The following is a 56,311-nucleotide window of genomic DNA, read 5'->3' on the forward strand; positions in this document are numbered from 1 at the left end:
ATGCAATTGACACCAAACTTAAAATGAGACACTAGACTCAACAAGAAACATAAAATATTTTTTTATTTTTATGATTTTGTATTTTTTTTTTGGATTTTTCGAAAATTAAGTGGAAAAGTATAATTTTTTTTGGATTTTTCGAAAATTGAGTGGAAAAGAAAATAAGGATATTAAAATTCGTAATAAGAATTTCCAGGAATCATGCAATGTTAGTTTAAAGCTTTAGTCTAAAAAGATTAGACATGGCTAGCCAAGCTTCAACAGGACATTACATTCAAGAGCTAAATTGATGAGAATCAATCAGCTTTGGTGATGATAAGAACATCACCTTGAAACACTAGAATTCATTCTTAAGAACTCTGAAGAGAAATACCTAATCTAAGCAACAAGATGAACCGTCAGTTGTCCAAACTCAACAATCCTCGGCAACGGCGCCAAAAACATGGTGCACGAAATTGTGATCATCAATAGCGCCATCAACATGGTACGCTCAATTGCAATCTCAACTCTTTATCACAACTTTGCACAACTAACTAGCAAGTGCACTGGGTCGTCCAAGTAATAAACCTTACGTGAGTAAGGGTCGGTCCCACGGAGATTGTTGGTATGAAGCAAGCTATGGTCACCTTGTAAATCTTAGTCAGGCAGATTCAAATGGTTATAGATGATATATGAATAAAGCATAAAATAAAGATAGAGATACTTATGTAATTTATTGGTGAGAACTTCAGATAAGCGAATGGAGATGCTTTGTCCCTTCCGTCTCTCTGCTTTCCTACTGTCTTCATCCAATCCTTCTTACTCCTTTCCATGGCAAGCTGTATGTAGGGTTTCACTGTTGTCAATGGCTACCTCCCATCCTCTTAGTGAAAATGTTCAACGCACCCTGTCACGGCACGGCTATTCATCTGTCGGTTCTCAATCAGGTTGGAATAGAATCCATTGATTCTTTTGCGTCTGTCACTAACGCCCAGCCTTCAGGAGTTTGAAGTTTGTCACAGTCATTCAATCATTGAATCCTACTCAGAATACCACAGACAAGGTTTAGACCTTCCGGATTCTCTTGAATGCCGCCATCAATTCTAGCTTATACCACGAAGATTCCGATTAAGGGATCCAAGAGATAAACATTCAGGCCTTGTTTGCTTGTAGAACAGAAGTGGTTATCAGGCACTCGTTCATAAGTGAGAATGATGATGAGTGTCACATAATCATCACATTCATCATGTTCTTGGGTGCAAATAAATATCTTAGAACAAGAATAAGTTGAATTGAATAGAAGAACAATAGTAATTGCATTAATACTCGAGGTACACATACAATACCAAAAGGTCCTATTTGTAGAGAACTAGTAGCCTAGGGTTTACAAAGATGAGTAAATGACATAAAAATCCACTTTCGGGTCCACTTGGTGTGTGCTTGGGCTGAACATTGAAGCTTTCATGTGTAGAGACTTTTCTTGGAGTTAAACGCCAGCTTTTGTGCCAGTTTGGGCGTTTAACTCCCATTCTTGTGCCAGTTCCGGCGTTTAACGCCGGACAGTTTTGAGCTGATTTGGAACGCCAGTTTGGACCATCAAATCTTGGGCAAAGTATGGACTATTATACATTGCTGGAAAGCCCAGGATGTCTACTTTCCAACGCCGTTGAGAGCGCACCAATTGGGCTTCTGTAGATCAGAAAATCCACTTCGAGTGCAGGGAGGTCAGAATCCAACAGCATCTACAGTCCTTTTCAGCCTCTGAATCAGATTTTTGCTCAGGTCCCTCAATTTCAGCCAGAAAATACCTAAAATCACAGAAAAACACACAAACTCATAGTAAAGTCCTGAAATGTGAATTTTAACTAAAAACTAATAAAAATATAATAAAAACTAACTAAAACAAACTAAAAACAATGCCAAAAAGCGTATAAATTATCCGCTCATCAGGAGGCAACCCAGCCATAGGTAGAAATCAGATGTTTTGAGTTTATTTAATTTTGTTATTCATGTTTGATAATACATTTCAGTAAATAATTCAGAAAATGAAGGTATAAAACATAAAGCAGAGGAATCACAGAGAAAAAGAGCTCACTGGCGTTAAAACACCAGTAAAGAGGTATTTTGGGCGTTAAACGCCAGAATGGCTATCATTCTGGGCGTTTAACGCTAGTAAAGGTACCATTCTGGACGTTTAACGCCAGAAACAGCAGCATCCTGGGCGTTCAGAAAAATGCCCAGTTACAAAATATTTCTAGCGTTTAACGCCAGCCAGGGTACCTGGCTGGGCGTTAAATGCCCAAATAGGCCACCAGATGGGTGTTAAACGCCAGAATGGCTATCATTCTGGCCGTTTAACGCCATAATAGCAAGGGGGAGGAAATTTTATTTCCAATTCAGTTTTTTTTCAAATTTTCATGTTTTAATTCATAATTTTCTTCATAAACATGTTTCAAATAGTCATCTTCCAATTTTCATTTTCAAAAAAAATTACGATCTTATAAATTCCTCTTAATTCTTTTTCAAAACATTTTTAAAACTCATTTATCTTTCTAATTTCTTTCCAAATCTTTTTAATTCATCCATATCATCTTTTATTTTTAATTGTATCAACAAAAATTCAGATTTCACCTCCTCATATCTTTTTCAAATCTTTTAAATTTTAAAATCTTATCTTTTTCACATCATGTTTATCTCTTTTTTAATCATATATATCTATCTTTTCTTCTCTAAAAATTCGAACCCACCCCCCTCCCTTTTAAATACACATTCGGCCAACCCCCTTAACCTATTATTCGAATCTTGCTCTCCTTCTATTCATCTTCTTTCTTTTCTTTTGCTTGAGGACAAGCAAACCTCTAAGTTTGGTATGATTTTCCATGATCCCTGAGCTAACACAGATCAAGATCATGGCCCCTAAAGGAAAACAAACTAGTAACCGCTCTGAAGTCACTGTCAAAAGGGCAGTGATGATTCACTGTATTATGCTGGGAAAGGAAGTGAAGGTTCATCAGCTGATTCCTTGTGAGATTTACATGTTTGCAAACAAAGAATCCACTGAGGCCAAATTGGCTAACCCAAGCTTAATCAATTTGTTATGTAAAGATGCGGGGGTGAAGATAGGAGTGGATAAGTATGTCACAGTTGAACACCCAATCACCAAAAAGGTAATGGATGGACCTCAAGTTCAAGACAACCTCATCAAGAGGAGGGCGCATGAGCTCCTCCCAGAAATCCCTCAATTTGACTATTGGGCCTGCTTAGAAGCATCTGTCACCAAGCTGCAAGAAGCTATAGATCAACTCAAAGAAGAGCAGCATAATCAAAACAGCATGCTTTGCAAACTACTCAAGGAACAAGAAAAGCAAGGGCATGAGCTACATGAGCTAAAGCGCCAAAAGCTATCCCTTGAAGAGCTAGCCGTCCCACAGATTGAGGGAGCACCTCCCTCTCAAAATAAAGGTTGTTGAGTTCTAACTCTGTGATAACTTCTGTTATTAGAGACCTATTTTAAGAGTTGCATGAGCATTAGTATTATTTTTATCAATTCGGGTATAATTTACTCTTCTTATCATCATCAAACATGAATAAAATAGTAGATTTCTTTTAAAAGAGCAAGGGTGCAAATATTTCGAGTACAAAATAAGAAAAATCAAATTATTTATATGTGGTGGCATTACTTTAGCTCTCTGAATGAATGTATAAACAGTGTATATTTTTTTACATTGAAATTTGAGTAATGTTTGGTTCTTGAAAGAATGAGGTGAACAGAAAAATGTTATTGATAATCTGAAATATCATAAAATTGATTCTTGAAGCAAGAAAAAGCAGTCAAAAACACAAAGTTTGTCAAAAAAAATGGCGAAAAAAATTAAAGAAAAAGAAAAAAAAGAAAAAGCAAGCAGAAAAAGCCAATAGCCCTTTAAACCAAAAGGCAAGGATAAAAAGGATCCAAGGCTTTGAGCATTAATGGATAGGAGGGCCCGAGGGAATAAAATTCTGGCCTAAGCGGCTAAATCAAGTTGTCCCTAACCATGTGCTTCTGTCATGAAGGTCCAGGTGAAAAGCTTGAGATTGAGTGGTTAAAGTCATGATCCAAAGCAAAAAGAGTGTGCTTAAGAACCCTAGGCACCTCTAACTGGGGACTCTAACAAAGCTGAGTCACAATCTGAAAAGGTTCACCCAGTTACGTGTCTGTGGCATTTATGTATCCGGTGGTAATACTGGAAAACAAGATGCTTAGGGTCACGGCCAAGACTCATAAAGTAGCTGTGTTCAAGAATCAACATACTAAACTAGGAGAATCAATAACACTATCTGCATGCTGAGTTCTGAAAGAAGCCAATCATTCTGAATTTCATGGGATAAAATGAGATGCCAAAACTATTCAGAAGCAAAGAGCCCTAAGCCCCACTCATCTAATTTGAATTTAGGCTTTATTTGTCTTCTTTTTATCCTATTTTATTTGTCTAGTTGCTTAGGGACAAGCAACAATTTAAGTTTGGTGCTGTGATGAGTGGATATTTTATACGCTTTTCATTCACTTTTTGTTATGTTTTTATTAAGTTTTATTCAAAAATAACATTTATGGACTTCACTATGAGTTTGTGTGTTTTTATGTGATTTCAAATATTTTCTGACTGAAATTGCGGGACCTGAGCAAAAATCTGATTCAGAGGCTGAGAAAGGACTGCAGATGCTGTTGGATTCTGACCCTCCTGCACTCAAAGTGAAATTTATGGAGCTACAGAAGCCCAATTGGCGCAGTCTTAATTGCGTTGGAAAGTAGACATCTTGGGCTTTCCAAAAATGTATAATAGTTCATACTTTGCTCGAGATTTTTTTGCCCATACTAGCGTTAAACACCAGCCAGAAATCCTTTTCTGGCATAAAACGCCAGAACTGGCACCAAAACTGGAATTAAACGCCCAAACTGGCACCTAAACTGGCGTTTAACTCCAAGGATGTCCTATGCACGTGAAAGCTTCAAAGCTCAGCCCAAACACTCACCAAGTGGACCCCAGAAGTGGATTTCTACACTATCTGCACTTAGTTACTCATTTTCTGTAAACCTAGGTTACTAGTTTAGTATAAAAACTACTTTTAGAGATTCATTTAGAACTTATGACATTTTTTAAATTTCATATTGTATCTTCTATGGCATGAGTCTCTAAACCCCATAGGTGGGGATGAGGATCTCTGCTGTGTTTCAATGGATTAATGCAATTACTATTATTTTCTATTCAATCACGCTTGATTCTATTATAAGATACTCACTCGTACTTCAAAATAGAGAATATGATGATCCGTGACACTCATCATTATCCTCAACCTTATGAATGCATACCTGATAACCACTCCCGTTCTATCTGAGCTCAACGTAGTCATTGGGTGACAGCTTGAGTGCGTATCTCTTGGGTCTCTGATCCACAGACCGAGTCTGTGAAATTAGAACTGTCGTGGTAGCTAGAACCAATTGGCAGCATTCCTGAGATCTGAAAAGTCTAAACCTTGTCTATGGTATTCTGAGTAGGATCTGAAAGGGGATGATTGTGACGAGTTTCAAACTCACGAATGTTGGGCGCAGTGACAGTGTGCAAAAGCATAGAGAGATCCTATTCTGACACAAGTGAGAACTGATAGATGATTAGCCGTGCGGTAGCTGTGCTTGGTATTTTTCATCCGAGACGAGAAATCCGACAGTTGATTAGCCGTGTAGAAACCGTACTTGGACCATTTTCATTGAGAGGATCATACAGCCTGCCATGGAAGGAAGCCATGCGTGTTTGGAGAAGAAGACATTAGGAAAGTAGAGATTCAGACGACAGAGCATCTCCAAAACCTCAATCTGTTCCTCATTACTGAATCACAAGTATCATTTATTTCATGTTATTTACAGAAAATGAGTAAACTAAGATAGATAGTGTAGAAATCTACTTCCGAGGCCCACTTGGTGTGTGTTGGGGCTGAGCAATGAAGCTTTCATGTGTAGAGGCCTTCTTTGGAGTTGAACGCCAGTTTGTAACTTGTTTCTAGCGTTTGACTCTAGCTTGCAACTTGTTTATGGCGTTTAACGCCAGAATAGGGCAGAAAGCTGGCGTTGAACACCAGTTTGCGTTGTCTAAACTCGGGCAAAGTGTGGACTATTATATATTGCTGGAAAGCCCTGGATGTCTACTTTCCAACACAATTGAGAGCACGCCATTGGGTTTCTTTAGCTCCAAAAGTTCCATTTCGAGTACAAAGATGTCAGAATCCAACAGCATTAGCAATCCTTTACCAGCCTCTGAATCATATTTTTGCTCAGGTCCCTCAATTTCAGCCAGAAAATACCTGAAATCACAGAAAAACACACAAACTCATAGTAAAGTCCAGAAATATGATTTTTGCATAAAACTAATAAAAATATACTAAAAAGTAGCTAGATCCTACTAAAAACTGTATGAAAATACTCCCAAAAAGTGTATAAAATATCCGCTCATAAACTATCCTCATCTGTTTACAGGTAAAGAAAATTTTGTTAAGTAGGGTAGAATGTAACATCCTATTTTTTTCGTTCGAGTCACGTATGCGACTTTTACGTTTTGTTTGTGTAATATCTATGATAAATTTTTCTACAATCCTTAAATAAAATGAATAATAATGTAATATTAAAAATTATGCTATTATTTAATTTCGTTTGATGAAGGTAATTAAAATCGTGACACGCAACACTTAATGCGCCACGTGTCGTGATGCAGGCCTTGTCTCCTTTGATTAAGTGACACTTAGTGACTAATCACATGATATAAAAAGCACAAATCTTCTCTCTCTCTTTGTTCACAAAATAGTCGAAGCCATGCATGGGAGGAACGGGAGATTTTGTTAATTTTCAGACTTTTCGAGCTTGATTTCTTAAGATCCGTGACCCCCACAAAAAATTTGAACAGATAGAAATGATCGTATCTTCATCCTCTATGCGGTGACGTGTGTTTTGTTTGGTGGAATCGTGAAGTGGAGCTACCCCAACTAGAAACTAGTTCGACCGAACCAAGGGAGGGAAGAACCACCGAGTTTTTGATGTTTTTGTTTCGTTTGACTGATCAGAAACTTTCTTCGATATCTTATGTGTATTCTGTACTTCACAGAGGTATGGTTTGACTCTTTAATCGGTTAAAATTATGAATTAATTGATATATGTGATTAGATTGTTATCTATTAATGTCTGTTGCTCAAATATGTGATTGTTGGTTATTGAAATTTTAGCTGAATTATTGCTGGATTTGTTGTTGTGTTTTGGCCATATTGAGGAATAAAGTACTGAGATGTTGTTGTTGAATAAATGGCTGAAATTTGAGTTATATAATAGTATGTAACTGAGTTCTGACGGTCAGATTTTGATTTGAAATTAATTATAACTAAAAGAGTATTTTGAATGAAGGTTTCGAGTAAAAAAGATTTGAGGCTTGCTTTTAAGAAAGATTTAATGAATAAAATTATTTACTTATGAAAATATGAATTTTATTAAAATTAATTGAGTTTGGTTTTTGTAAAAAACTAATGGGTTTGCAATAAAAGGTTTAAAGCGGAAGACGATTTTGGGAGAAATATGATTCTAATTGAACGAAAAAGGTTTTATTTTGAAAACAGAAAAATCGTGCCCAATTTACTTATTTTAATGAAGTTTTAAGTGTTTGAAACTTTATAAAATATTTTGAATAATTTATAAAGTAACCAGTGAAGACTGGGTCTCTTTTATAGAAGTTCAGAGTTATTTAGAGTAATTTTAAAGTACGTCAATTTAATTAAAATAACTTGCAGAACATGACATTTTTCAAAGTTTAAGCATATTTATGTATTTTATTCTCGTTGGCATATTTATGCATATTTTTAAAAGTACTTATAGAATTTAAGCCTAACTTTGAGATATTTGAAAAAGTTATTCTAAAGTTAAATCTCATGACCCGCTCAAGTTTATTATTTTAGAGAAATTGTGGTATTTTGGATAAAGAATTATTATATTTTGAAAGATATTTGATTATATGATAAGATTATTGAGGTTTGAAGTGCTACACCAATGACTCTTCTTGTCTTCGATTTATCTGGCAGATTGCCGAAGAGTGGTACGGGCGCTATATCCCAAGAGTGTGTAGGTGCTATAACCCAAGAGTGTACCGGACACTATACTCCGAAGTGATGGCAGCAAGAGACAATGTTCGTAAGGATGTAATGTCGGGCGCGGGTTAAAAACCGATAGATGAGCTCATTACCTACACTAAAGATAGACATATATCATACTTGTTTGCGCATATTTCTTGTGTGCTTTGAATTCGTTCTTGTGGTTGTATGTTATATGTTGTTTGCCCTATGTTCCTTTGTTGTGGTCTGATTGATTTGAACACGTAGCCGATATATATAAAAACAACTTAACTTATTTCACCCCGACCCTACTAAGAACTCTCCAATTCTTACCCCATATCTTTCTACCCCTTCAGATGGAGCGGGCGTCATTCTCTATGAGTTCGAGCAGCCTTATCGGTACGAGAATTTTGTCTTTTACAGCTTATATGTGTTGGCCATGGAGCCTCGAGTCCGTAAGTACGTAGTTAGAGATCATCCATTTCAGCACTCGCCAGCTTCAACCCTCTTTGATCTTGATGCACCTTATGCTTTTCCACTATCTTGGTTACATCTCGATTCTGTTCATCATCCTTTTGATCATGTGCATGGAGGTTCTGTTCCATCACATTAGGATTGTCAGGCAGTGCCTGAGCCTGACTCTGTCATCAATGACTACATCTCTGAGTCTTCTCCAATAAATTTGGATATGTCGATAGAGTCTCTTTCTACTCAATCCTCTGACCCTTTCACCATAGAACCTATCAGGACTTCTGCCGCAGCTTCTGGTTAGCCGTTAGCAGTTGATCAGATTTCTCCTAGTAGTATAGCTTCTGCAAGCAACAGCAGTGATGGTGGTTCCCTAAGTACATCAGAGGTCATCTTATTTTTGATAATGATGACATCGACGAGATAGAGATTGTGGATCTGACTTCTGAGGACAATGAGTGTAACACCCTAACTTTTAGCACCTCATGATCGTACTAAAAGCTCAGGCGTTACTTACCTCTAAACCTTTTTATTTTATACTATATTTGTCTAATATTGAGCCTTCTCGAATACGAACTGACACTTTAATTTAGAAAATAAAGATTCTTTATTTTAAACCACTTAACCACAAAGGTATATATATTCACATAACATTAAATACATAGGCTTATTCCAAGATTCTCAAAAACAAATCCTACCCTGCTAAAAACTAAAAACATTAACCGACGAGGGAAAAATAAATTTTAATAACTCAACTCGTGAACATAATCTTCTATGCTCCTGTAGTTCCGCACTAAACCTTCGCACCTGTAGCTGAAAGGGGTGAAAATAAGGGGTAAGAACTGGGGAGTTCTTAAAAAGATCTGGGTTAGAAGTTAAGTTCATTTTATATATATAATGGTCAGCAATAACAGTCAACAAAGTACCATCTAATTCAACAATTAAAAAAAACAGAATTCAAACAGTCATTTAGCACAACCACAATCATAGAAAACACATTCACAAACAAATATGCGCAAAAAAGTATGATGTATGTCTATCCCTAGTGCAGGTAATGAGCTCATTTGTCGGTTTCGACCTGCACCTAATGCAATCCAACTCGCAAGTCGGATAAGGCATTCCAGCGACATAACCTCTGCAAGTTTCTACTTCTTGCAGGCGCTGATTCTCCAACTGAAGTATGTCAAACATGACTTCTGCAAGTACTTTCAGGCGCTGATTCTCTAGCTAAAGCATGTGACCCCTTCTCCTGGAAGTCATTCCATACTTACGGGTGTCCTCGCCCAATCATTCATATAGAAAGCCCCACGGCTTATGAACATTTATCCTTCGACTCCAAAACCATACCATCGTCACCCTCTCGTGACCTTCCCATAATCACATGTGCCGATTTATGTTTTCTTCAGCCTTTTGATTATCAACATAAATAAATCAAATTATCTTCGCACTATTCTCTCATCCTTCACTAAATATATTATGGAAAATAATCATAAGGTTCTTTAATTAAGTCGGTGTTCTCTAAAGCTTTTAAGATTACTCTGTTATTTATTGAATTATATTCCGACTTAACTCATCAACCTTTGTCTGAGTTTGACTTCCAGTGTCTTAAGATGTAAGCAACCTTTGTCTTACAGGTGCGACTCTGTTGAGCCGATATATGCAAACATAATCTCTGTAAGCAACCTTGGTCTTACAGGTGAGGCCCTCTCTAGCCAATGTGAGTATTGATAACCTCTGTAAGCAACCTCTGTCTTACAGGTACGACCATCCCTAGATTGGCCGATGTATCTTTGGAAAGCAAATCTCGGTAGACTCACCACCATATCTCTGCTTATCTCATTTTCTTTTCGTTCTTTATTTCTTCACTTTCTTATCATTCCACAATATAAATTATCTTTGCATTATTCCCTCGCCTTTCCCTAAGTGTCTTATGGAAAGAGAATCAAAGATCCTTAATTTAGATTAGTATTTCTAAAGTTTTTATGATAGTTTTCTACTTACCCTTTTAGTATATCATAAATAAAATAATATCTTTGAAATAAAACACTACATTGATAATAATCTTAATAAATCAATAACGATAATAATGATTTTCTTGATTACCCAAAACTTATTAACTTGAACTTTATTATTAATCTTTTATAAATTATTCTGTATCTTTGAACTTTCTAAAATATTTATATTTTATCTCAACATATTTTATAATTTATTAAAATATTCTTACATATAATATAATTACCAAAATAATCTTGCATCTTTTATAAAATACCCATTTCTAAAATTTCTTCAAGTTTTCAGCTTGAGTTTTAAGTTCGTTTTTAAGCTTTACTACTACCGATTTCTCACAGCTTTTCATTTAATCTCTCGGCCATCAGACCTCATAAATATTTTTCAGTATTTCTATTTTCACATAAACTTGCCGCAAAATTCACTCAAAATAGTTTGGTTCTGGGCTGAATCAACCAAGGCCAAACTATAATCTAAAAAATAATAATAATTCAACCAAATTCAATATAAAGCTCAATCAAACTCAATGATAATCAATCAAACCAACATTCACTTGTCAAATTCATATTTAATTATTATAAAATTACCAAATCATAGATCCCTACGAAATCAAAATACTCAAAGCTCCGGAGAAACTTTTCTAACTGAGTTGCTGAAGAGGAAAACATCAGAAATCTTTTATGCCCCCTAGAACTTCAATTGGCCAAACTCAAGGAAAAGGGGAACTACGTCACTGATGAGAGGATATTTTATACGCTTTTTGGGGGTAATTTCATATAGATTTTAGTATGTTTTAGTTAGTTTTTAGTATATTTTTATTAGTTTTTAGGCAGAATTCATATTTCTGGACTTTACTATGAGTTTGTGTGTTTTTCTGTAGTTTCAGGTATTTTCTGGCTGAAATTGAGGGAGCTCAGCAAAAATCTAATTTAGGCTGAAAAAGGACTGCTGATGCTGTTGGATTCTGACCTCCCTGCACTCGGAATGGACTTTTTGGAGCTACAGGAGTCCAATTGGCAGGCTCTCAATTGGGTTAGAAAGTCGACATCCAGGGCTTTCCAGTAATATATAATAGTCCATACTTTGCACGAAGATAGACGATGTAAACTGGTGTTTAACGCCAGTTCCATGTTGTAGTCTGGCGTTCAGCGCCAGAAACAGGTTGCAAGTTGGAGTTCAATGCCAGAAACAGGTTACAACCTGGCGTTCAACTCCGGAAATAGCCCAGGCACGTGAGAAGCTTAAGTCTCAGCCCCAGCACACACCAAGTGGGCCCCAGAAGTGGATTTCTGCACTGTCCATCTTAGCTTACTCATTTTCTGTAAACCTAGGTTAGTAGTTTAGTATTTAAACAATTTTTAGAGATTTATTTTGTATCTCATGACATTTTTAGATCTGAATTTTGTACCTTTTGGCGGCATGAGTCTCTAAACTCCATTGTTGGGGGTGAGGATCTCTGCAGCGTCTCGATGACTTAATGCAATTATTTTTGTTTTCCATTCAAACACGCTTGTTCCTATCTAAGATGTTCATTCGCGCTTCACTATGAAGAAGGTGATGATCCGTAACACTCATCACCTTCCTCAATCCATGAACGTGTGCCTGACAACCACCTCCGTTCTACATTAGATTGAATGAGTATCTCTTATATTCCTTAATCAGAATCTTCGTGGTATAAGCTAGAATCCATTGACAGCATCCTTGAGAATCCGGAAAGTCTAAACCTTGTCTGTGGTATTCCAAGTAGGATTCTGGGATTGGATGATTGTGACGAGCTTCAAACTCGCGAGTGTTGGGCGTAGTGACAGACGCGAAAGGATCAAGGGATCTTATTCTGACATGATCGAGAACCGACAGATGATTAGCCGTGGTGTGACAGAGCATTTGGACTATTTTCACTGAGAGGATGGGAAGTAGCCATTGACAACAGTGATGCCCTACATACAGCTTGCCATGGAAGGAGCCTTGTATTTATGAAAGTGAGAAAGCATTATGTTGCAGGAATTCAGAGGTCAAAGCATCTCCAAAACTCCAACATATTCTCCATTACTGCATAATAAGTATTTATTTCATGCTCTTTTACTTTTTACAATTAAAACTAAAAATTATTATTGATATTATATCCTGACTAAGAATAATAAGATAACCATAGCTTGCTTCAGCCAACAATCTCCGTGGGATTCGATCCTTACTCACGTAAAGTATTACTTGGACGACCCAGTACACTTGTTGGTTAGTTGTGCGAAGCTGTGAGAAATAGTCCATTAATATTGGCATACACAATTTCGTGCACCAGTCACTATCAACTTCCATCGAACAAAAGTGACACCAACACGTAGAGGAGAAAGATACGAACATTGTTATCAGATTAAATTTTTTATTGGAGTTACGGATCTCAAGAAATCAAACGCCAAAGATTGGAGGCTCATGGGGTTACGGTCTTTCTCTCTCTCAGCTTCCATTCTTTTCTTTTTCTCAAAGGTTCGGTTGCATGAGAATAAAGAAGATTAGATGGTGATGATTAATTAAAAAGGCGGGTTATGTGTCATAATATTTATCAAGGAAATGGATATATATACATGTGTCTAGTGGTGGAGCTTAGTTTAGACAAGAGGGGACATGGCCCCAAACTTTTTATAAAAAAATTAGTAATATTTTTTCAAAAGATAAAAAATAGTTAAATTGGCTTACATACTTTACTATGACTTAAAGTACCCAATAAGTTCAATAAGCAACACTCTCTCTACCTTTAAGTTCAAATATAAAAAATTAGATATTTTTTATTTATTTAATTTAATATTATTTTATATTTTATTATTTATTTAATTTAATTTTTTATATGATAAAAAATAATAGAATATTCAATAAGTATTAATATTATTGTATTTGTATAAATTGATAAAAAAATCAATAAATATTATAAATTTTAATATTTGTCCTTTTAACTTCTTCTTTACATATTCTATAGGATATATATTCCAATTTTTATATAAAATAATATTGAAAAATCAAAGAATTGATGCATTTTTTAAGAGGAAAGCTAATATTTAATAAGGAGAACATATAACTTTTACAATATCAACACCTGTAGATAGTTCTTCTACTTTAATGAATCACGAAGAAAGTGAGATACAACTTTCAAAAATTCTAAAAGTTACATCTGATGAGTTTGACCTTAATTTTTTGAAACGAGACCCTGAAAAACAGCTTTAAATTTGGCAATATCATCCAAATCAGAGAGATGAGATTAGATGAGCTTATCTTAAATGGGGTCCATATCAAAAGCTTTTTAAGTATTTTCTATCAGCCCCCTCCCCCAAAATTTTGTTTCAAGTTCTGCCACTGCATGTGTCATTGTTATGTTAATGCATGGGTATATAGTTACATTACCAATTTTTCTTTTTCTTCGACTATGGTTCGGTCATGCAAGTAGTGATCCTAACTAAAGTATGATGATTAGGTATCAAAAGGTTATATATAGGTAATGCCCAAAATGGTCCCTAAAATTTCCAACTCACTTTAGATTAGTCCCCCACTTTTTAAAATGACTAAATAAGTCCTTCATTCTCATAATCGTGAATCTCCGTTAATCCAAAAGTTACCAGACGTTTTAACGGCTAAGGTGTATAAAATTCTAACTCCCAAATGTTTATCTTTATTATTTGTCTCCACTCCTCTCCTCCTCATTGATGTTGTTCATCTTGACACTAATCTCAAGGATATTCTAATCTCCGGTAATCCTTCATTTTTTATTGTTGTTACTTTCTGATCCAACCAAATAACACATTTAGTTTCTTTTGGTCTCCACCATACCTTGATTTATTCTTTTCTTTGTTCCCAAAAGTTCGATGATGCGTCAATTCCGAAAATAATGTGCTTCAATTCTATTTCGGTTGTTTGTGTCGTTTGTTTCGGGGTTAACCGAACCACCACGGGGTAGTTATTTTCCACTTCTTCTTCTAACAATGTAATCGCTTCTTCTTCGTCTTCATTTTTTTTTGTCATTGGAAGCTTTTTTTTGTTGTTTCTTTTTATTCTCATTGGAAGCTTCTTCTTCTTCGGTTGATGTGGTTATGGATGTGTTGTTGTCAGTACTAATTTAGAGATTTTGTTATGTTGCGATACCGTCGAGTCTGGTAGTGGTGGTGGTGGTAATATGGGACAATCTTGTTGGTCATTGTTGTTGAAGAGGAGAAGGTTGGAAGAATATGGAATGTAGAGTAAGATAGTGGTTAGGATCAACCAAGGGGTGATGCTGCTTTTGGATCCAATATTACATTGATTGGAATAAGGGTGCATTTGATTTTCTTTTATTAATTATTAGTTTATTTTCAAGGTTCGATTTTCCTTTCTTTGAGGTTGTTTCTTACTTACAAAGGTAGTATATGTGTGAGGAATAGTTTGAATCACACAAAATAGAAATTAAGAAATTATTTTAATATTTTTATTTTTGTTTAATTTGCTTTCTTGTTTCTTTTTGTGTTTTATTGTTTATGATTTTGATGTGTAAAGTTTGTTATGACTAGAACAACAACAACAACGAGGAGAGGAGTCGAGACGAAGAACAAAGATGAATACAAAGAACAAAGATGAATATTTAGGGGTTAGGATTTTATAAGTGAGAATTAGATCAATTTGGATGTTTTAATCAAATTTAGGATACCAATTTGAGTTGAATTCATTATGTGTCCACATCAGCATGCAGTTAAGTGCTTAACACTTAATTATACACCTCAACGTCGTTAAAATGTTTGGTAATTTTTGGACTAACGAAGATTTACGATTCTCAGAGTGAAAAATTTATTTGGTCATTTTAAAAAGTGGAAAACTAATCTAAAACGAGTTAAAAATTTTATAAACCATTTTAGGTATTACCTATATATATATGTGTGTGTAAAGCCACATTTTTTTTACATCTTTCTTTTTCTTTCCTAATGATTCATATATGTAATTATGAATAATTATGAATAATGTGATAGAAAATGGAATCCACATTCATATATATTAGTAAAAAATATTAGTAAAAAATATCCGACGAAACATTTGCAAAGTTAAGTTTATTAAAGAATATCAATATTTAATTATATTGGCAGATATCGCGCTCAATAGTAATAATTTTAACCAAACTTTAATGTTAAATTAAAAATGTCCATTATTCAAATTAAAAAATATATGTATAATTTTCATTACTTATAAATTACTAAAATTATAATTTTAATTACATAAAATATTTCATCATAACAAAAATATATACAAAAATCTAAATTTAATTGAACTCAAATAGTTATAAAATTAATTTAATTACTTTTAATAAAATAATTTCTAAAAATAAAAAAATCTAATTAATAAAATAAATTATAATTCATTTATATTTACATTTTTCAAAAAATACAGGTCGTTACAATGAGGATTTGTGATGGATATAAAAATCATGGACTTGACTTCTGATAGCGATTAGGTAGCGACATCAACATCTTTTGACAACTCTTTGGTTTAGTATTTCTTTTGTCTTAAACTCTTATTTTTGTTTATTGAGAGACAAGGTTAAAAGACTAGACTAGTTTGTGCATCAAATTAGGAACTTCTTATATGGGGCAAACCTTGGAGATATTTTGAGTTATATTTATGCACATAACTGTGAGGGAATAACTAACTTTTCATCTTTTGGATTTTATAGTTTTATAGTTTATTATCCTGTTTGTGTATGTATCTATTTATCGTTTTGGTTGCGATTTTATTTTCTTTAAAAAAGGTTTTTCATAAAAATTGAGTTCGTTAACTTAGTTATAAATTTGATATTATTAATAAAAGAATCGGTATAGTTTCAAGTTGATAACACTTGATCTTTTGGTATGTGTGTGTCATATTAAAAATTAGATTGTTACACATCATAAAAAAAATTTGTAAAAAAAAGAGAAAAAATCCAAAAAAATACACAAAAATAAAAAATGAAATCTGCACATAAACATAGAAAAATAAGCCATTTACATAAAAAGACAGTTACATATAAATAGTGCATAAATATAAAAAAAAGTTATACTAATTTGTTTAGACTTAATTAGATAATTCATTTGATTACAAAATATTATTGATATTTTAATTCACATATACATATCAAAGAAAATATTAAACTATTGTCAAAGATAAATTTGTTAAACGTCTCTTCCATTTATGGTCCACGTGATTCTTGATTATACATAATTATCATTATAAATTTTAAATTTTATTGAATATTTATAAATTAAAGATGTAGGTAAAAATACTATTTATTATTCAAAATATTTTTTTATGATTATATAATTTCTATAAATATTATTCTTTAATAAATATTTACTATATATAATAAGTATAAACTAGTTAATGAATTATCAAATAATTTTTTTTAATTTTTTAATTATTTAATAAAATATAATATTTAATTATTTAATATTTTTTGTTATATAGTTTTTCAGTCTTATTTAAAGAATATAAAATAATAAATTATATTTTATTAAATAATTGAAAAACAAATTGAGAGTATTTTTGCTTGTGATTACTGGTTGCGTTATGAGAATTATCTCTCCATTTCATTTCCTTTCTTAATAATGTCTTTTATTTTCTTTTTAATTTTTTCTAGCACCGTCTTGTTCCATTTGAGTTCATTGCTGTAAAGCAAGTAAACCGAGAACGACACCACCTCCATCTCTCTATCTCTCGCGCTCCCCTCTTGTTCCTCCTCGCAGATCCCAACCTCATTTCCGCCATCTCCCCCAACACACATTACCCAAATTCCAAACTGAAAAGAATTCGCGAACCTTCCACCGCACTCAACATTCAACAACTTCAACCAAAAGAAAAAAGAAGTGATGCCCCTCCTCACTCCCTGAATTAGAAAAAGAGGAGAGAATAAGCCATGGACTCCCCACCTTCCCAACATCACCAGTGGGGAAGGTCACCAACGGAATCTCCAAGCCATTCCCGGCACAACAGCCACGGCCACGGCCACAACAACCTTATTAGAACCTCTTCGTCTTCTTCACCCCTCACCAAATCAAACTCCGGCAACATAAATTCTCTCTCCTCAATCCTCAACAACCCTCATGCGTCCGAAGCCAACGCCTCCTGGGTCGCCTGGTGGTCCTCCTCCACGGTCCTCGCCCCTCCCGACTTCGCCCCCATCGCCGCCACCAAAGCCGCCTCCGACATCACCCGATCCGACTTCAACACCTACCTTACCCCTATCTCCGAACCCTACCACCGCTTCGAGGACATCCGCAACCACGCTTCCAAGGAGATCGGGGATTTGTCGTCGTTGCCATCGTCGTCCTCGTTAGATGGTGGTGGCGGCGGTGGTGCTGGGGAGGCGCTCGTTGCGTGCCTGCGGGAGGTGCCGGCGCTTTACTTCAAGGAGGACTTCAGGCTGGAGGACGGGGCGACGTTCAAGGCCGCTTGCCCGTTCTCCGGCATGGCGGAGAATCTGGCGCTGCAGGAGAAGCTCTCGCACTATTTGGATGTGGTGGAGCTGCACCTGGTGAGGGAGATCTCGCTCCGGTCGAGCTCGTTCTTCGAGGCCCAGGGGCAGCTGCAGGACCTCAACGCAAAGATCGTTGAAGGATGCGCTCGGATTCGACAGCTTAAGGAAACGATTAGGCTCATCGATTCGGATCTGGTCGAGTCTGCTAGGCAGATTCAGGAGCTTAATGGCACCAGGACCAATCTCCTCGCCCTTCAACAGAAATTGAGGCTTATATTTTACGTCAACCAAGCTGTTTCTGCTCTTAAATTGGTACCATTTTGTTTGATTTTCGCTTTTTGAGTCCGATTTTTGGTTTTTAAGTAGTTTAGTTTTGGATGTGATCCGTTATTAGTTAGCCTGAATGGGAAAGACTGAAGATGAGGTTGGTGTTGTGCATGTAAGAACTTTACGAAACAAGATATTAAATGGATCTTAGTTATAACGGTAGTTGTCAAATGGGTTCTCTTAATTTCTCGCTGTTGTTTGGCTTTCATGTTTCCATCTTTCTTTACATGTCTGATATTGTTCAAGGCCGGAGATCACGTTTAAGTTAATATATTTTGCTGTGATGCAGCTTGTTGCATCTGCAGATTGTGCCGGGGCGCTAGATGTAACAGATGATTTGCAGCATTTGCTGGTATTCTTTAATCTATGAAATCTTGCTAATATTACTATTATTTCCTGCTTCATGACCTTGACTTTGGATTCATTCTTTTGTTTTCCCTTTTAAGAGCATTTCTGTTTGATCTGTCATGAGTTCAAGACTAAGGTCCTTAATCCTAGCTCATTATTTCGATTTTATTTTGAGCTTCACAGTAATCAATGCCTGAAACAGGTGTTCATTGCTTACTATAGGCAGCTTAACATACACAAGTTCTAAATTTCATTTATCCTGGGTACAATGTAGTACACTAGCTTGCATCCTCAACTTTTGGTTAGTCACTCCAATGGTTATTTCATGTGTATAATCTACTACCTTTTGACTTTTGTTTCTACATAACTCTGCATGTTAAAGATTATAGAGGGAAAAGTGATACCCTTCGCAGCGTTGAGATTACTATGAAGTTTCTGATGATTTGCTTTGATCAGTAATCACTAGATATGCATTTGTCTGAAATGCTAAGGCGCCAATTTATGTTGCTTTTCTTTTTGTGCACGCGTGTGTAAGCCTGCAACATGTTTAGACGCTAAAGTCCCAGTGGTTGACTAGTCGCGTGATACTATTATGCATTTTTGCATTTACTGGTTGCATTAAAACTGTGGTTTAAAGACTAGAAACTAATGCTTAGCTCATATCGCACATCGCTGGATTTAGAAAGTTCTCTTTGAAGTCTGTTTATTGCATGGCACAATGCCATTTTTATTATTTTTGTTCTACTATTTAACATCAGATGGCAATACATGATAATGGAGAACATTATACACTAATTTCTATCCTGTTCATTTCCTTCAACTTCCAGGATGGAGATGAGCTGACTGGTCTGCATTGCTTTCGTCATCTTAGAGATCATGTAATAGGTTTTATAGAATCCATAAACAGGTACACCCACACCCTATGTGCTGAAATCTAAGTGACATATTATATGCTCGATTGCGTTTAGATTGATTGTGCAATTAACCTAAATTGAAAATTCATTTGAAAGCATTTTCTACTTCTTGACTTTAATGTTTGAAGAATGGGGTAATATTTTGGTTGTATGCAATTAATCATTCAGTTTATTATTATGACAATTAATCATTAAACATTAATAGAGTGAGCTGAGTGAAAGTCTAGAAGAATTAGAAACAATTAAGGTGATCTGCTAGGTAATTATTGCAAGTGCCAGCTAGGATAGAATCCTCTAACTAACTTAAGCATGCAAAGACTATTCTACCCTTTGCACTAGCTTTCTGAACAAGCTTCTCCTCTATGTATATAAGCACAGATTCAGTGCTTCAGAAGTTGGTGATTCAGGATGAACATTTCCTTTTACTCTCTCTCTCACTTTGTCTCTTCCTCTCTTATCTCTCTTTCTCAAACACTATTAGTCATTCAAATTTGATTATAGCCAAGATTTAAGGTTCATTATGGCTGGGTTTGATGGTCTGGGTTATGCCTATCCCTATGAAAAATGAAATATAATAAGAGTAGGTAGTAGATGCAGAGTGTTTTGGTTGAACAGGAGTAAGTCTTAGAGACTTGATGGATGTGATATGATCATAATTCATGTATGTGGTAGTAGCCCTAAATTGATATGAAATTCTTCTTACTATCCCCAAAAAAAATCGTTTATTCAGATTTGGATAAACGAGAGTAGATATTCTTGATTTCTTGTTGCTTGGGAAAAGCAAATATCTGTATTAAAGATAGCTGAGGAGTAAGGAGTAGATGTTCATATCTGTGATTTCAAGGTTGTCCTTAACATGTTAAATTCATTTTTCATTTATTTAATTATTATTTTTTGGTACAAGAAAGAATATCCTTAAGACGGTGAAAAGAATGATACAAGGAAAAGGAGGATCCCAGCAAAATAACTAACTAAAGATTAGTGAAGCACACCTTCTCAATCTCCCATGTCAAAAGAGGGAAAGACCTCTGGAGATCTTGAGCTTTACACCATAAAGCCAAATGTCTTATTCTATCCTATAAAACTTGTTTATTTGAACTATTCCTCGTCAAGTAATTCCATTCCTTTTGTCTTGCTTTAAATATTCTAAACTCTTGCTTATATTATGATTGTTTTTTCTGACCATTGCTATTTTGAACTTTTAGTCTTGAGTTTTGTTATAGAATATATATTTAGCTAAATTGAATTATTCTATTTCATGAAATACAAAATATTATCTCAATATGAATTTAGCCGAATATGAATTCTGCATTTTTCTAATAAATGATTGGACAATTTTTTTGTTTAATAATATAATAAAGAGTAACAATAAAACCTTAACCGCACGAAATGCTTAATGATTTTTGTATATTTTTGTAGCATTCTTTCAGCAGAATTTATTCGAACTTCCATACATGATGCCTTGGAAACAGATGTGAGAATTTTATCCAAAGCCAAAGCAAGGGCTTCCCTTTTTGTGAATGGAAAAGATAATGAAGTAAGATTGTATTTTCATTTGCATTTACTTTATGCTTTTCTTTCTTCATACTTACATTGTCTTTCTTTATTCAATGACCCTTGTGCTGGAAATCTTTCAAACATTTAGTGGTATGCTATAATTGTGGGTATTATCTCCTAGATACAGGGGATTTATCAGCATATAGCCAAATGAGCTGCTTCTTTATGTAACTTGCCCAATGATCTTTAGATATAATATTACCTGATGGAGTTTGTATTTAAGTTAATACTTCACAACAAATAAAAATGTATGTTCATACTTGTAACTGCATCGAACTCTAAATTGCAACATACTTAAACATTTTCCATGTGGTGCATTGTTAAATGCGCTCACACATACATGCTGTTGTTCTCTTTGTTGTTTTACAGAAGAGGTGTATTATTATTCGGAAGTAGGGATGTGCGATTTGGATCAGGATAAGAAATTCACCTTAGAGGTGAAACAAAATCTGAAATAAGGCGTATGCCATTCATATAAATGATTGATATTCTCCAAAAAGCAGATTTCCCGTGAATGGAGAAATTTCTTCACATACACTAGAAAATTGCCAAACAGATCTTTTTATGTCGAGCACTCACTTTGCACTGCAGAGATTAACTGGGCTGCTCTTTCTGATTAGACCTGCACATAAAATGTCATTATTTTCATCAAAGCTATTAAGGAGCTGTGTCCTGAGTTTAGAGGAATGTTGGGGAGTTCGAAATGGGTTTGATGATTAGGAGATTCAGTATCCTCCATTTTCATGTATTATTTTCTGTCTTAATAGTATTCTTTTTATTTTGAATTTGATAAACTAATTTGGAGAATAACAAAAGAATCCAAGATGAAATTATTCAGTTTGTGTTGGAATGTAAATGAGTTGAATAAAGTAAAAATTCAAAGGCACCTTGATGTTTTATTTATATAATTTTAATTGTTTCATGTTATAGCAGTTAGCTTGGGCCACTCTAAATTTCACATAATATAAAGTTTTATAATTTATAGTGAGTTCATTGTTGTTTTACCTTATGTTATTCTTGTCTCTACTTTTTTTCCTTCTAAAATTATTGTTCTGTGTGAACTGTTGTTTCTATTGAGGTTGCTGTTTGTGATCTAACCTCTAGATGTATTTCACCAGGTAAAGTTGGAAGAAGAAGAAACTACTAATCTCAAAGATCGTCTTCTTCCTACTGTAATTGGATTGCTTAGAACAGTGAGTAACATAACTGTATTTACTCCTCAGAAAATTGTTTATCTTAATTGAATTTCTGTATTTCATTTGGCTGTTATTGTGTAGAGTGCTTTTCCCTTTTGTAAATTTTAAGACTTGTTGTCCGTTAGCACTAGGAGGAGTTCATATTGCCTATGTTCAATTAATCGAAGATAGCAGCAAACGGGAAAGAAAAAAAAAAATCAAAGAATGCATCATGGTTGTATGTGAACGAATTTAGGCCGTAACATATTTTCTTATAGCTGTAGGCTCCAATAGTAGCTTTGAGTTGTTACTTTATTTTTGGATGTGCTTATTGAACATATACAATAGCCACTACCTTGGGGGGTACTTTTTCTTGATGGTATATGCCTATTTGGGGAGTGAGACAGGAAATAGATTGGAAGTTAAGAGCGATGGAGAAAAGCTTTGCATGCACATGACTTTTTTTGTTGGTTTAAAGTTAGATGGAGGAGAAAGATGCACTAATTTTTTTGTTGGAGGTGAATATTGAAGATCATTCCATTCCAAAGGTCTTACCCATAGAGGTAAAAAACCTTGAGGTCATATGAAATTAAAGGAAAAATAGGGGAAGAGGATTCAAGCTTTGTTGTTGATGTCATAGAAGAGTGTTTGAGGTGTTTTTCTGCAATTGGAAATCGCAATGCAAGCGCATAGAAAAACTTACCTAGAATCCATAAGACCTACAATGTTGTATGCGACTGTATGTTTGGAAGTAAGCGTGCGTTTGGTTGGTGGATGTGTCTACCCAAGACACAGACATGGTGGTACACGTTCCTTGTTTGGTTAGTAAGACACAATTCTGATAGACACGGGAAGACACAAAGGCACATAAAGACACAATTTGTGTATAGCGCTGAGGGGTGGAACACTGATGTTGAGACATAGACACAATGTTTTTAACATTTATTTTCCAAAATTACCCTTCAAATTCTTCTCCTTCCTCCCTCTTCTTTCATCCCTTCTACTCCCAAAACAGAGTTTAACCTCTCATCTTCTCTTCTTGCCACTCAGGCCACCGCTGCTCTCCTCTTGTCGTGCCACCAGCCTGCCGCCGCCTCTCTTCCTCCTTTCCTTCCACCCAAATCACTGCCACCTCTCCTCTCGTGGTACCACCAGACCGCCACCGCCTTTCTTCCACCTTGACCACTGCCTTTCCTCTCTTTCTTCCACCCAGACCACCGCTACCACCCCCATCCCTTCTCCCTTTTCTCCTCCCTCGCTTCTTTTTGGCTCTTCACGGTTGCTGCCGTCACCCTTTGCCGTCGTTGCCTCTGCTTCACATCTTCTCGACGATCCAGATGCGTGCACCGTTCTCCCTTCTGTCATCATGTTTCCAGATCCGTTCATCGTTCTCCCACGCACCGTGTTTCCAGATCAGTTCTCCCTTCGGTCACCATATTTCCAGATCCGTTCTCCCTTCTGTCACCATTTTTTTGTATAATTTAATTTTTATTTGTTTGAATTTTGGTTAAGTTTTGTTAAAATAATTTTATATTGATTTTGTTGGATTGAAATTTTTTTTATTGGTATTTGTTGGATTAAATTTGTTATTTAGTTTTAGATTGTTAATGGTGGTTGTTTTTGGTTGAGATGGTGGCTGATTGTTAATGATGGTGGTTTGGTTGAGATGGTGGCTGTGTAGTGGTGGTACTGATAAAAACCCCTAATATTCCTAATGTATTTCAGCCTCAGATTTTACAATACAGGGAATGAGGCACGTATTTTTACCCCTTTTTTTTTCATTCACTCTTGTTCTTCTGGTTAGAGCTGTTTGTCGAACTTCATGGTTGGATGTGTTTTAGCTCTGTCGGTATTTCTTTATGCAGGATTATGCATCTTTGCTTTTAGCCGACCCCAACTAGTGGGATAAGGCTTTGTTATTGTTTGTTATATGCACCTTTTCTTTAATATTCTTTTATGACATGACTTTGCTTTTCTTAGAAATATTGTTTTGGGATTAAAAAAAAGGGAATTTCATTAAGATGAGGAGAAGTATAATACAAATTGGTGATAAGGGTTCCCCTATACAAAAGCAAGAAAAAACAAAAGATTTATCTATAAAGCACAGTTTTTCAGTCTCCAACATGTTTAAGATGGAAAGTCCCTTAAAAATATCACGAGCTTTACATTAAATAGCTTTTCTGAGAAATATCACTTTAATTATTAATGCTATCTCTGTAAACTACTCCGTTAAATTGGTTAAATGAGTCCTTTATTTGTAGGCTAAACTTCCCTCTGTTCTGAGGATCTATCGGGATACTCTAACTACTGATATGAAGAGTGCTATTAAGACTGCTGTTGCTGAGTTGCTTCCGGTTCTTGTTGCACGAGGTTCAGATTTAGAGTTCTTTTCTGGAGACAGAGCTGTAGATGCAGATGGTGAGATCTTTAACGTAGATCATGTTCTATTGTGAGAGGATACATTCTTTTTTTCACCCCATCATATTCTAGTTTCTATACTACTATCAACCTTCCAATGTTAAATAATGATTCAGGTGGTGGTGCATCACTTGCTAGCAAGTTGAGGAGCCTATCATCTGATTGCTTTGTGCATCTTCTTAGTGCTATTTTCATGATAGTAGAGGTAAGTTTTACTTGACCTGTTTCGCCCATCTACATTCTACCCTAGAATTCTTGCATATTTTGAAATGTTTAGATCTAATAATTTATATTAACTGAAAAATTTATGTGGATCTATGGTCTGTTGCTGCTATTGCAAGAACACATGTACAATGATCCACAAACAGATATGGACTCCTTGACTGCAAAATTAGCTTTGCAAATTGAAATAGTATCTTCTTGTTTGGTTTAAATTATTTATTAAATGGATGTCAGCTTGCTTTGGCACTGTTCAGTTTCTGTTGTCTGTTGGTATATTTGATTCTGACTTTGATCTTTTTCCTTCTTACTTGGAGTTGGGGCTGCACTCGTGTTCATATTGTGGTTGTTTTAATTTGGTTGCCACATCTATGAGATTGGATTGCTTTGTTACTGCCTGACTTACTTTTTGTCAGCTGATGTATTTTGCTCTGTGCTTTAGTTGATATCTTGCCCCCCACTTTTCTTCATGAAGTTAAACAGATGTGCTAGGTAGGTCCAGTTTTTGACAAGATTATGTATCTCATTTGGTACGACCGCTGCTAGGAAGATGTGTTATTTATAAACTCAAGATGCTTGCCTACTTAGGGTTTATTAAATGTTAGTTGTTTTGAATTACAGATAACAGATTTCATAAATAGAAAATATTTTAATAGATATAGTTTCATGTTTAGAACATTTAATATAAATTATGTTTAGATAGTAAAGTAGAAAAATGTTTGATTTAATAATTTAATAAAATTAATATAAATCAATATTTAATATATATTTTCTTTTTATCTATTATGATGAAAAGTATAAGTAAAAAAGATTAAAGTATATAAGAGAAATAGAACATTATATATTTGTTAAAATAAAAATAATTTCTAAAAGTATTAATTATGAATAACAAATAAGATTTGGTATAATGAGGTTTTCATATCATAAAATAAAAATCACGAACTTTTGTAATGATTATGAATCTTAATCATGAGTCATAAATATATAATTACTGAATTACGACAGTTTAAAATTATAATTAAAAAACTAAGGTATTTTTTTCCTTCCAATTTTCACTTGAGACTTAAATTATTAGTGATAATGGTATGATAGCATCAATCTTTTCATAAAGTCATCATAACAACACCCAAGCCTCATTTCACTAGGTTGATGCAGCTACATAGATCCAACCACATCTTAGTTCCGTGTTTGAAAACTGTCTATGGAGTTACCATTTAAATGCCCTATATAATTAACTGATTGATGGATGAATGCAGAACCCATGGGATGCTTTCTTAGATTTAGTTAATCATATGCTAGAAATTTCATCTGTTACATCTGCTATTAAGAGATGTAATAAGATCTTTTTCCATTTAGTGATTGCAGGCACATTTAGTGCGGGCGGCTGAAGTGAAAAGGGCCATTGAATGGATTTTGAACAACCGTGATGGTCATTATGCTGCTGATTCTGTTGCTGCTGCAATTGCTCATGGTGCTGCGGCTGCAGAAACACCGAATGAAAGTGAAGTTCACAGTCATACATTATTGTCACATTCACCACGACAAAATGGTGCAAGGGGTTCGTTTCAGGGAAGAGCAGTTGATGCTGCAAGCTCTGCAAACATGTCAAAAAATTTCAGGTTAAATCTGGTCTCTTGATATTATAGGCTTGTTGAAAAATCTTTTCTTTTCTAGGTCCTTTTCCAGTCCTTTTAAGTTGCAAATTCAGGTGCTATTTGGAAATGAGGCACCTGAATTTCACAATTCAATAGTTTGAACGAAACTTTTTATTAAGATGAAGAGAGGACCACCCTTGGAAGACAAACTTTTCTGTCTCAACATATATCAGAGAGAAACCAATAAAAAAAAATTATTAAATTTAGACCTTTGGAAAGTCTTAATCTTGCCATAAGGTTTACTTGTTTTCTGCCATTAATTAAAAATATCTGAATTACCTCCACCCAATATTCAATTAGTGGCATAGATTGCAATTGTGAGAACAATTTGGTTCCTTTTCTCAGTACCAGCATTCCTATCCTTCAGGGTAAATCCAATACTCGTCATACTAGGCTTGCACATGTTTGGAGGAGGCCTTTAGAGGCTCTAGCAAGGAGAGTGGTTCAGATGGAGGGTAGTCCTAAAGCTAGATATTGAGGGAGAATTAAGAAAACCATAGTGGAGATTATTAAAAGAGATATGTACAAATTTATCAACGGTTCAAACATAAATATGATTTATGATATAGCACTATGAGCCTTTTGATCCGCGTAGCTAGCTCATCTGGTGGGATAAAGCTTAGTTGTTTCTTTTTGTGCAAGTAAGCAAGTTGTGATCTATATTGCTCAAGATTCGTGATATCAAAGTGCATTATATAATTAAAAATGTTATGCTGGCATCGGAATTTTTTAGCTAAATTGAGTGTGCACTATGTTATTTATGTGCAAGAACAATTGCTTTGATTGCCATAACAATAACATCAGTATGCTCTTTGATCTCAAATGTTTTTTATCTTCATATTATGCATTTTATTAATCATTAGTTGTCTTAGAGGCGCTCAGGTGCCTCAAGATTCAGATTAACTGCTGAATTTTTTTTACTGTTCCTTATGGAACTTAATGAATGTCTTCTAAAAAGAGAACATGATGCTGAATTCACTGGCTACTTCCTACACTTGTTGACATAAAAGAAAGATGGAATTAGATATTATATTTCATTTGCCGTGTAATTTGTCCGATGTTCTCATAGAATTTGGTCCTAAACAGAGCTGATGTATTGCGAGAAAACGCAGAAGCTGTATTTGCAGCATGTGATGCTGCTCATGGAAGATGGGCAAAGCTTCTTGGGGTCCGTGCTGTTCTCCATCCAAGGCTGAAATTGCAGGAGTTTCTGAACATATATAACATCACCCAGGAATTCATTACTGCTACAGAAAAAGTACTTATTTTCCTATTGCTTTGAAGCTTAAGATTAGAAATTATGTTATTTAGAAATTGTTATTTTATATCCATCTTGTAATTCCCATGCTCAATTTAACAGGTTGGTGGAAGATTGGGATACAGCATCCGTGGGACACTGCAGTCTCAGGCCAAAGCCTTTGTTGATTTCCAGCATGAATCTCGGGTTAGTTTCAACTCTGTTATTTTCATGTTTTATCATGAATATTCTCAGTTTCTACTTGCTTCTAATTGTTGCTTCTTTGCAATCAGATGACAAAAATTAGGGCAGTGCTTGACCAAGAAACATGGGTGGAGATAGATATTCCAGATGAATTTCAATCCATTATCAAAGTGGTTTTTTCATCTGACGCATTGCATTCTGAGAACCTTAATGAATCTGAGGATGTTAATTCAACTAGTTACAAAGATGTTTTGCCAACATCGGACACTGGACAGTCAAATGCTGAACAACCCGAGGAGCAGAGTAATTCCACTGAATTGGCTACTACTGAATTAGATAACACTAAAGCCCAGGCTGATTCAATTGAAAGTAGAGCTAATAGTAAAATTTCATCAGCACAAAGTAAAAATACAGAGAAAGATCATAAAAAATCTGCATCTCAGGCTCTTTACTACAAAGGTGTTGGTTATCACATGGTAAACTGGTTAGTTATGTTTTTACTTCTCCATTTTGTGCTCCTCCCGGTCCTTTTTCTTTTTCTTGCAGTTCTCCCATAATAAGCATTTCTATGTACACTTGATTATTTAATTGTTTCAATATACTTCTATAGTTCTATGTGTTTACTCTTATTTGATGTTGCCTATCTGCATGGTCCACCTCTACTTTTATGATTTGTTTGTGTCTTTTTGATTGGTGTGCCAGCTTGTCAATTAAACTACATTACTTGCTTTTGCTCTAGTGGCTTAATATTGCTGAAGATGCTGTCAGAGTACATTGATATGAACAACCTGTTGCCGTCACTTTCTTCAGAAGTTGTACATCGTGTGGTAGAAATTTTGAAATTTTTCAACACACGAACTTGTCAACTTGTGCTTGGGGCTGGTGCTATGCAGGTGGTACTAATATTATTCTCTGAACTGTTATTACCTATTAGATATATCACTATATTTTATAATGTATTCAGCAGTTTGCTTTCCCAATTCTTGCACTGATTGTGAGATGTGAGATAAGGTAGCATTTGGTTATTTTCGCAGCACATGTACAAACTCTATAGCTAGTAACCAAACCTAACTCATTCAAAATGTTTTAGATTATAGCTTCAGATCTTGATTTGACTCCAAGATTCCAACTGTATCTCACTTTAACTTCTTCAGTTTCTTACTTTTTTTCACACTTCCTCACTAGAGATAAGAATCAGTTTGGTCTACGAGTTTTCACTCAGTATCAGTTTGGTCTTAAACATAGTCATTTTGATTCCTGAGTTCTATAAGTGTGAATCAAGTTGATCCTTCTGTCACCAATCTAATTAATTGAATGCGTACCTAGTTAGATGCCACTGTGGTAGTTTAACAGCTAGCTCATATAACACTATAGCACTAAAGGTGTTGAGCTCAATTTGGTCTCTTCAGGGATTTCTTTTGGTCTTACAGTGGACTAAATTTCATACTTCTGCATGATTCAATTTAGTACTTCAAAGGACCAAATTGAGTCTCATACCTTTAGTGCAATGTCAGCTAGCTCTTACATTGCCACAATGGCAGTTAATTGCACATATAAGTATTTTGTTAACTAGATTGGTCAAAGTAGCAATTTCATTTATGTTTAAAAACTCAAGAGACCAAACTGATTATTGAGGGAAAGCTCTCTAGGATACTTGACAGTGACAATAAATTACATGGTTCTGTCTGATTTGACTGCAGGTTGTTGTCTTACATGGACAATTGTTCTAAACCAGCTTATTTTATCCTCATAGTGTTGTCCGGCCTTTTATCTACAAGCATAAATATACATGCTTCCCATGCAAAACTTGAACTAGGTTTCAGGATTCAACTTGTTCATTAATCAACTTACCTAAGGGTGCATATACTTTCATTGTTTCAGCTTGTGTATTGTTTCACACTGGAAAAACTGTAAGACTTTTGAGTGTTAGTGATAAGATTAGAACTGTTGGGTGTCTAATGTTGGATATCATTTTGTTTAACTGAATGATGAGTATGTGCTACTCCAATTATGTCAAAAGTTAGAACAGTCCCTAGAATTTTTGTTTCTTCTCCACTTCTTCTTGATCAAGTATTTATCCTTCTGATGGACTGTCTTCATTCCATTTCATTTTCCTGTTAGTATGGTCATTTTTCAGGCTCTTCAATTTTCTAATTTGTGTGCAGGTGTCTGGTTTGAAGTCCATTACTTCGAAACATCTGGCATTGGCAAGTCAAGTCATTAGTTTTACCCATGCTATTATTCCTGGTACTAATGGATGCACTTAACTATTGTTTTTAATGAAAATTTCCCTAATATGTTGGTTTCACAAGATTTTATTAAATAGGTTTTATGTGTTCTGATATGGTCTCTGTTCTTCATTTCTGGCATAAGAAATTCGGCATATTCTTTTTCTAAAAGTACCGGAGACTAGAAAAGCCTTATTGCTTTCGGAGATTGATCGAGTTGCTCAGGTACATGCTTAGTCTTTATTCAATCAGTGCTTATCTACTGGATTTTTGAAGGGAGTTTTATTGTTGCTGCATGTTGATGAAAGTTCATGCTTAAGCAATTCTGAGTCTGGTGAAAAACTTCCCTGTACTCTGGTTTCAAAAAGTGTCTATTTTTAGAAGTGTTATTAGGTATCAAATAAGTGTCCATTGAAAAAAGTAACTCTATTAAATGAGTGTGAGATAGTGTGTAAGTAGAAAGAGAATCTGGGTATTAAAAAAGAAGAGTTAATAAGGGTAATTTCATATAATTAATTTATCAATTTAATTACACCCAGGTATTTCTAATAATTATCTTAATTCAGGCAAGTAATTTTAACTGGACACTTATTTGGGACCAAAGAGGGGTAATTAAATAAGTGAAGCATTTTTCATTTCATCGCTCTTTCACAGATTCCCTATTTCATTTATTGCACTAAAAGAATCCCTATTTTCATTCCTAAGTATGGAAAGATATTTGTTAAAGTCGAAGGAAAGAAATGCCAGAGGTACAAAGGATGAAAAATCAATGGTTCTATACCTCAACAGTGATCCATTGGGATCCCTATTTCTTTTTAGTTTCTGTCATGGAAGAGTCTTGTTTCTTCTTAGTTTTATTTTTCCCTTTATTCATAATTGTGTCTCGTTTAATATATTTATGGATGAAAGAGTTTGTTTCTATTTCATTTTGGTTGCAAGAAGACTTCAAGAACTGTCAATAATATTTTGTAACAGAAGAAGTACAGGGACAATTTAGGCATTAATTCAGGTGTAGTAAAAGGACTGGTAGGCGGGGCCAGTGCTCAACAGATTGAGCAAAGTGTGAATAGATGATGGCAGATGGCAGAGAGTCAGTACAGAGTATGTGAATGAGGTCAATAGGAAGAAATATATATAGAATGAGGATTGGGATTTTAAATAGGTCATTTCTGAGAATTGGCTCGGGAGAGCAGAGCTGCTATAGTGCTCTATCTTCCCTCTGCTTGTTGCCAAATTTTCTGAATTTCCTTCCCTTGTAGCTGAGATCCAGCTACAAGTGTTAATAATACAAACTTTTCTTCCTATTTCTTTGTGGTCTCTTACACATTGATTTTCCATTTTGTGTGGTTTCTTTTCCCTCTTTTTCCATCCAGGATTATAAAGTTCACAGAGATGAAATACATTCCAAATTAGTTCAGATAATGCGAGAGAGATTACTGGTCCATTTGCGTGGGTTGCCTCAAATTGTTGAGAGTTGGAATAGACCTGAGGATACTGATCCCCAGCCTAGTCAGTTTGCCAAGTCTCTTACAAAGGTAAATACAATGTAATTAATTAGAGTGATTGTGCTTTGCATCTGATTTTTCTACTTGTTCAATGTTTTGGTATCCTTTTTTTTTCTCTCTCTCTCTCCCCCCTTATCATGGTATATCTTCCGGTTAATCTGCATGCATAAAGCTTCTTCACCTTATACATTGTCTGTGTTCCTTCTTGATATTATTTGTAACTCTATGCTCAATTAATCATGGTTCTTACAACTGAAACAAATTGTCTGGTCTGACCAGTTGTACTGGGAATTGGTTGGGTACCTGGGCCAGGCATGCCTAAAAAATCTTGATTTAAATGGAAACCATCATTTAAAAGGGAAAACTTGCTGAAAACCAGTTAATTGGCCAAACCTAAAAAATTGAGAGTTCACTACTTCATTTTGATAAAGATGGTCAAACATATACTTTGGTTTGGCCAAGCTTACAAATAATAATAATAAAAAAAATTATTTCACTCTGGTTAAAGTAATAAATCATTAAACTAGTGCTTTGTGGCTTGTTTGGCTTAATATCTGGTCCAATTTTCAGAACCTTGCTATTTTCAGTTATTAATTTATTATTGTTAGATCAGTTCTCTGTCAAATTTTCTTGGAGCATGGAAAGGGGTAATGAGGGGGTGAATATGCAAACAAAAAGATCTTTATTATTCTCTAGAGTGTGGAGATCAAAGAAAATAGTGATATATTTGTGCTGAAAATGTTAATGTGGAGATAACTTCTCAAGATTGTTGAAGAATTTGCATAAACATAGCTGCTCTGCACAAATGAACTTAGGCTGGAACTGCCCTGGAGTTTTTGCTATTAAGATTTTATTTGGTTGTGGTTCTTTTTTTTTTCTTTTAAAGAATTTTTTATTTATTAAAAGGATAAAGAAGGAAGCTATTGTCCAACAGAACTTTGTTACTGGTTGAATCTGCTGAACTTTTGAGACATTTAGAAAGATAAATCCAGAACAAATAGCAACTTCATGTGCTTGTAGGTTATACTTTGGATTTATTTGATGGCATAGGGTGATTTAAAATTGAGTATATCATAATTTAACTCAGGTTGTAACAACGCAATGTCTTATTTGAACCATTTTTCCCCTTTCTTAGGAAGTTGGATACCTCCAACGTGTTCTGTCTCGTACTTTGCATGAAGATGATGTTCAAGCAATCTTCAGGTATGAACCTCAGAAATCTCTACAAGAATATTACAACTTTAGGAGCAACTAACCACTTGACACAACTTTTGGATTTATCCAAATGCTTGAGCTCTTAATAATTGTTTCTTGACTTGCTTGCTTGTGTCTAGAAAACAATTAACCCCTGGTACTTACAATGTTGTCAGTCCACAAGAATTCCTTTTGGTAACTTTCTGAACAAATATTTTACCGGGCAGAAAGAATTACTGAAGCACATCCCAAAGGCATGATATAATGATCACACATAATGCAGTGGTGGGCATTAGTATCAATTGCCATCTTAATTTGTTTTTGATAACATATAATGTTATATCTTTATTACTTTCTTTTCTTAGTTTGTTTTCATTTTCATATTATTTTGGTCTGTTATGTGGAAGGTTCATCTACATGTATTGCGACTGTTGTGCTGTTACAGATTTTGGATTTGTAATTGTATTGTTTTATATGATTTGTTTATGACATTGTGTACAAGGTTGTCAAATAGCTGTTATCGCAGCAATAGCGTTATAGCTAATTGACAACCTTGTGTAAGAACCTGGTACAACAACAACAAAGCCTTATATCATTTGGTGGGGTCGATTATATAAATTAAATGACACCATTTTGCTATGTGATGTATCATGTTTGTAGTTAGTACATTTATGATTAAATTTCTCTTGACACTTAGTTTTCCTTCTACACCTAACCACAGGTCTATCTACCATCTGCTCTACCATGTTGATAAAAGAAAGGAATAGAATAGTATAGGTAGTGACAAAGGTATAGATTCAAGGAGATATAGAATGATATCAGTGTGACATCACTCTATTTCCCAGGATAGTATTATTCATGAAAGAAAGGTAGAAGAAGGGCAGTATTTCGAGAGGCTTCCACTCTCCTATGGATCTGTCCTAGTACAAAATCCCTGAATGAGCTAGTCTAATTCTCATTTTCCCTCTTATACTCAGTCCCATCGCTATCTCATTCTCACCTTCCCAACATATCCATACTTTCTATTTCTCTTCCCCTTGACTATATACAAGGTTCCTAACATATTGCTTTTGTATTATTTTTCTGGCTGCAAAGGAAAGTGTTCCTGATTTGTTAACTCAAGAAAAAGTGATAACTACAAAGCCAACATCATATGAATTCTTTCACCCCTGAAATTTTCTATCTTTCAGGAAAGTTGTCGTCATATTTCACTCACAAATTTCGGAAGCATTTTCGAAATTTGATATAACCACCTCCCAAGCACAGAATAGGTAACTTATGATTTGGAACTACAGTTTTAAGATTCCATTAAAAATATGGTGATTTAATTTACGTTTCTTAACATTTTCCCATGTCAGGCTCCAACGAGATATCAAACATATTCTTCAATGTATACGGTCTTTACCAACGGGCGACTTGAGTAAATCAGATACCCCAAATTGGGGGCAGCTGGATGAATTCATGGTGCAAAAATTTGGGACTGATGCTGTTCAGTAAAAGAAATTGTAAAGTAGCAACTCAATTGGTTATGTTGGAAGGCTAACATACTTTGGAGGATGTGGGGGTGATGTTAACCTTCTTCACTCTGCATTTTTGTGTAACACTAAGTTGAGGTAATACCATCACTAGATTTTGTTTAGTTATATGCAAATGAATCCTTTATCATCTTTCATCATTTAATGTTGGATTGGCGCCAGTCCATGTATGGGATTGAATTGTACATAGAGATGAAATAGCTATGCTTTTCTTGTCATGATACTGTGTGGTATTTGTTGCAAGAGATATTTGCCTAATTTCATTAAATGCTCTTTTTGACAAGAACTACATGACTAACGGTTTTGTAACCAATATGTAATCAACATAAAATAAATAAATAAATAAATAGAAGAGAGAAACACACACATAAATACCAACTAACAAAATATGCTCTTTCTTTTTTGTGAAGGAGGGTCTGGAGGGAGAGTAAAGATGGGGTTGTTGGCCATACGATGGTTAAAAGGTGGTTGGTCACCTATTTTTTTTTTTAACAAATTATAACTGCTTGAAAAATTACACATTGAAATGAAACAAAAAATCATGGTGACCAACTGTAGAACCCCTTGCTGCTGGTTTGGTTGACTGGTATCTAACGTTTTTTACTATTCTCCTTAAAAAAATTAATAAATAAGAGATTTAGGTTAGACAGGGATATAATAATAACAAAAATCATTTAAACTCCCCTTTTTTTAGTGTATTCCTTTTTTTTTTCTCTGCTTTTGTTTTTTTGCTGTCGATAAGAGACATGATACTATAGGAAGCAGAAAGTAAATTGGTTTTTCATAAGTATGATAATCCAATGGTAGATGAATCGCTCTACTCGATTATATTAAGTGTCTGAGAATTGTGACAAGCATTCCAATAGTTGTTTTTATGGTGTTTTATTTCAGGCCTTCGGTTGGTCCGTCATAGATATACAAATTAATATATTATTTCTGAGCATTGTGCAGCCGTGATTGGTCGCTTAAGGCAGAAGTTTTGTAGCAGTCACTGTTGATATTTAATTATTGGTTTGTCTCCATAATTGTAATGTTATGTTGAAAATAGATATTTGATTTAGTGAATGAATCGTCCCCTTCAGCTTTCTTTAATTTCGTGCACGAATATACAATACATCCATCAATATGTATACAATTCAACAAATCTGTAGTCACGTACCAATTCGTGTGTTGTTAAAATGGGATTAGTGCATATTTCGAGGTTCCTAAATGAAAACTGATAAAATAAAGATTTCCTGATGCTTATTCAAGCAAGAAAACTCACGGAATATCAGACTGCATCTTAAGAGTTATGAACGGAAGCCATTAGCAGGAAGTTAGGGGACAGGTGTTCATACATTTTCTTTAATTTAACCAATTTGGTGCCTTCGAACTTTGTAAGAGCTTACGTTTTATGAACTCTAATGTAAAGAGGTTTTTGTTTTAATTTGTATTATATTATTTAAAACGGAAAAGTTCTACATCCATGTAAAAATTTTATGGATGTTATCCAAATTCTTTTTACTCCACCCCACACACAATGGTTTGACACGCGCCTATATAACTTAATTCTTATTTTGCGTCACTAACCTTTCTCAACGTAAATCTTTCCATACAACGTCAATCTTTTTCGCATTCTTCCTGTTCTCCTTTTTCAATCTAATTAAATTTGTTGCTCTCCTTTATTCGCGTTTTTCTTCTCTGCATTATGGATTTGGATTGATTTTAATGTAATTAGCTTCGTTGTTCATCTTTTTCTTCGTTTTCTTCTTTGATCTGCACTTCTGAATTCAAACAATGAATGAATCAACTTTAAATCAGTTGAATGAGTGCGATTTGGACAATTCTTCCGAAACGTATCAATTTGACGAGGTTTGAATTATTGAATTTTGAATATAATTCAATGGAATGAAATTGCTAATTTTATTTTAAGAGAATTGAATGGAGTTAGGTGATCTTTATCTGAATTGAATTGATAATATGTAACTGTGAGTGTGAGTAACTGTGACTAACTGTGAGTAATTGTGAGTAACTTTTCGGTTCAGTGAGTACTAAAAAGTTGATTCACCATGTTCATGTTTTCGGTTCGGTAAGAAGAAAGGAGTCTAAAAAAAATTGGACGAATATATTCTGTTTTGTTCCCTAAGCACTATATAATTGTTTCACCGTAATTAAGATTTCGGTTCACCATGCAGACCAGCTGTATTGTGGATGAAAAATTTGTCCCAAATGTGGGAATGATTTTCAAGACCCTAGAAGAAGCTAGAAAGTTCTACAAACATTATTCCAAACTTGCTGGTTTTTCCACCAAAATTAGGAACACGACTCGGGACGGAGACAAGATTAAGAATCATCTAATTGTATGCTCTAGAGAGAGGAGGTGGAAATTAAAAATATCTCCAACTTTGAAGACAAACCCTTCAACTGGGTTAAATTGTTCGGCCATAATTTATGTACACATAATGAAGGATATTGGTCTTTGGACAATTTCCAAAGTTGTTTTGAATCACTTACATCCTTGTTGTCCAGACCATACTGAGATGCTCAAACGACACAGAGAGCTTAGCATGTTTGTGCGTCGCACCATTGAAACCCACGAGAAAACCAGAATCAAACCGAGCAAAACTTACCAATCATTTGTGGCAGCAGCTAGCAGCCACCGTGAAGTAGGTTTTATAGAAAAAGACGTAAGAAATTACATCACAAGGGAAGTACGGAATATTTTCGAAGAAGACGATGCCAAAGAATTTGGGAAGTACCTAGTTAGAATGAAAGAGAACAACCAAAAGTTCTTCTTTGAGCTCAACCTTGAAGGTGATCACCATATTAAACATGCATTATGGGCTGATGCAAGAAGCAGGGCTGCATTTGATTATTTCGGACATGTGGTTTCATTTGACACCACCTATAACACAAATAGGTTTTCAGTTCATTCAAACATTTTTTTAATTTTCAGTGAGTGTATATATTTCGGTTCACCACCGTGTGCTTGTTATTTATGCAGGTACAATTTGGTTTTAGGTTCTTTTATTGGCGTGAATCACCATGGCCAGTCGACACTTCTTGGATGCGTGCTGATAAAAAATGAGGACATCCAATCATTCAAATGGCTATTTGAGTGTTGGCTACGTTGCATGGAGGGAAGGCACCAAAAGGTATTCTTACTGATCAATGCACATCAATTCAAAGGGCAATTGAGCTATGCATGCCAACAACAATTCACTGCTGGTGTATCTGGCACATCATGAAGAAGATCCCAAGCAAACTAAATGGCTACAAGGGACACATTCATATTGAATAAGAGATGAGCCATGTTGTTTGGAACTCGCACACAAAAGACGAATTTGATAGAAACTGGAACGATTTCCTCACAAAGTCTGGTCTCGGCGGCAACAAGTGGCTTTCAGGTAATTGAGATTTCAATTCGAGGTATTTTTATGCTCATATCTTTTTTTCCTAAAAGCATGTATTATTTTCGGTTCACCACACCTTATAGTTTCGGTTCACCGCACCTTATAGTTTCAGTTTGGTTTGCAGAGCTGTACGAGGATCGGCATATATGGATTCCGGTTTACTTGGATCACCACTTTTGGGCCGGGATGAGAAGTACGCAAAGGAGCGAGAGTATGCATTCATTTTTCAACAAGTTCATCACACAAAATAGCTCCTTGAGACAATTCGTGAAGCAATACGACAATTGCCTAGTAAGCAGAGAGCAAGAAGAGAGAGAATTCGATGCTGCAGATTTTCACACTGTGATACCGTGCGCAATAAAATCAGCAATGGAGGTACAGTTTTAGCGTGTATATACCCATGAGAAGTTCAGGGAAGTGCAAGCTCAATTTAGAGGTAAAGTGAATTGTATCACAAGATCAATGCATTCCACTCTATGTTTCACAACATATAAAGTCATAGAGCAGGTTTCCAACTCCACATTCAATAAGTTTGTCGTCACCTATGACACAGTATCACGAGATGTAAAGTGCAATTGCTTGCTTTTTGAGTCTAGGGGCATATTGTGCCACCATTCCCTAAGCGTTCTAAGCTTTGAGCGAGTGGATAACGTAGCACTGAAATACATATTGGAATGCTGGAGCAAGAACATAAACAGGAGGCATAGACACATCAAGAGCATCCATATGAGCCTGTACTGGAGCAAAGAAGTAAGAGATTTGATGAATTGGTGTTTCGGTCACACAATATATGTGAATTTGCATCCGAGTCTGAAGATTTAACTGGAATTTTGCACCGAGCATTTGACAAGGTCATGGTAGAGATGGAAGAATATCAAGAGAGAAGGAAATGAAAAAGTTTGTTAACCCACGAAGAAGCGACATTAAGCAATGTGAACGATCTTCAAAGCCCACCACGTATCAAAACAAGAGGTCGGCCCAAGAACAGACTTAGATCAAAACTAGAAAAAAGATCTCAAATGCCATAAAGAAAAAGAAAAAGACAGCTCCAAGCGAGGTAAAATTGACTTGCTTTTGATTAGTTAAAAATTCAATTGTTCATTTACCTAATATACAATTAATTATGTCTTTTGTAGTTGAACCTTTTAGACTCCGGATCATTGATTCAGTCAAGCTCCACTCTTTACAATACCCCAGATATGAATTATCTAAGATAGGATTTTACAAGTTTTAGTTTTTATTAATGTAAATTTTTGTTCACCCATGAGCAAATTTTGGTTCACCATGGTTATAGCAGGTTTAATTTCTGAATGTTGATAGTCTTTAATGAATAGTCACTTTTTTTTGTGAAATTCTATATTGATATATGCAGTTTTTTTATTCATCTAGTGCATTAATTTGTAAGTTGAATAATAAGAATTTATTTTTTGGTTCATGGTTCAGAGTTCATAGTTCTGATAGTAGCATTCTTTTAAAATTAGATCTATGTTATCTTGAGATATGCACTTTTTCGGTTCACCAGTTGCGTTAATTTCGGTTCATTATGTTTTTGGGGTTTAGGGTTTAGGGTTTATGGTTTAGGGTTTTGATTTTAGGATTTTAGGGATTTAGGGTTTATGGGTACAGGATTTAGTGTTCAGGGTTCTGGTTTTAGTGTTTATGTTTAGGGTTTAGGGATCAGTGTTTAGGTATTTAGTGTGTTTCTATCTTTTGGTTCTCCCAGTATTGAAATTTCGGTTCACTGTGTTCTTTTGGAGTTCTTAATGTATTGGTTATCACCCTGATTTCTTTCACTGTGAACCTGTAACAAAACAGCAGCCAGGCAGTTCCAACAGGTATATAACAAGACAAGGAGTAATCCATCTTGAATCAGTATATACATTAACATTAGATCTATACATTAATATTAACATTTACATTAATGTTGACATATATACATTCAAAAGAAATAGTGTATGCTTTTTTAAACAAGTTGAACAAAATATTGTTAATTAGAACCATTTGAACTGCACTGGTTTTGAGATTCACTTTATGTTTCTGAATCCATTGGAACAATTTTATCTTTTTTCATGAGCCTCTTTTGTCTTGTTCTCTCTACCAGCGTTATATTGTCAAATTCCGATTCTGATTTGGATTCCGAAAAAGATTCTTCTTCCGAAGATGAATCCACAACAACAACTTTCTTTTCTTCTTTCTCCCTTTTTCTTTTCTTTTTCCCCTTTATTTGCTTTCTATACAGAAGTCCCTAAATCACAAAATTATTTAGTTAGTAGAGTATTTGAAACGACGAAATACAAAAACAATCAGGTGAATCAAAATGACCACAAACACTGAACTGAATTCAATTCATGTGTTGAATAATACGTGATAAACATTCAATTATCAAGAAGAATATTTCTGCATGCACAATGCTTAAAATCAATACATTACCATTGTGTCTGTTGCTTCCTTAGAAATCCGGTCTAGTATCATCTTATTTGTCCAATGGGCCACCCATGGTGCCGGGGGAGCATCAAGTCCATCCAAGTGAGGGAACTTGGTTTCATGGAAGTAAATCACCAACAAAACAAAAACACAGCCCTTAACGGACTGTTTCTTCCCCTTTCTCTTGTTTTTGATTCCCTTTCTTAAGAAGTTGAGCACATGACATGCCTAATGCCACTGTCGGATGTTGTCCACACAAAAGATAGGTGGCTTATGAATCACGAAGGCCATGATTACCATCGTTCACAGCAAGAAGCACTTCTGTATGAAGACGACAAAAGTCTTGCAAAATTTTTGCCGGTTCTCATCCCCTTCAACACTCATATTTAGGATAGACTGTGTCAAAGTCGCCAAAGTAACACATTTGAGGCAGTCAAATATTGCGTTGTCTTCCTCATTCAGTTTGCGATAGTCAACCTTTTTAGGAAAATGATCCCCTACAATATTTTAATAGCAACAAATGAGCCAAAAAAGTTCAGTTTAATTTTTTACATTTCAATGAACTGAAATTAAAGGTAGCAACAAACCGAATTTAAAGGGAGCAATGAACCGAAATTTAAGTGAGCAATGAACCAAAAATAAGCAAGAAGTGAAAAATGTATTACCGCCGTGGCTTATCCCCAGTGCAGCTGCTACCTTGGCAAGTGTTAAGTATATTTTTCCATGGAGAGTTTTCAGGCAACCATGATACTCATCATAACAATCAATCAATTCTCTTAAGAGTGTGCGAGATACCTTCATTTCTGGGACATGTGCCAGGGCCCCGAATCCCATTTCTTCAACTATAGCTTTCTTTTCTTGACTCATATTCTTTAACACTGTTGCTAAATGATAGTATTTCTCCATGCAAAAGAAGTACTGAACAGAGTAACAACTAATTTCAAAGCCCTACTTACACTATCCACTGAACTTAATGAAAATAACAACAAATTTCACTCCAAGCGCTAGTTATACTGTAAAAATACATTCACTCATAGTTTGACTTTCTAAACGAAGCAAATCAATCCAGAAAACATAAAATGCAACTAGGAGAAACGTGACATTGCAATATTTAAAGTGAACAGTAGTTTTCTCTTACCTTTGGTAGTCTCTATTGCTATTTTCATTTTTTTGTGGTTGTTTGTTGCCAAATCTTCTCGCTATTCTTCTTCCGTAGTTGTTTTTGCAGAGAACGTGAATGAAATATGAGTGATTTTGAGAAAGATTTTAAAGGGAAGGATAGGTTTTGTGTGTTTTGAAGAAGAATTTGTTTTTTTATAATGAAGTGCGTGGAAGTCACATTTATTTGAGTGACGTTGGATGCGGGTAAATTTATTTGGGCGTGGGTTAATTTGGGATTTAGGGTTTATGGGTTCAGGGTTCATTGTGTTTCAAAATTTCGGTTCGCCCTGTCTATCAATTTCGGTTCACCACTTTCATGTTTGAGGATTTAGGGTTCAGGATTAAGGTTTCAGGGTTCCAAGGGTTTAGGGTTTAGGGTTTAGGGTTTAGCAGTTAAGGTTCAGAGTTCAGTGTTCAGGGTTCATGTTCAGAGTTCAGGGTTTGGGTTCAGGGTTTAGCGTTCAGGGTTTAGGGTTTAAGGTTTAGGTTTTAGGTTTTAGGGTTTAGGGATTTAATGTGTAGGGTTTCGGGTTTAGGGGTTCAATGTGTTTAAAAATTTTGGTTTACCCCGTGTATTAATTTCGGTTGACCTGTTTCATGGCTAAGGGTTTAGGGTTCAGGGTTTAGGGGTTTAGGGTTCAGGGTTCAGGGTTCTAAGGGTTTAGATTTTAGCATTTAGGGTTCAGAGTTCAGTGTTCAGGGATTAGGTTCAGAGTTCAGGGTTCGGGTTCAGGGTTTAGGGTTTAGGGTTTTGGGATTTAGTGTTTATGGGTTCAGGGTTCATTGTTCAGTGTTTTAGGGTTTAGGTTTTAGGGTTTAGGGATTTAGTGTTTAGGGTTTAGGGTTTAGGGTTCAGGATTTAGGGGTTCAGTATTTTTTACCTTTTCGGTTCACCCAGTGTATTAATTTCGGTTCACTGTGTTAATTTGGATTATAAATGTATTTTGTAAATACAATGATTGCAATCACTGAGAACCTGGAATAAAATAGCAGCCACACAGTTTCAACAGATATATAAATATTAACATTTGATACATACATTGATATTAAGAATATATATATATACATTAACATTGACATATATACATTTGAAAGAAGCATTGTTTGCATTGTTTGATACAACATTGACACATATACATTTGAAGTATGCATTTTTTGCATTTTAAACAATTTAAACAAAATATTGTTAATTATAACTAGTATATGCTATTTGCTATCTAAATCCCGAGATGTGTATTTACAATAAGGGCTGGAGAGGAAAGCAGACGGCTTGGTGAGTCTTATTACTTGGTCTCTCATTTTGTTTATTTCATGAAACAGAAAATGTGGACCATATTGGTATCTGGAGTCATTAATTTCTTTCTGCATTTTAATTGAAATGAATTAGTTACATAAGAAATAAACCCAAATGAAATAAGAACAATATTATTCAAAGCCCTAGTTATATTGTAAAATGGGATTCACCGAACCGAAAAATATTCACTTGGTGAATCAAAATTATAAGAGCCACTAAACCGAAAAACATTCACCCGGTGAATCAAATTTATATGATCTACCGAACCGAAAATTTTATATGTGGCAAATAAATGGTGATCAATTTTCAATCAATAAGAATAGTATTTTCTACTTGGAAAACAACTATTGAACAGAGTAACAACCAACTTCAGAGCTCTAGTTACAATATCAACTTAACTGAATGAAATAAGAAAAGCAAGAAGTTTATTAATTTAGAAAGTACTTACTTGTGTCCAAGCTTTATATTTATATCTCTTGCCACTCTTTATTTTTTGTGGATCTATTGTTTCCAGCCATTTCATTACGAATATTCCACAATCATAACTAAGCAAGAATTGAGTATAATACGATCATTAGTATATAAAATAAAACGCATTAAAAATAGCACTATAGAAGAGAAAGATTCTTACCTTGTACATTGACCATTCAATAGGATATACTCTGCTTCCTCTCCCAGTGGATCTTTTATTAAGGGTTCCGCCCCAGTGTACATCCTCATCTGGGAAATTATTAAACTCTGAAAGAGACAAAGAAAGTAAATAAACAAAATCAACAACAGTGAACCAAACTCCTCTTATGTACAGAATAATTTCAATAATTTACAAGAAAATAACTTACAACAAATTTGTTTATTTCCTTTCTCGAATTAGGTATATGTTTTGGATCCTTGTTGATAGGGTCAAGGATATAGAATTTCTTACTGTTTACATCAGCAATTCATAACTACCAATGTCCTCCATTGCAAATTAGGACAAATAGCTGAAGTTTCGAAAAATTATAAAATATTTCAGTGGAAAGAAAAGCAAAAAAGAGAATTATCAAAGAATTTTAAATATTACAACTTACAAATGGATGGGATACAAGTTTTCTTTTGTCAATAAACTGCCAGTGGTGGTCATACTGCTGAACATTAAAACTGTGGACTTTTTTGTGTTCTTATCATAGTACTTGTCGCCATATGTTCCCACAATAAAATTTTGCAAAATCAACATCAGTTATATCATATTTCACCGAACCGAACAAAAATCATATGCTGAATAAAACGTGAAATACATTCAATCTTAAAGAGAAAAGTTTTCTTAATCCAAAAGTACTCAAAAGAAGACATAAGAATCAGGTGAACCAATATTAACATTCTCACTGAACCGAAAAGTAATAAGCAGTGAATAAGAAATTTACTTACCACAATATCTATCGGCATAATGTATATTTGTTCTTGATACCATTTAGTTTTTATTTCGTTTAGAATCAAGCTGTGTATACTAACCACCTACAGGATGAAAATTTTTGAGACATACTATATAAGAGTGTTTTAAAAAATCATTAATGTTAACGCAATTGGCAAAGGATTTTACCACGACATGCACTTGTTCTTCAGGCTTTAGAGACATGAAATATTCTCTTAATCCCTCGTAGTGTGCCTGATGTTTCAAGACAAATATTGGTTCATATTCATTGGTACAATCTTTTGTCTATTTTACATGAGCCATCCAATGATAACACTTATCAATTAGCTCGGTGGTGATTTTTGTCTTTTTCTACGGGGTTTTGTAAACTTGAGCCGCTGGTAAGGTTGGTTATGAAGATGTTCCTTCAGCAAATTTTAATGCTGCTTCCACTCCAGCTTCTACAACTGCCTCTACTAGGATTTCAAGCTGGGAATCACTCTCTTCAGAGGGCTGAGTTGGTTGAGATGCTGGTGGACTTATTCCAAGTCTAAAGGAAGGCCTTTCATCTTCCCTTTCCCTGGGTTGAGCAGCATTGCAGGATGATAGATATTTAACAATGATATTAAACAAAAATGATATTTAATCAACATAGTGAACCGAAATCCAAACAAATAGTGAACCGAAATCTAATATAATAGTGAACCAAAATAATATAAAATGATATTAAAGAAAAGCAAGTAACATACCTGTCAAATGATGACAAGATTAGAGTTTCTTTTTCTGATTACCGTGCCACTGGAGGTTCTTTTGATTGTTCTTCATCAGAAACATGATAGACCTCGGCATCCTTGAAAAACTGTTCAATAATAGAGCTTGTAATAGACCCCGTAACACCCTGCTTGTTGGGTTCTAGAGGGCAGCTATAAGAAACAAAAAAGAGTCTAAAGACAACAACACATTGAATTCATTTTTGGTTTCAATCGAACCATAGTTAAACCATGTATAAGCATTAAACATTATGGATATTTATATAAGCAGTAAAACTTACACATCAGCAGGTGCTTCTTTTTTGGGTTGTTGCTCTGTTGGTTCTTCGCACGGCTGCTCCAGAGGTCTGGTTCATTAAACAGTAAACATTTCTATAATTATCCCAAACTATTATCATATTTAATAATGATATTTAATGGAAATTACACTAATCATTATAGTGAACCTAAAATCAAGCTTATGCTGAAACGAAACCTAAAGTACAGTGACCAAAATTATATTAAACAAAAGTGATATTAAAGAATTTAATGCTTACAGATTAACAGGTACTTCTTGTTCTGATTCTTGTTGCACCGGTGGTTCTTGGGCTTGTTGTTCTTCTTCTTTTGCAGGGCTGTTGCATTAAACAGTAAAGATTTCTATAATTATCCCAAACTATTATAATATTTAACAATGATATTTAACAGAAATTACACTAATAATTATAGTGAACCGAAAACTAAACTTATACTGAACCAAAATCTAAACGCACAGTGAACCGAAATTATATTAAACAAAAGTGATATTAAAGAATTTAATGCTTACACATTAACAGGTGCTTCTTATTCTGATTCTTGTTGCACCGTTGGTTCTTGGGCTTGTTGTTCTTGTTCTTTTGCAGGGCTGTTGTATTAAATTGAAAATAGTTCAATAACAACTATTAAAATTAATAAAAAGAATTTTTATCTGAAACTTACCATTCATTAGAAACTTCATACACATAGCCATCTTTCATTAAGTCTTCAATTACATAACTCGTTAGAGATACTGTAACACGTTGCTTTTCAGCTTCTTGAGGGCAGCTGTAATAAGCAGAAGAGAGTCCAAAGACAAGAATAGATTAAATTCATTTATGGTTTCCTCTTGCGATGAATTATATAAGCAGTAAACATTGTGCAAGATTCATATGGTGAATAAATATTTATTAACTTACTCATTATTAGATGTTTGTTGTGTTTCCTCTTGTGGAGGGACATACATGAAGTCATCCTTCATCAACTCTTCCTGAACTGAACTCGGAAGAGATAATGCTAGAGGAGGTCTAAGAAATGTAAACAAAAATAAAGTTAATGTTGAATAATTAGAATTTGTTTTGAAAAATAGGAATTTACACATTGAAACACTCACATTTCCAAAGGTTCAAAACGAGTTTGTTGTTGAAACTCAACCACTTGTACTTCAGATTCAGGTGTAGCTCTAGTGACATTTAAACACAATTTAATTCTTATTAATTAAACCAAAATTATTAACTGAATTTAAAAGAGTAACATAAATATGTTTTACTTACACTTATGGAGTTTTAGACGTCTTTCTTGGAAAGATGATCTTTTTTCTATAATATTTGATCGGGCTTTCCGGTGTATTTTTCCTAAAAAAATAACAAATAAAATTAGAAACCAAGATTAAAAGCAGAGGTCTAGAAAGACATTAAATTCATTTTTGGGCAACCACCGAACCAAAAATACAATATGCAGTGAACCAATTTACCTGATATTGCTTGCAGCATCTACAGAAGGTGTAGAGCTTCCTTGTGTCTGTAAGACTTGCTCACTATCAATATTTATAGTTGGCACCCTAAGCAATATAAATAAATATTAGTAGTTGAGTCTAGAGGAATTATAAAAGGTTGTAGAAAAAGTTTGCCAAGTAAGAAAAAGAATCCGGGAATAATAAACTGAATCTTACGTCTGAGAAAAATCATTTTGTCCCTGTGGAGAGTCAAACTGATCTGGAGCAATATTTCTTGACTGAGCTCCATCATTTCTTTTCTTTGATCTTTTCTCCATTATTATCTCCAATGCACGTTTTCTTTTTTCGGCAGCATTGTCTTTTTCTTGTTCAGTTCTGAAAGTTTATAAAATAAGTATCAAGAAACCTAAACCTTAAGGGGTGTTTTCTCAGTTTTATTTTCTCTGTAAAATAGATAAACACATTGAATTTATACTGGAGACAAGACACTAACGATGAAGTAAACCAAACCCAAAGATAACACTGAACCGAAGTAAATTAAACTACTAAGCCGAAACATAGAAGCCCACCAAACCGAAAATAGATATATATGCAATCAACAAATATACTTACTCGTCTTGGGATTCGCTTGTGCTCTCTGAATCTATAGGCATAGGCTTTGTTTTTTTGTTTGTTTTTTAACAACCTTCAATGGTTGTTTTCTTTTTTTTTTCTTGTGGTTTTTTTATTTCTTCTTATCTGTAATACATAAGAAAAATTGCATGAGAACAAATTTAAGCAAATACAAATTAAATGAAATTGATATGAAAATTAAACTTACTAGTTTTCGGATTCAAATTTGGAAAGTCTTTCCTCTTCTGAAGTAGAATCCGTCTCAACATTTTTCTTTTGTGTTTTGTTTTCTTTTTCTTTTTTCTCCAAGTTACTTTTTTTGTTTTTTCTTTCTTTTTTTGCTTTTTGTACATAAGTTCCTAAAATAGAAACAAGGTCTCAATTAATTAATCATCAAAAATAACAAATTAACAATTCGGTGAACTGAATAAAGTAATCTTACTGAACCGAAAAATATTCATATGGTGAACCAAAAATATTCATATGGAAAAAAAATAATTAACAACTATTTATTCATCAAGAAAAATGTTTCTTAATGCAGCAACATTCAAATGAATAAAAGTAACAATTTCAAGTAGGACAAATAATTTAATTATAACCTAAAAGCATTTCAAAGCAAACTTTTCGGGGAATTTTAGTATAGTACTTACCAATGGTTGTGTTGTTTCGGATGAAATCCATTTAATGATCTTTTCCGTTGTCCAATAGGCCACCCATGGTGCAGGGGGAGCATCGGGTGCAAATGGACAGGGAAACTTTGTTTCATGGAAGTATATCAACATTAATACAAAGACACAGCCATTAACAGACTGTTTGTTCCCATCTCTCTTGTTTTCAACTCCTTTCATTAAGAAGTTGAGAAAATACTTTACCCAATCCCATTCCCTAATGTTATCCACATGAAAGATCGGTGGCTTGTGGATTGGGGAGGCCACACTTACCGTTGTAGGGAGCAAGAAGTACTTCTGTATCAAGACAACAAAAGTCCTCTTGAATTTTTTCTGGTTCTCCTCCCCTTCTACATCCATATCCAACACATTCCTTGCCAAAGTTGCCAAGGAAATATTTTTGACGCTGTTAAATATTTTCTTCTCTTCTAGAGTCAGCTTGTTGTTATCAACATTTTCAGGAAAAAGATTCCCTACAATATTTTAATGAGAAAAACGGTCAGTTTAATTATCCGAACACCAATGAACTGAAAATAAGCAGTAAGTGGAAAATATATTACCTCCATTGTTTATGCTGAGGGCAGCTACTACCTTCCGCGGAGTTATGTTTATTATCCCCTGTAGAGTTTTCAGGAATCCTCTCTCTATATCAAACCGATCAATCAATTCTACCAACAGTGTATTGGAGACGTTCATTTCTGGCACATGTGTCAGACCACCAAATCCCATTTGTTCCACAATTTCTTTCTTTTCTTGACTCATTTTTCTGTACACTGTTGCTATTGCCCTTGTTTGGCATCTGCAATAGTGAGTTTTCTGCAAGTTTTGAAATAGAATGTGTGGATATATTTATAATACCAAATAGATATTATTCAAAGGAAAGTGGATAAATATATTTAATTTGCTTACGTTATAATGCGCCTTCTCCTTCATTATTGCCACATTCTTGTTGTGTTTTGCTATAAGAAAAAATTTTGGTCAATATGTCATTCAATATAAAACTCATTCAAGACATCAACAACCCACCAAACCGAAAATCCTTCATCCACATAACCAAAATCACAAAGGCCACCGAACCGAAAAATGTTCATTTTGTTAATAAATCATTATCAATTTTCAACCAACAAGAATAGTGTTCTTCAATGGAAAATAAGTACTGAAGATAGTAACAGAGCTCTAATTAAACTATCCAAACCAATAAGAACAAGCAACAATATCTTAAAGCCCTAGTTATGTCTTTAATGTGAATTGTTTTAAACAAAACTCATTCAATACATCAACAACCCCCGAACCGAAAATCTTTTATGCAAAGAACCAAAATCACAAAGGCCACCGAACCGAAAAATGTTCATGTTGTTAATAAATCATGATCAATTTTCAACCAACAAGAATAGTGTTCTTCAATGGAAAATAAATACTGAAGATAGTAACAGAGCTCTAATTAAACTATCCCAACCAATAAGAACAACCAACTATATCTTAAAGCCCTAGTTATGTCTCTAATGTGAATTGTTTTAAACAAAACTCATTCAATACATCAACAACCCACCGAACCAAAAATCCTTCATGCACAGAACCAAAATCACAAAGGCTACCGAACCGAAAAACGTTCATTTTGTTAATGAATCAATATCAATTTTCAATCAACAAGAATAGTGTTCTTCAATGGAAACTAAGTATTGAAGATAGTAACAAAGCTCTAATTAAACTATCCAAACCAATAGGAACAACCAACTATATCTTAAAGCCCTAGTTATGTCTCTAATGTGAATTGTTTTAAACAAAACACATTCAATACATCAACAATGCACCGAACCGAAAATCCTTCATGCATAGAACCAAAATCACAAAGGCCACCGAACCGAAAAATGTTCATTTTGATAATGAATCAATATCAATTTTCAATCAACAAGAATAGTATTCTTCAATGGAAACTAAGTACTGAAGATAGTAACAGAGCTCTAATTAAACTATCCAAACCAATAAGAACAACCAACTATATCTTAAAGCCTTAGTTATGTCTCTAATGTGAATTGTTTTAAACAAAACTCATCCAATACATCAACAACCCACTGAATAAAAAATTCTTCATGCACAAAACCAAAATCACAAAGGCCACCGAACCGAAAAACGTTCATTTTGTTAATAAATCATTATCAATTTTGAATCAACAAGAATATTGTTCTTCAATCGATAATAAGTGCTGAAGATACTAACAGAGCTCTAATTAAACTATCCAAACAAATAAGAACAACCAATTATATCTTAAAGCCCTAGTTATGTCTCTAATGTGAATTGTTTTAAACAAAATTCATTCAATATATCAACAACCAACCGAACCAAAAATCCTTCATGCACAGAACCAAAATCACAAAGGCCACCGAACTGAAAAATGTTCATTTTGTTAATAAATCATTATCAATTTTAAATCAACAAGAATAGTTTTCTTCAATTGAAAATAAGTACTGAAGATACTAATAGAGCTCTAATTAAACTATCCTAACCAATAAGAATAACCAACTATATCTTAAAGCCCTAGTTATGTCTCTAATGTGAATTGTTTTAACAAAACTCATTCAATACATCAACAACACACCGAACCGAAAATCTTTCATGCACAGGACCAAAATCACAAAGGCCACCAAACTGAAAAACATTCATTTTGTTAATAAATCATTATCAATTTTCAATCAACATCAATAGTGTTCTTTGATAAACCCCAATTTCGTGGTTTATTTTGTGCTTATTTTAAGGGATTTATTCACCTTTTCCCACATTTATTCAATGAAATAGCATGGTTTCGTAATTCTCCTTTGAATTGTGCTTGAATGTAAAAACATGCTTTTTAGACCTTAAATTGGCGATTTTAATTCACTTTAGTCCCATTCGATGCCTTGATGTGTTTGTTAAGTAATTTCAGGTTCATAAGGCAAGTATTGGATGGAAGAAATGAGGAAAAAAGCATGCAAAGAGGAGAATGCATGAAGAAACAAAGATATGGAATGCACCAACGGACGCGCACGCGTACAAGGCGCGCACGCGCAAAAGTGGTTTTCCACAAGGACGCGCACGCGTACATACCGCTTCCACGCGGATGAGGATTTGCCAATCGACGCGCACGCGCACATGGCGCGCACGCGCCGATACTCTTACTTGGCCCATTTAAAGGCAAATCGCTGGGGGCGATTTCTGAGCAGCCCAAGCCCAATTCCAACTTGTTTCTGAGTGTATTTCATGCCGAATTGAATTCCAAGAAAAGGGGGGAGCAATTAGTTGTAGTTTTAGCATCATGTAGGTTAGTTTCTAGAGAGAGAAGCTCCCTCTTCTCTCTAGAATTAGGTTAGGATTAGGTTAATCTCTCATAGATCCATGTTTAATTCCTTGCTTTCATCTTGTTTCTTCTACAATTTCTTGTTCTTACTACTTGATTCTCTTGGTTCTCATGTTAATTTTACCTTTTTTGCTCTTTTATGTTCATGGATGTTCATGTTGAATTTGATTTTCTTTTAATGAAATTTATGTTTGATGTTTCTTTTATTGATGATTTGAGTTATGATCTTATTTTTCTTGCAATTGAGTAGTGTAGATTTACATTCCTTGCAATTTTACTATGATTTCCTTTTATGCCTACCAAGTGTTTGACAAAATGCTTGGTAGGATGTTAGAGTAGATTTTGAGCAGTCTTGTCTTGGAAAGAGTAATTGGGCAATCTTGAGTCATGAAAACCCAACTCATGTTGGTAATATAGAGTTGTTAGCTAGTATTGTTTCCATTGACGCTAATCTTTTGCTAATTTAATTAGTGAGTTGATTAGGACTTATGGAAGATTATTTCCATTGACGCTAACCTTTTGCTAGTTTAATTAGTAAGTTGATTAGGACTTTTGGATTGAGATTAGCTAGTCTCATTAGACTTTCTCCCTATTCGTTGGAGTTGACATAATGAGATAAATTCTTGTTTATTATTGTGACATGATTAATTATTCTTGTTTGACATTCTCCCTATTTGTTGGAGTTAACTAAATAAGATGAATTAATCATGCATGACTAGGATAGAAAGCCTATGATCTCAATCCATTGCCATGAATGTCTCTCTTTATTACTTGCTTTCTTTAATTATTTGCTCAATTTACTTTTCTTGTCTTTTTATTTTATTGCCCCTCTAATCAACCAAAACGCCCTACACCCCTCATAGCCAATAAGCATACATTTCATTGCAACTCTTCGTGAGACGACCCGGAGTCCAAATACTCCGGTTTTAAATTCATTTGGGGTTTGTTACTTGTGACAAATCAATATTTTTGCATGTGAGGACTCTTTGTTGGTGTAGAACTATACTTACAACGAGAATTCATTCATTTGAGGAAAATTCTATACCACACAAAAGTCAGATCATCAAAATGGCCCCGTTGCCGGGGAGTTGAAATGGTGTTATGTTATTGCCATTGTGAATATTGTGAATATGTTTGCCTTTTGCTTATTTGTTAGTTTTTGTTAGCTTTAGGACTTTGTTGCTTATTTTTGTTAGTTTTTGTTTTTATTTGCTATCATGAATTCTCACCCCTTTGGCTATGAGTTTGGTTCAAACTATGTTGTAGGAAATGAAAGCTTCAATGAGGATATGCGTCAAGGATGGAACAATCAAAGATGGGAGGAGCCTCAAGGGATTGATCAACCTTATTGGCAACAACCACCTCCGGTTTCTTATGGGTATAATTCTCATCCTAATGCATATCAATCTAATGGATGTGGTGACCCTTATTGTGATTGTCAACAACCACCACCACATGCCTATGAACCACCCCCTCAACATGATTTTGAACCACCTTACTCACAAGTCCCCTGCCACCAAACACCTCATTATGACCCTAATCCCTATTCACCATACCAACCACCTTATGACCATATGAACCACACATGGAACCACCACCATTCCAACACCATTACTGTCAAGAACCACCTCAATATACACCACTTCCATACCCTTACCAAGATGAACCAACTTCCGATTATGAACCTTTCCTCTCAAACAATGAACCTTCTCTTCCACCATCACCTCCCGATGAAGCCCCCACGCAAGAACTAAGAGATCTTGAATCTCATAACTTAAGGCGACAAGAGGAGGATGAAAAGAAGTTTAAAGAGCTAGGAGCCAAGATGGCTATCCTAGTGGAAGCCGTTAGCAATATGGCCTCTTCCTAACTAAGCAATCAAGGAACTCCCATTGACGAATGTGGAGAAGCAACCAAAGAGCATAGTGAGGGAGTGAGTTTAGAGCTTCAAGGTGAAGAAGAGAAGTTGAAGAAAGAATTGCCACAAGGGGAGGAAGTTAAAATAATTGAGCCAGAAGAAGTGGTTGAAGCCTTTGAAGAGGTTGACCAAGAGATGGATTCAATCATTGAAGAATTCTTATGTACAATTGAATCCTCTCCAATTGGGTTTGACATAGAGGGTAAGGAAGAAGATACCTCACCTCCCATGCCCTTGGTGAGCAATGAAGAAGAAATTGAATTGGAAGTGAGCCACCAAGAGGAAGAGGTTGAAGTTGAAGAAGCTTGGCAAGAGGTAGAGCTTGAAGAACCTTGCCAAGTGGTGGAAGCCTTCCAAAAAGAATGGACGGGAGTGGAGCGTGCATTGTCAAGATCATTGGAAACCCCTCCACCTAGGTTGTCATCCAATCCTTCATTTGAGTGGGTCAAACTTCTAACTCTTAGCTTTATTATCCCACTTAAATTTGGTTTGCTTGACACGGATGGTCAACTTAGGACGCTTTGTGGAATTAAGCGTAAGAAGATGATGTTTAATGGTTGGTGTTGTGAGTCTAGGCTCATTATGGTTGGAAGCTCAAAATTGAAGAGCATGGATTGGTGTAGTGCTCAAGTAGATGGGTCTAGGAGGATAGTTTGGTGCTTCCATGAGAATTCATCTCTCTTGCCACCCGGAGGAAATCACCATGATCAACTCAAGGACGGGTGTGAAAACAAAGTATGGAATCCCGGATCACACAAGGAAGATCAACTTTGGGAGCCTCTGGTTTGTGAAGAACTCCATCAAAGCTTAGAATTATTAACTTTGAATGATGAAGCACAATGGAAGTCCAAGCATTGGTGGATGTTCCAAGATGGATTCAAGCACAAGCCACCTTGATGAAGAGCTCCCTATAAGTCCAACTTAAGGACAATAAACAAAAGTGCTAGGTGGGAGACAACCCACCATGGTAAACTCTTTTCATTTTTTTTCTTTTGTAAATATTGGTAAAATAGGTTTGATTCTTTGTTTTGAATTGCTTAGTTGAGTTTAATTGGGAGTCTAGTAGGTTAAATAAGGTTTTATGATGTTTTGGTAGCTGTTTGGAGGCTTGGAATGCTTGGATTGGTGCAAAAACATAGAAATTTTTTTGAAAAATAGAGCACCATCCACGCGCACGCGCACTCCACGCGTACGCGTGCCCAAGCAATTTCGACCATCCATGTGCCCGCGCCATGTACGCGTAAGTGTGGATTGAATTTTTTCCACCCTCCATACATTTTCCCGACAGTTGTGCCTGGAGTGTGCCAACTTTGTGCCCAAAGGCATGCGCACGCATACCTTGCGCGGATGTGCCACTCTCGAAATAAACCACCGATGCGCAGGCGTGCCGCACGCGTATGCGCCACTTCCATTTCAGCCATCCACGCTTACGTGCAAATGACGCGCACGCGTGGATTGCCTTGTTTTGCCCACCTTCCTTTCTTCTCCTCTTTCCATTTCTTTCCTTCTTCTCTCTTCCCTTCTTTTCTTTCCACCCTCCAATCATCATCCAACACTACCAAACATCATGTAACACCATTTCTTTTAGTTAGTTAGTTAGTTTAATTTTTGTTTTCCATTATAAATGTTGGATTACTAATCTTGCTTACTATTTAATGCTGCTTATTACTGATAGGATGTTAGTTTAACATCATTATGTTATTGCCATTGTTGGATTTCTTTGTTGAGGTTACAATTTATTACTTGGTTTTAGATTTTCATGTTTAACATTTGTGAATACCAAGTACATGTTACATTGCCTTCATGCATCTTAACTTCTTGAATTGCATGTTCTGGCCGCCATGCATTCATCATCCATTGTTAGGCAATTGTACATTATCATTGCATTTTTTAGGCGATACTAGTTTATGATTTACCTGTACTCATATCACCTATTTCATGCATTGAAATTGTGCGGTTGAAGAATTGGATCGAAAGCTTACCTAGTAACATATTTTTGAGCTTTCCAAGCTTTGTGGGCCATGCTCGCTATGTGATTGATTTTCACTTCTATGTCCTTTCTCCTAAGTTCTATAGCATCCATGTGTTTCACCTCTATGTCACTTAGGTGTTGCAACAATTTCAATAAGTGTCATTGTTTGATGTGTGAGCTCTTTATACCATTTTGTTCACTAAGTCTACTTACACATCAATCAATATCCATTCATTATCCAATTTCACAATTGTTTGATTTTCGCTTGAATGCTTTTATGCTTCTTCACTACTTGTTTGGTTGTTTTAGCCTACAAGTCTTTTAAAGTATCTCAAGCACACTAGAATGAGTGAAGTGCATGTTTTCTTTTGTGTAATTGTGACATAACTTTTTGTACTAATGTGTGCGTGTTCTAAACCATGCGCAATTTTAGAACCCACACACTTATTTTTCATCATTGTCACACTAATTCACTCACTCAATTCTAGTGATTCACCTCATTCCAACAATTCACGCTTCCTTGCTTTTGTATTTTCTCATCTTACGGTGTTTATTTTGTTTTTCATGATTGATGCACCATAGGCAAAAATGGAAGCGGAAGGAAGAACACGCAGCAACCGGTTGACCTACCAGCTGAAGGTAGCAACTAGGAGAGTCGCCGTACCCCCTTGCTCATCTTTGGATGCACCGAGGACGGTGCAAACTTTTAAGTGTGGGGAGGTCGTCTGACCACTCGGCATTTTTGGGTAACAAGTCTCTAATCCCAACACTTTTGCATTTCATTTTAGGATTTTTAGTTGCATTTTCTTGTTTTGCATATGTATATATTAAGCTTAGTCAAAATCATGATATTTTCCAAGGATTTTATCTATAGGGCACCCCAATTAATTGAAATTTTTTTAGAACTTGCTTGAATTATATATTTTGTGGATCATGTTTTGAGCTAAGAACACAAGCATGTGAGATTTGAGCCTAATTGTGTGGTTACATCATATAGCCATTTATTTTCATTCTTGTGTGCATTGTTCTCTTCCTATGATTGTAATCTTTGATTTGTTTGATTCTTTATGTCCATTATTTGTGTATACATGCATTTATATGATTGAGTCCAT

The 56,311-nt window shown here is 35.0% G+C and overlaps 1 protein-coding gene across 3 annotated transcripts; it reads left to right on the forward strand.

The window, feature by feature from the left end:
- Positions 1 to 17,173: 17,173 nt before the first annotated feature.
- On the forward strand, positions 17,174 to 35,735 carry LOC107479482 (vacuolar protein sorting-associated protein 54, chloroplastic). Of its 3 annotated transcripts, none has more exons than XR_008006741.1 (19): positions 17,174 to 18,337; positions 18,642 to 18,704; positions 19,528 to 19,607; positions 21,034 to 21,151; positions 22,290 to 22,364; positions 24,608 to 24,764; positions 24,881 to 24,969; positions 26,349 to 26,602; positions 27,725 to 27,896; positions 27,999 to 28,082; positions 28,169 to 28,563; positions 28,819 to 28,975; positions 30,245 to 30,326; positions 30,453 to 30,532; positions 31,681 to 31,842; positions 32,948 to 33,015; positions 34,197 to 34,277; positions 34,365 to 34,619; positions 35,433 to 35,735. XR_008006741.1 is itself a non-coding variant. In XM_052258611.1 (18 exons), the coding sequence occupies exons 1-18, from the start codon at positions 17,465 to 17,467 to the stop codon at positions 34,501 to 34,503; spliced, it is 3,129 nt and encodes a 1,042-aa protein (XP_052114571.1). In that variant the 5' UTR covers positions 17,174 to 17,464; the 3' UTR covers positions 34,504 to 34,762. The 3 variants fall into 3 exon arrangements, 1 of the variants encoding a protein (XP_052114571.1); XR_002372392.2 differs by having other exon boundaries at positions 17,175 to 18,337; positions 28,819 to 28,972; XM_052258611.1 differs by lacking the exon at positions 35,433 to 35,735 and having other exon boundaries at positions 34,365 to 34,762.
- The last annotated feature ends 20,576 nt before the right edge of the window (positions 35,736 to 56,311 follow it).

Source organism: Arachis duranensis, chromosome 3, assembly GCF_000817695.3.
Source record: "Arachis duranensis cultivar V14167 chromosome 3, aradu.V14167.gnm2.J7QH, whole genome shotgun sequence".
In the NCBI taxonomy this organism is placed as follows: domain Eukaryota; kingdom Viridiplantae; phylum Streptophyta; class Magnoliopsida; order Fabales; family Fabaceae; genus Arachis; species Arachis duranensis.

Bases quoted from the DNA above. Each gene is read 5' to 3' on its own strand.
- LOC107479482 (XM_052258611.1), top strand. From the start codon at position 17,465: ATGGACTCCCCACCTTCCCAACATCACCAGTGGGGAAGGTCACCAACG. The intron at 21,152-22,289 runs GTAAGATTGTAT...GTATTTCACCAG, and splicing joins TGAATGGAAAAGATAATGAA to GTAAAGTTGGAAGAAGAAGA. The intron at 30,327-30,452 runs GTACTAATGGAT...TTCTGGCATAAG, and splicing joins TACCCATGCTATTATTCCTG to AAATTCGGCATATTCTTTTT.